Source organism: Girardinichthys multiradiatus, chromosome 14 (genome assembly GCF_021462225.1).
Source record: "Girardinichthys multiradiatus isolate DD_20200921_A chromosome 14, DD_fGirMul_XY1, whole genome shotgun sequence".
In the NCBI taxonomy this organism is placed as follows: domain Eukaryota; kingdom Metazoa; phylum Chordata; class Actinopteri; order Cyprinodontiformes; family Goodeidae; genus Girardinichthys; species Girardinichthys multiradiatus.
In genome coordinates this window covers 28,727,726-28,799,814 of record NC_061807.1, presented here as the reverse complement: position 1 = coordinate 28,799,814, position 72,089 = coordinate 28,727,726, and positions in this window count along the sequence as shown.

Sequence of the window (72,089 nt, the reverse complement as noted above, 5' to 3'; positions counted from 1 at the left end):
GCAAAACAAACTAATAAACATGATACAAAAACCAAAATAGAAACCTCAAGGCAAAATAAACCATCACAAGAGACAATAAAACAAAGTCCGAAATGTCACACCGTGAAACCCTGAGCGCCTATGAAGGCTCCCCAGGCGCTGCACAATGGCAATTGATGGGTTAAATGCAGAGGATAATTTTTCCATTGAGAGATTAATAAAGTCTTTATTATTATTGTCCGTTTACTACCCAGCAAACACACGAATACACTCACCGGCCACTTTATTAGGTACACCTTGCTAGTACCAGGTTGGACCCCCTTTTGCCTTCAGATCTGCCTTAATCCTTCGTGGCATAAATTCAACAAGGTACTGGAAACATTCCTCAAAGTGTTTGGTCCATATTGAAATTATAGCATCACACAGATGCTGCAGATTTGTCGGCTGCACATCCATGATGCGAATCTCCCGTTCCACCACATCCCAAAGGTGTTCTATTGGATTGAGGTCTGGTGACTGTGGAGGCCATTTGAGGCCAGTGAACTCATTGTCATGTTCAAGAAACCAGTCTGAGATGATTCGTACTTTATGACATGGCGCGTTATACCGCTGGAAGTAACCATCAGAAGATGGGTACACTCTGGTCATAAAGGGATGACAATGGTAAGCAACAATACTCAATACTATTGAGAAAATTGAGAAAATAACCCCCACACCATTACACCACCACCACCAGCCTGAACCATTGATACAAGGCAGGATGGATCCATGCTTTCATATTGTTGACACCAAATTCTGACCCTACCATCTGAATGTCGCAGCAGAAATCGAGACTCATCAGACCAGACAATGTTTTACCAATCTTCTATTGTCCAATTTTGGTGAGCCTGCGAGAATTGTAGCCTCAGTTTCCTGTTCTTAGGTGACAGGAATGGCACCCGGTGTGGTCTTCTGCTGCTGTAGCCCATCCGCCTCAAGTTTCGACGTGTTGTGCGTTCACAGATGCTCTTCGGCATGTAATGAGTGGTTATTTAAGTTACTGTTGGCTTTCTGGCCATTCTCCTCTGACCTCTGGCATCAACAAGGCATTTGCGCCCAGAGAACTGCTGCTCACTGGATATTTTCTCTTTTTCGGACCATTCTCTGTTTTGCGTAAAAATCCCAGTAGATCAGCAGTTTCTGAAATACTTAGACCAGCCCGTCTGGCACCAACAATCATGCCACGTTCAAAGTCATTTAAATTACCTTTTCTACCCATTCTGATGCTCTTTTTAAACTGCAGCAGATCGTCTTGACCATGTCTACATGCCCAAATGCATTAAGTTGCTGCCATGTGATTGGCTGATTAGAAATTTGCGTTGACGAGCAGGTGGACAGGTGTACCTAATAAAGTGGCCAGTGAGTGTATGTAAAACACATGTTTTATCATCTTCCTGAGTAGGGGTTAGGGTGTCTTTAACAGATCTTTGTGCTCCTTATTTAATGTCTAACAATCATTCTAGTACTTCACCTTTACCTTAAGCCACCATAACTAAATGAAAAATTCCTCCAGACCAGTTCTTGTAAAGGTTCAAAGCCAAAAACATAAAAAAAAAACCAGTGCACTAACTGTTTTGTCTGCCACTACTCTAAAACTACTCTTGTGGAGTGGGAGTTATGAAGAACAATGAACAAGTAAGATCTTGTCAACATCAAGTTTAAAAATTGAGAGTTGTTCAAGAACAAATTTAAAAAAAGACACAAAGCTTCAATAATAATCTTAAATTTAAGTTGAAGCAGGACTAGAATTCCATGAGCTGGTTGTGTCTTATCTTTCATGAGTAACTTTATGCATTCTACAACTAAATTGTTGCCGCTTTTTTAAGATTTATTTTGTGCTGCAAGTGGCCATTATTCTCAGTAAACAGACAGAAAATGGATAGAAAGAGATGGGTGGAAGACATGCAGCAAAAGTATCAAGGTTGGAAATTGAACTCTGGACCAATATCCTCTGTATATTGGGAGCCAGCTCAATTACTACGCCACGTACCACCCCTGTTGGGTCTTTTTAAAATCATTGGCTTGATCAGGATTCTTTGATCCTGTGGCACAAGATAGTTCACCTACAATCGGTAAAATGAAAAGAAAAGATAAACCCTGGTTCTTCTGGAGAATGTTTCTTGTCAAATGGGGAGTTTTCCTTTCCACTGTCGCTATATTCATGCTTGATATGAGGTATTGAGGCAAAGTCAACGACAATGCAAGTTGGGTTGGTGGGTTGATGGGAAAACTATTTAAATATTTAATCAAACTATTTAACCAATTTAAATAATAAACTAAATTTGACTGAATTGTTTGATAACTAGGTTCAGTTGGAATTTGTGTACTTGACTTGTAATCTGCCTGATTTGATTTAATTTACTTTGTAAATTGCCTTGAGACAACATGTTTTGTGAACTGAACTGAATTGAATTGGGAGAGTGAGGGCAGTGACAACTGACAATACCAGAAACGGCCAGTCCTGGGAGAAGAAATGCTCCTTTATGTTGATGATTACAGGCATTTACAGCAACCTCCGCATTTATTGTTGGATAACTCAAACATTTGAGACCAAGGCTTAGCACTTAAAAATCCTGTAGCATACACTAGCTAAGTGGGGCCCCTGTAGAATGTTGCTGACATATGCAACATTTTTGTGGCAGGATCCCTCTTATAGACTGCGCATAAACCGCATATGTATGCCTTAGCTACAGAACTCTAAAAGCCATGGAACAAAAATAGCATTAGGTGACCTAAAATCATGCTAGGCCACACAGATGATCAGTCAAACCCCAGTCCCTGAGGGCAACTTTTAGATGTGTCTCTGCTTAAAGACTCCTGAATCAAACATTTGGGTCATTAGTGGGACGCCATGGAACTTGACTACATGCTGAGCAGGTCAGTCATTTGATTCAGGTCTGTTGGACCAGGGGCACATTTAAAAGTTGCAAGACATTGGCCCTCAAGGGCCTGAGTTCAATCTGTGCTGAAGAATAATATTTATTCCCCTTAGCATGCCAAATGCTTGAAATTGCTTCAATGGCCTTCCGACCTACTTTTTGATAAGTTTAGCTAATATACATTTGAGCATAGGGGGCCATCATCGGGTGTGGTAGACCATTGAACTTTCATCTTCAGATCTTTAAGGTTAAATAAAAGTGGTCCCATCCTGAATCTGTACAATGCAACTTTACCCCCTCCAGCCCATTACACATGTACACTACACAATGGGGCAAAATCAAAAGCAACACATATTTCGGAAACAAGACAGAACCTGATGTTTCACTTAATGCACATAATTTCTTAATGTTTAGATCCCTGTAAAAGTGACTTTAGATAACATTGCAACATAAACTGTAATAGCTACTTTAGCAAGGCAGTAATAAGGCATTGAAGTTCCTTTCCTTAGGATTTTAGAGAAGACAAACAGCCCTTATCATAGTTGCAGCTTGGATAGCAGTGGGTTATTTTCCTCAGTAAGATTTATATAAAAAAGCAATTCAACCAGACCTTTAGTTTACAGAAAGCCCCCATTAGTTGGTGTTGTGTCAGTTTTTGTACCATGACATAAAAACAATCACACACATTCACACACTGTAGATGGCATTTCAGGTATGGAAATGCAAAGACATTTACACTCTCTGCGGTTTCTTTTGATACAAAAGTAATTGGACTGGGGTCAACGTGACAACACAAAAAATAGGATATGTACTGAGCAAGCCACTTGAATTTGACAGAAAAATAATAACGATTTGAGGCTGTTGATCTGCACTTCAGCTTTACAAAGATTCCATGCTCATGAAGGCCATCCATTCTATATTGTTGGAATTGTATGGAGCAGGAGGATGGCACAGTGGTCCAGCTCTTAATATGAACATCCTGGTTAACTGTGACTGATATGTTTATATTTTTGGAGTTGTTAATTAAAGCTGCTTATATCACATTAGTATTTTGAATTATCTTTTTCGCTGTGTTTAGATAACAGGATTCTCTACAATCTACAGAATTATCAATCAATTCTAACACAGGATGATTGCAATTAGGGACGAAGTATGGCAGTCAATTTTTATGCAGCTGAGAAACACAGCCTGAAATTCATTTTCCTTATCAGTTAAAACTTCAAAACATCAGATTTCTGCCGTACCCTCTGGGAGAGGCAAAGATAGGGATCAAGGAAAGGTTTCACAGCTATCTTCTGGGAGGAAATATGTGGCACAACTAAATAAATAAAGATTGGTAACAAATAAATTTGCACTGCTGGGCAAAACATACTATACCCATTATATGGTGAACACTATCAGCTTGGACAATTAGTAGCCTCATTAAATATGAGAGCATTGTAATGTTGGAAAATCACAGCCTATTGATGTAAATTGTCTAAAATGGCAAGGGTCCTATATCTTATTAATTAATCTTGTGCTCACAATTACCAAATAGCCGGGAGTTTAATGCATCTGAATTAAAATGAAGAGGCCATGTCGCTGATGGATTTATTAAGTTGTAAGATAAGCATCCTTTTCTGAAGGGTTTGATCGTATTTCTTACTTGTACATGTAAACTAAGTGACCGTAAAACAAAAGGAACTTTCCCAAGGCTTTAAAACATTGATTTCAGATACTGCATGTGCGGTGTTTATAAACCAAACTGCAGTACCTCTTCTTTTCATTTAAACCATTTCTAAGTCTCTGACATCCATCCCAAAAAAATGATCTCGCATTGATGCCAGGTAAAACTGTAATTAGTCATTCTTTTGGCCTGAAGCTGCTGTAGAGATCAGGTGGTGATGATGACCTCGCAGAAATTTAAATTAACAACATAAAAAGCATGTACTTTGTGGGAAAAATGCACTTCGGCATTGATGGAATATAAGGCAAGGACATCTTTAAAGAATGTGCAATAGCTTCTTTTTAAAATTCTTCTAATTATGAATTTTAGAAGAAGATAAAAGCTTAAAATATGTAGTACCTAAAGGGAAATATTGACCCGAATATATTTAAAATTAACCATTTCAAAGTAATCAAGCAAGCAAGCAATTTTTAAAATAAAACTTTATCAAAGCAATGGTAATGAATAATAGTGTTCGAATTAGAGTGAACCAATAGGTCACTTACAAATACTCTTTGCCCACTCCAACTACCAAGCTGGATTTCACAATTTAGACAAAAAACAGCCTTTAGTTTGGTCCCTAATGTGTTCGTGATGTACCAAACTGCTGTTGTATTATTTGCTTATATATAAAACACCATTATAAGGTCATCTTTCATACTCTTATCAGAATAAGTTCTGTCTCTCAGATACCATAAAAGAAGCCCAATGTTGGAGGGGGTACAACCATTTCTATGAGGAATGAAACCCAATAAGCACTTTCTTCTTATCCTCATAACTTTCAAACTTTACTTTTCTGCTCCTATTTTCAGAAAGGTCCAAATTAGATGATTAAAATAAAAAAAATTTCTTGACATTTAAGAGTCAGGTTCTTGATACTTTTAGGTCTTTAATCAGGTTTAATTCCTGTTGGAAGGAGTGTTTGTCTTTTGAAAAAATATTCCGCAATAAATAGTGTGAGAAGAAGAACTGTTTGTCTAGGTGTTATTGTTTGTGCTTAGAAACGTAGTGTATGTCAATCCTGTCATCAGCAGGGGCTAGATATTAATTGATTAATATGAGATATCACTTTTGCCTTTAGTTAAGTGTCTTTTCTAAAACTATAAGAATTTAATCTTTTTCTTTGTAAGTACACTGTACAATGTTGAACTGATGCTTCAGATTTTCCTAAAGAATTTATGTTTTTGACAAGTTACATGACTGATTTAATAGAAATTAATTATTAACACTAGTTTATTTTAAAGTAGCTGATATTTGCTATACGAGTATTAATGCATTGGTGACGAAATGTCGATATATATGAAGAGAACTGTGAGTGTTGTGGCATTGTTTTTAATCATAAGCACTTGCATGGTTTTGGAGTGTATTTTTCATATAAAGGGCTGTACTCTGAATTAGAGATTCATAATAAAATAAAAAGGGATATTCAAACAGTGTCATTCCATCCAAATTTAGGTGCACAAAGACATGCAGAATTCTAAAAATGCTGTCAGCCCATCCTTGCCTAAACCTTTGCTGTTATTTACTTTAACACTGATATCAAACCTTCGAAAAAGATACATGTTTATCGCTTTGGTTCTTAATTTTTTGTGAACACGCCATTGACTTGTGTTCATAAAACTAGGACCATTCTGATTTCTATGTATATATATGCTGTTTGGAAATTGAAAAAAAAAAAAAAAAAAAGGCTGTTTTCTACAGTTTAATAGAAAATGGTCATTGTAATTATTTGTGAATGCCATACAACTTATTTGGTGAGTTGTGCATTGATGAATTTGAATAAGGACATTCAGTAATATTTTTTTTTTACTGAAAATAAGCTGTCTGATATTTGTGGACAGTGTGTTAAGGCTTTTTTAAACATTTGTGCACAGCAGTCTTTGCTAGGACCTGTCGTTGATAAATTGCATGCCTTTCTCCTTCACTTCTAACAAAACGTGAAGTCTCATGTTGTGCTTGCATCAAGCCATCCAGTCCATCCAGATCTTGGTATGGAGTTAAAGCAAAGGAAAGGAAGAGTAAGGAAGTAGCCAAGAAAAAAGTCTGATATATATATATATATATATATATATATATATATATTCAGTATCTTCTTTTTATTTATTTTGTTTTTAAGAAGCCTCCTTCAGTAACAAAGCATCTATTCCTCAGATCCTTGGTTGGCCCGAGTAACTACGTGCAACTGGTCTAGATCCCTGCTTTGTTTAAATTATTAGTATGTTTGAAACAATATACAGTGAGTAAGTAATGATTTTTGTGAAAGAATGTGCTTTATTTCCTTGTATTTTTCTTTAAATTTATTCACTCTTTCCTGGAAAATGACAAAGTACTAAATTGCAGGATTTTTCCAAACAACTAAACAGAAATATTTATTATTAACAATATATATTTTTAATTTTATATTTTAATCTCTTAAGTGTACTTGTAAATATTTTTTGGCTAAAACCTGGAACCCAGTTCTGTATTGACAAATATGGCAGTTTATAATAACTCTGAAAGTTATACAGAAATGTTTAATTTATTGCAGGAAAAGTGCCTTCTTTTTCTGGTTTTAATAAATTGCTATCCTAAATAAACAGTTTGCACCTTAAAATCACTTATTCAGTAAACAAAAAAAATTCAAAGACAACTCAAAAATATCCAATGCCGAAGCAAAAAGCTGTATTTAAATTTCAAACTGACCAAGGTTAACATTTTATTCTGATGTCACACTGCTATTCACAAAAGCAAATCATTTCTTACCTGATGTTTTCTTCTTTCCATTGCCACTCACTAACCACTAGCTGTGACACCAATTTTCTCTGGCTGACTTGTCTATGTTTCTGCCAAACCCCAACATACCTTTCACCGTTACTGTATCTTGATTCCCACCACATGACTTCAATTTGCAGTTGTGTTGGTGAGAATACAAATAAACATTCAGCAGGTTACCAGGCTGACATGCAGCTCTGTAAAGAGACAATATTGTTGGCATTTAATATTCATAGTGAGAACTAATACATTTGTTTACAGCATTATAACTTACTTTTTTCATGTCTAAAAGTGTGCATGTTCTGATCTTGTGCCTAGTCAGCTGACAAATAACCCACAAGAAACCAAAGTAAGCAGAACAGAGAAAACGAGGGTTCTTGTCTCTGAAAATGCTAAGAATAGGTCAAAATTGAACATTAACATATTTTGCTGCATGTTGTTGATAGTGACATGGAGAGTTAAACCCTCAGTGGTTAAATGTTGTTCACTTTCTTCCACAGTTATGAGTTTATATGACTCATCTTGAACAGCTGTCCAACACGCTGTGAAAGTATCATTTAAGTAGAATCCAGGCCCTTGGATGTTTGTATTTAGTTGTTTATACACTATTGGGTGGAAACCTTTAGCTATATTTCTAAAATAAAAATTGCCACAATATTCTAAGTTTCCCACTAAAATATCCAGTGTTTTTTCACACCATCATATTTATGTCTCATATTTGTGACAAGTGGTAGGTGTAGAAAAATAAACATAAGTATGATTTAATATTTATTGCCTTCTCCTTTTTTGCTGTAGTTCACCAATCACACATTTATTAAATAGATTTCAAATACAGAACTAAATTGTCCTTTTATAAGTGGTATAATGTCTCAGGCCACAAATAATACTAAAAAGAACTTTGGCCAGTGCAATTTCAATTACTTAAGAGAGAAGATTTATTAGGATGTTATGATGAAACTGAAGTCAAATTCCTTGTTTGCGCACACAATCTTGGCCAACAAAGCTGATTCTGATTCTATTAGTGTCACTGCATACGAAAAATACCTTAAAAGCAAAACCCTAAAAGTACATGACGGTGTGATCAGCTTTACTGCCCTTTCAGATGATTCATTTTAAAATAACTTTCTATTGTTAATACTATTAATATTGTTTACTTACTTTAGTACAATCTAAAACAATAGCTAAACTCTATAATATATGCTAGCCAAAAATACCAGTTTGCCCTGAGGATAGGATTATTGGAGAACCCAAAGTAAATCAAATGGTAAATGGACTGAACTTATATAGCGCTTTTCCAGTCATGCAGGCCACTCAAAGCGCTTTACACTAGAGCCACATTCACCCAATCGCACTTACTAACGCTCATACATTCATACACCGATACGCAGATTGGTAGACAACTTGAGGTTAAGTGCCTTGCCCAGGGGCACATCAACATGGGCTGGAATTGAACCCACAACCTTCTAACTGCAAGACAACTACTCTTCCTACTGAGCCACAGTCGCCTCAAGCAAATATGCTATTATGCTGAGTGATAACAACTGACAAACTAGATCAGTCAGTCAATCAATCAGTCATTTTCTACCACTTCTTCCATAGTGGGTCACAGGAGAGCTGGTGCCTATCTCTAGCAGTCTATGGGCGAGAGGCGGGGTACACCCTGGACAGGTCACCAGTCCATCGCAGGGCAACACACAAACAACCATGCACACACTCATTCATACACCTAAAGGCAATTTAGAGTGACCAATTAACCTAACAGGCATGTCTTTGGACTGTGGGAGGAAGCCAGAGTACCCGGTGAGAACCCATGCATGCATGCATGCATGGGGAGAGCATGCAAACTCCATGCAGAAAGACCCCCGGCTGGGAATCAAACCCAGGACCTTCTTGCTGCAAGGCAACAGTGCTACCAACTGCACCACTGTGCAGCCACAGTAGAAATGTAATAAATATAGAACAAACGTGAGTGGAGATTACTAAGCAAAACTAACTTTAACACAAAACCTAGCAGACTAATAAAAAAATAAAAAAATAACAAGAAAGCATTAAACAAATGCAACCATATAAACCAAGAATGTTTTACACACGGATCACTAAAGTGCATGGTGGACACCAAGTATGGCCAAATCAACATAGAAATGAAACATCTCCATGAAATATCATCTTATTATATATTCTACGTTTACTATGACCTAAGGGATAAATCCATTATAATCATTTTTACTACTCACAAAAAAGTGATGAATTTGCAATTTATGGATATGGAGTAAAGACAAAAATTAAATCTGGGAGACTCACCCCTACTCTAGCTTCACCCAATGGCTTCTCCGTGCGTCTCCAGGCCAACCAATCAGCTTCAAGTCTGCAATAATCCTCAGGCAATGATCCTACAAGGCTCCGCATTTAAAGTCTCCCATTCATGGATCTCTCTGCTGTCAGTCGACCCTCCACCACCCATCGCCTCCATCAGATTCTCAGTTCCATTATCATCTGTCCTCCTCTCCATCACCAGTACCAGATCCGTGGGAAGACAATTCTAATTCTAATCCTAAAATGTTCATCAGTTCATGCATTAAAAGCATTCATGTCTTCCTCTGGGGTCTGAGCGGCAAACAAATAAACATCCATTGTGTAACTTCTCTAATCGCATTTTGTGTTTCTTAATGTGAGTCTCTACAGGATTGAAACACCTGTTATACTAACTCGAAGCACATTTGTCACTTGTGTCCAAGGCACCCTTCTACCAAAATAAGACCACACTATAATATCAAAAACTTAAACAATGCACACAAAAGGTCCCTAACTGTTTTTAGGGGAGGGTAGTAGTAGCCATTCTGTAAAGATGAGGACACTTGCATAGCTAAGTAATCAGAATCAGATGAATGTGTGTATTTCAGCCCTTTCTGCACAAATACATTTTAGAGTTATATATAAAAAATGTGCTTCCAAAAGTTTGGACACACCTTCTCATTCAAAGAGTTGTCTTTATTTTCATGACTATGAATATTGTAGCTTCACACTGAAGGCATCAAGACTATGAATTAACACATGTGGAATTATATACTGAACAAAAAAGTGTGAAACAACTGAAGATATGTCTTATATTCTAGGTTCTTCAAAGTAGCCACCTTTTGCTTAGATTACTGCTCCACACACTCTTGGCATTCTGTTGATGAGCTTCAAGACGTAGTCACCTGAAATGGTTTTCCAACAGTCTTGAAGGAGTTCCCAGAGATGCTTAGCACTATATACAGGGGTTGGGCAATGAAACTGAAACACCTGGTTTTAGACCACAATAGCTTATTAGTATGGTGTAGGGCCTCCTTTTGTGGCCAATAAAGTGTCAATTCGTCTTGGGAATGACATATACAAGTCCTGTACAGTGGTCAGAGGGATTTTAAGCCATTCTTCTTGCAGGATTATGGCCGGGTCACTACGTGATACTGGTGGAGGAAAACGTTTCCTGACTCGCTCCTCCAAAACACCCCAAAGTGGCTCAATAATTTAGATCTGGTGACTGAGCAGGCCATGGGAGATGTTCAACTTCACTTTCATGTTCATCAAACCAATCTTTCACCAGTCTTGCTGTGTGTATTGGTGTATTGTCATCCTGATACACAGCACCGCCTTCAGGATACAATGTTTGAACCATTGGATGCACATGGTCCTCAAGAATGATTCGGTAGTCCTTGGCAGTGACGCGCCCATCTAGCACAAGTATTGGGCCAAGAAAATGCCATGATATGGCAGCCCAAACCATCACTGATCCACCCCCATGCTTCACTCTGGGCATGCAACAGTCTGGGTGGTACGCTTAATTTGGGGATTCTCCACACCGTAACTCTCCCGGATGTGGGGAAAACAGTAAAGGTGGACTCATTTGAGAACAATACATGTTTCACATTGTCCACAGCCCAAGATTTGCACTCCTTGCACCATTGAAACCGACGTTTGGCATTGGCATGAGTGACCAAAGGTTTGGCTATAGTAGTCCGGCCGTGTATATTGACCCTGTGGAGTTGAGGTGCACATTTAATTCTGCCGTGATTTTATGTTTTTTGGATACAATCCGGGTTAGCACCTGAACATCCCTTTCAGACAGCTTCCTCTTGCGTCCACAGTTAATCCTGTTGGATGTAGTTCGTCCTTCTTGGTGGTATGCTGACATTACCCTGGATACCGTGGCTCTTGATACATCACAAAGACTTGCTGTCTTGGTCACAGATTCGCCAGCAAGATGTGCACCAACAATTTGTCCTCTTTTGAACTCCGGTATGTCACCCATAATGTTGTGTGCTTTTCAATATTTTGAGCAAAACTGTGCTCTTACCCTGCTAATTGAACCTTCACACTCTGCTCTTACTGGTGCAATGTGCAATCAATGGAGACTCGCTACCAGGCTGGTCCAATTTAGCCATGAAACCTTCCACATTAAAATTACAGGTGTTTCTGTTTCTTTGTCCAACACCTGTATCCTTGCAAACAAACACACACATACACCTCCATTAGACCCAGAGTCAGTGACTCGCCATAAGGTGGAGCACAGATAATAGATTTAGGCAACTGTAAGCAGATTTAAGTGTGCACCTCATTTAGAGGCAGATCATTCGGTGGCTGTAAACAGGCTTTGGAGAAATCAAACCGTTAAATGGAAAATACATTTATTAATTCAATCCGCTTAGTTCAGGTTCAGCTCCTTTCCCTCAAATTAAGTTTGCTGGATTTCACAGGATATTAACAGGCGCGAAGAGAAAGGAGGGCATCAGTATGGCTGCCTTGTCACTGCAGTCATGTTAGGTGACCTGATGTTATGCTAACCAGGGCTTGGATATCCATGCAGAATGCAAAAACAGCATTGACAACATAGAACAAAAAAAATGCTACAGGAAAATGTTAATATTCTTTTCACAGCTAAGCAGATAATGTCTAATTACTGGATGTTCCTGATAGAAGAAAAGGAAAGATCTGTTCGAAGTTTGTTCAAAAGATAAAATTATTAACATAGCATTCTTGAAATCTCTGTCACTTTGCTATTCTATGTTTTGCAAATGTTCGGTGACTTTGAGGCAAGTATAAAATTTAAATCTTGACTTTATAAATTTATATATTTAAGTTTGGCCAGCCAGATTTAGGACAAAAATATACACCTTTGTCACTTCAGTTCTTAAATATAAAGCTGAAAGTCCCAGTTTCACTATGCTGTTACCATATATTGCAATATCGTACTCATACTCGTCGTCTTCCGCTTATCCGGGACCCGGTCGGGGGAGCGGCAGACTCAGCAGAGACACACCAGACGTCCCTCCTTGAACCTAGAGGCTACATTGTCTGGGGCTTAAATGTCCCTGGTAGGGTCTCCCATGGCAAACAGGCTCTAAGTGACAGGTCAGACAAAGAGCGGTTCAAGAATCCTTCATGAGGACAAGTACATCGAGGCACATCGCCCGGTACGGCGGAGCTGGGGTCCCACCCTGGAGCCAGGCCTGGGGTCGGGACTCGCCGGAGAGCGCCTGGTGGCCGGGTTGCTCCTTGCGGGACCCGGCCTGAATGAGAGACGCGAGGCCATCCCCCAGTGGGCCCACCACCTGCAGGGGGAACCGTGAGGGGCCGGTGCAAAGAGGATTGGGTGGCGGACGAATGAGGATATATTGCAATATATAAATATATAAATATTTTGGAATGAATAAATGGAGAAAGGATATTGGATAAAACAACATAACTTGTGAGCAATAAGTAATAATACAACTCCATCATTATTTCTTAATAATTGTTTGTTACCATTTACAACGATGTTCAAAGTTAAATAGAGACTGTATTGACTGCAGCACCTCCCTGTCTAGCTGTGTCATGTAACATGCTCAGTGGCATGTGCTTTGAACGTTGTACATGTTAGGGAAAGCTGTGCTGAGAGCATCTAAAAAACTAGCCATTACGTTTTATGACATTCAAAAGCACAGAACTAGAGCCACACAATTTTTGTAATCTCAGTTGTCATCGCAATGTCAGAGTGTGCAACATCACAATTGCTAATGACTGCTTATGGCTTACCAAATATTGCGTCTTACATTTCAAAACTTAGAGGACACAACAAGTACTTACATTTCGGATTACAATTTCCTTCCGATTCTGCTGAACCGATCAGAATATTCCGACTGACACGTTTAAATGACACATTTTTAGTCTGATTGGTCATTCATTCCGATTACTTATGTCCATGCAAATATAACAAGTGGCACTATGTCAAAACTGGTTTAAACTAGATTTGTTGGGCATGTGGGTGAGGTAACAGGCAAAACCCAATGACGTTGAGTTGTTTGAGCTCAAACATAATTACAATAAAATAGGCCATTAAAAAATACAGTTTACTCAGAAATCACGATTAATGTAAGGAAATGACACATTTAAGTAAGACAAACTCAGTACTGATTGGACTTAAAAATACAATTACAAAAAAGAGGACATGAAAAAGTACTGTCAATAAATTAGCCACATTTAAGTAATATGAACTCACTTTCTTTGAGTTGAATCAAAATCTGGGTTTAAAGTGTGGTATGTTAATAGTTTCAAGTTATCTTGGCTATTATGTGAGATGAAGTGATTGTTTTGTAGGTTTACAGCAGATCAATTTATTTTCTGCATTACCTATATCTTTAATCTTCATTATTATCTTAACTGATAATTTTTTATTGAGGCATACAAATACAAACAAGCTGCACAGGTGAGTCATCAGTTGCAGCAGCAGTCTTCACAGCATGCTCCTGAACTATGTTCTTTATGACTACAGATCTAAGAGGAATAGGCTGGCAAGTGATATTGTCTTTGTCGTTCATTATTTTAAGACAAAATCAAGCCATTATGAGCAAATGTACTAGGTAGTTGTTAATGTTGCTCATTGTCAACTCTCCCATTTGTCCTTTCTTTCTTGATGTTTGTTCCGACAATAACAGGATTGATTGTTTACACCTGCAGACATGCTTGCACCATGCGTGTCTGCTTAACATAGATTTGTGGCACATCTCTGTGGTAAAAGTGGAATTGACATTGAGAGTGGAGGGTTGCTGCTTCGACATTAGTAGAGGTGACAGTTACTGAATACTCCCACAAAACGTGGCAGCACAATGATTTTACATGTTTCCAAAAAAAGCAAATAAACAAGCAAACAATCCAAAATAGCATGTTTTTGTTGGCAATGAAAATGTCATAACTGCTTCATACATGTAATAAGATAGGTTTTGTTCTCTCGCAACATCATTATTCAGATATAGTAGGGATGACTGTCTACACCGCCTGGCTAAAAATCAGTAACCTCTTAAGACCCAAGGGGTTTTTGTGAAATTTGTACTCGAAATAACATGCTAAATCTAATTGAGTTTTTCTCATAAATTACAAACTTTATTTAAATAATAATTTCTGTGGATCCCACACATGTTTATTTTTAACTAAGGGAACCTACAGTAATAAAAGTCGAAAAAAAAGAAAGGTTCCCCTAGTACTGGTGTTGGGGCTTGTCTTTTTTCAGTTTTATAAAAAATTTTGATATGTGTCCATTTTATTTGTTACTGTTCATTTATATGCCCTTTGACGTGTGAGAAAAATAGCAGGGAGAAGACATTACGTATGGCATCAGATAGAGACTTGGTATCATCAAATGATTCTAAATGAGTCTAGGCAGTATCAGAGACAAAATAACCCTAATCAGGACAGTGCTACTAATTACTGTAATTTAGATCAGACCTTAGGCACAAAGCACACAAAACCTTTCAAAATAAATATATTGTTGTCTGATTTATGATAGATTGGTAAGATATTTTGTTTAAAAAAAAAAAAAAAAGATTCTTAATACGGTATTCATACCTAATACTAAAATAAACTATTTTCTGTATAAATCTAGTTGTTGGTGAGTGTGGTGAAGGCTGACAAAATGACTTAAAATGCTGCTGTTTGGCAAAGCTTTGTTTTTAAAAGGATTGAATAAAGAATTACAATACAGACCAAATGTTTGGACACACCTTATTATTCAAAGAGTTTTCTTTATTTTCATGACTATGAATATTGTAGCTCCACACTGAAGGCATCCAAACTATGAATTAACACATGTGGAATTATATACTGAGCAAAAAAGTGTAAAACAACTGAAAATATGTTTTATATTCTAGGTTCTTTAAAGTAGCCACCTTTTTCTTTGATTACTGCTCTGCACAATCTTGGCATTCTGTTGATGAGCTTCAAGAGGTAGTCATGTGAAATGGTTTTCACTTCACAGGTGTGCCCTGTCAAGTTTAATAAGCGGGATTTCAAGCCTTATAAACAGGGTTGGGACCATCAGTTGTGTTGTGCAGGAGGTGGATACAGTACACTGCCGATAGTCCTACTGAATAGACAGTTAGAATTTGTATTATGGCAAGAAAAAAGCAGCTAAGTAAAGAAAAACAAGTGGCCATCATTACTTTAAGAAATGAAGGGCAGTCAGTCCGAACAATTGGGAAAACTTTGAAAGTGTCCCCAAGTGCAGTCGCAAAAACCATCAAGCGCTACAAAGAAACTGGCTCACATGAGGACCGCCCCAGGAAAGGAAGACCAAGAGTCACCTCTGCTGCGGAGAATAAGTTCATCCGAGTCACCAGCCTCAGAAATAGCAGGTTAACAGCAGCTCAAATAAGAGAACAGGTCAATGCCACACAGAGTTCTAGCAGCAGACACATCTCTAGAACAACTGTTAAGAGGAGACTGTGTGAATCAGGCCTTCATGGTAAAATAGCTGCTAGGAAATCACTGCTAAGGACAGGCAACAAGCAGAAGAGACTTGTTTGGGCTAAAGAACACAAGGAATGGACATTAGACCAGTGGAAATTGTTGGAAAATATTTAAAATACTTAATAGGGTCTGCATTGCTATGCTCAAGTTATGTTTAATAATGTGCAAAATAAAATGTATTGTGTAACTTAGTGGCTTGCTCAAAACAGGCCTGTGTGTGTTTGACTTAGCTATAATCTGCCTTGCAACAGTAAACATATTTCTGTATGTGTCTGCAGATTTCTGTACAAGTCTGCAGATAACGTTGTGAAGGTCGAACAGTGTGAAGGACGAACAGTCAGCTGAATGCCAGGTGTAAGAGTTCAACTGAGACTTGATAAAAAGTGTGTTGTTTCTTTGCAAATGTATACGCCTTGCTGTTGAATAAAAACCCGGTTCTGAGGAGAAAAAGTTCAGAAGTCTTTGTGGTGATGCAGCTGAAAACCTCTCCCCGGCCGGGCAAAGAAACTGCGCAGTCTCTGTGTTTCTTTTATTATTTAGTTTTACTAAAACAGTATAGCATATGACTTAGTTTTTCCAAAACAAATGAACACGCAGGAGTTCTGGGGAACAACTCCATCAAAATCTGTGCTTTGGTCTGATGAGTCCAAGTTTGAGATCTTTGGTTCCAACCACCGTGTCTTTGTGCGGTGCAGAAGAGGTAAAAGGGTGGACTCTACATGCCTGGTTCCCACCGTGAAGCATAGAGGAGGAGGTGTGATGGTGTGGGGGTGCTTTGCTGGTGACACTGTTGGGGATTTATTCAAAATTGAAGGCATACTGAACCAGCATGGCTACCACAGCATCTTGCAGCGGCATGCTATTCCATCCGGTTTGCGTTTAGTTGGACCATCATTTATTTTTCAACAGGACAATGACCCCAAACACACCTCCAGCCTGTGTAAGGGCTATTTGACCAAGAAGGAGAGTGATGGGTTGCTGCACCAGATGACCTGGCCTCCACAGTCACCGGACCTGAACCCAATTGAGATGGTTTGGGGTGAGCTGGACCGCAGAGTGAAGGCAAAAGGGCCAACAAGTGCTAAGCATCTCTGGGAACTCCTTCAAGACTGTTGGAAAACCATTTCAGATGACTACCTCTTGAAGCTCATCAACAGAATGCCGAGTGTGTGTAGCAGTAATCAAAGCAAAAGGTGGCTACTTTGAAGAACCTAGAATATAAGACATATTTTCAGTTGTTTTACACTTTTTTGCTCAGTATATAATTCCACATGTGTTAATTCATAGTTTGGAGACCTTCAGTGTGGAGCTACAATATTCATAGTCATGAAAATAAAGAAAACTCTTTGAATGATAAGGTGTGTCCAAACCTTTGGTCTGTACTGTACACTTAGGATATTTAACTGGGATCAATATCTGATTTATCTAGCCACAGAAAAATAAATATTAGGCATGAATGTCATTTTATACAAACCAGTCTCTGTATTTCTTCTCATTGTTTATACACAGACATACATATATAATAGAAAATTGTACTGTAAGACAATTTTGCTCCATTTTTCCTCCTACAGCCTCTGTATTTCATTGATCTTAATGGTGACATTAGTGTTTTTAGGATTGGTCCTTATTTGCAAATGAATTTCACCCAAATGCAGACCTCATTTTTTTAAGATGAAAAATGAAGCTGGAATTTATACAAGCTTCTAAGTTCAGTACTGCTCTGGAAGATGCTCTGTGTTGAAGTCTACAAAAGCCAAGGTTGTGTGAAATTTCTCGGCTACTGCAGAAACTTTTGATGCAGATCTTTGGAGTGTGCTGTCAGTGTGTGGAGGTCAAACCCAGAGGGTGAATTTGAAACAGCTGTGGGCCTCATGAAACATGAAGGATGCCTCACTTTTCCTTTGCCATTTCTCTTTGGTCATCTCACTTTCACCCCTGCGGCACCTCTCTGCTTGTGAAGACTACTTTTAAGGCCATCCTCCTTGAGCTGATGTTATGGAATAATCTTTTTTGAAAAATAAATTGCCTAGTGAGAGATTTGTAAACAATGAAATCTGCAGTCTTTATTGTTGGAAATTGAAACTTCCAAAATGATTTACGATCCTGGATCTGCCACAACACCTAAAAAAAATAAATTTACTTTGCTGGAATTGGAACATCTACGTTTTGATTAAATATTTGACTGCCATATTGATCAAGACTGGAGGAATCATTCAATAATATATCCTGAATGATGTAGTGGAGAAACACGATCAGTCAGAAGGCTGCTCATGTCTTGCACTCAGTATTTTCAGAAAACAGATGCTAGAAATATTTTTGATCTATTTTGTTATGCCACATTTTTGTTTGCAAGACTTTTACTAACTCTAATAAGAAATGATTTACAAAATGTTTGCACTGGAAAATATACTGAACTCTCACAACATCATGACCACCTGAAGAGAGAATCAGTGTTATTTAGTTCATCTGTTATTGGTCAAAATGTTATGCTTGATCTGTGTATGTATTACTAAGACCTAATTAAAGTGAACCAGGAAGCTTCGGGTATCTTAGCAGTAGGTTGTTATTTATTTATTATTGAAAGAATATTCATCATTCTGTCCACAGTCTTCATATACAAAACACCTAATCATAACAAGAAATTGATCTATCTTTATTCCAAAAAATAATATGCAAAGGCTGGTCCTTGATAAAGAGATACTGAGGTTTGGGTTGCTAGGTCAGTGGGCTTCAAAGCTTCCATTAGGACTTCTGTGGGTCATCAACCAGGAGATGAGAAAATGATTGTAAGTTGCAAAAACAGCAGCTATAGATTAGTAAAAAAAATAAACAGAAAAAAGGTTGAGTTATTTCTTTAAACCAAATGCTGGGTTTATGCTGCTAGTACAAAACTTTTCCAGTATTGCCAAAGATTGGGCCAAAAACTGTAACCTAGCCTACTGGTTTGGAAATGAGACAAAAAAAGAAAACTCTTACAATAGAGCTCCACAGTTTCAGTCATTAGGACTTTCAAAATAAAGTTAATACATAATCTAAAAAATAGAAGCCTCGAAGATTTACACAGTACATAACACAGAAAGTAAGTTGTATGTTACTAATGGAACTAAACCAGTCCTTAAAGGACAGTCACCCTGGCTTTTAAAATATGGCCTAAGAATACTCTACAAAATAAAAGCTTACAATTTCTATAATTACTATCTATATTTAAAGCTGATAAAAGAGTACACTGGGAATTTAGCATAGGAAGTAGGTGCTATATAACTATGGAAGTAACCCAGACCTAAAAGAACAATAATGCTGGATATGATGTGATTGGGATTCCAGCTGTGACTCCTCCATTCTGGGAGTTGTCCTGAAAATAGGTTGTGCATTATGGGATTCTGAATTTTTACCAGTATTTTCTGTTTGTGTAGTTCAATGGTTGTTCTCCATCCATGGCGGGGCCTAACATATTGTATAAAATTTATAAAATGTTTCTTCTTATTAATGCCTCTTTGCTCAAAGCTCCAAAACTACAATAATTATTGATGTAATATTAGTCAAATTAATAACGATGAAACACAATTGAAAGAAAACCTGCAGTACAAATAGCTTTTGATGCTGATTATATTGATTTTATGATTCATTCTTTGGTCAAATTTAGAATCTTGAACAAAGCTAGCACCAGCTTGTAAGAACACATTTGCAGGTATGCTGGTAAAGGTCACTGGTATCAAGTGAACCATCAACAACATAATTAATGGTAAAAATGTGGATCAGAAGCTGAGAGTTTGCCAACCACTAATCCAGGCAAGGATGTTCCTTCTGTTCCAGTACAACATAGGCAACTGCTGATGTCTTCATGGACAATCAGGATTTTGTAAATGATGGGATATGTAGTTACAGAGATACCATTAGCCATGTTTTCAAAAGGAAATGAAAGGAAATAGAAAAAAATACACAATTTCTTACAGAATCGACCTTCATTGCCCTCTTATTAGTATGGAAATTGTTTCAGATATCCTAATTCTGAATTGGGACAGACACATAAATTTGTGAATATAAATAACTTTAAATTAATTTCCTTATGTCTTTCTGAAACCTTCCCATTTAGGTTATCAAAGTCAAATGAAAAGAATTAAAAAAACAAAGTCTGTAGAGAAAATCGAAACCCTGTGAGCCTTTGCATATTAAACAGGCACATATATTGACTGACACACTACAAATGTCTTTCTGACTGCAGTTTAGCCAAGCTCATTTAACCTTTTAAATCTCACTTACAGCAATTTGTAACTTAATTTACATAATTAACTCATGCTCTATTTTATCACATAAATTACTGGGTCATTATCATTCAGAATTACTTTCTCTGTCACTGTTTTCTTGGGTTCTTAGAAACCCCCTCAAGAGGTGTTTGCTTCTAGAATGTTTAGATAACATGTATCAACAAGCACAATATGTTATTAAAGCAGGTGTTAGAGGAAAACCTACTAACCCCACTCTAGTGGGTCTTGTGTACCCTGGAGAGGTAGACTAAAGGCCCATTTCAATGCACAGAACAGCTCCAGAGATATTAATCTCCTCTTACAGCAATAACAGTTGCTCTTTTTAAAAATAAAATCATTCCGATGTATTTCAATCCACAATATTTGAAACAATGGCTCATCAGAGTGACTGGAGACCTATCCAGTGTCCACCCTGTCTCTCACCCAATGACCAGTAGAGATAGCCATCAGCCCCCTCATGACCCTACAGGGGTAAGCAGGTAAAGACAATGGATGGATGGGTCAGAAGGGTTTTAAACTTCTCCTCTTCTAACTTTCTGAGCAGCTAGTTTTGGTGCAGTGCCAAGTCTAGTTTATATGTAAATAGGACAAACAAGTAGAGATATTGTGTTAGATGTTCTGTCTTTTTTCCTCCTCTCTTTAACTAGGAATATCTTGTTTCAAAAGGGAAACCAAAGGATGCCTGCCAGAGTAGGGTCTATGGTGTTATGATTTGGGGTTTGGTTTCTGTTTTTTTCTTATATGTTTCTCACAGTTTTTTAATCATGCTTCTGTTAGGCACTGAGCCTAACAGAATGTTTCTGCCAAACATGGACCTCGCAGACAGTAGGCAGAAGAGCACCGGGAATCAATGGGTTCAGCTGCAGATGGAGGAGGGTGATGAAACATCTGCTGGCCGATCAGGAGGTTCTGCCCTCTCCACTGCTGCTGGAGCAGATGGAGCGTGCGGCGGTTCAGCGTCCTTCTCCGCCTTCTTCCCTGGTTGTGCGCCCTAATACCGCAGTGAAGCCCTCGCCCTCCCCCAGCCGCAAGAAACGCAGGCGTGGAGCATTTCCCTGCCTTTCAGCCGGCGAAGAGGAGTCTCCCATGGCCGCTGCTGTGATGTCTGGAGCGGTGGCTTCCCTGCCAGCTTACGTAAAGGCTGCAGCAAGTAATCCCGCGTCTTCGTCTGCCACAGTACTGTCTCCCAGGCTCGCTGCAGCTCCGCCCATGCCGTCTTCGCTCACTCGAGCCCGGTGTTCTGAGGCAAGACCTTAAGGTGGAGCAGCGTTTAAGGTTTTATGCTCGCCAGATAAAGACCTTCAGAAGGACCTCTCTCCTGTATTCTTCTCCTGAGCTTAGGGAGAGAATCAGGCAGATGGAGGAGGATTATGAGACGGCAGTAAGGCAGTTTTACTGCGGTCCACCTTCACCCACCGCAAGCTACCAGAGCGCTGCAGCAGCAGCTTAGTCCACATCAGGTCTTCGGAGCGCTGCAGCAGCAGCTCAGTCGACGTCATGTGTCAGGAGCACCGCCATTGTGCCGCCCAAGTCTGCCTCAACCTTCTCCACACGCCGCAGAGGATGTCGGAAGAGGGACGCCTTGGCTCGAGTCATCAGAAGTCCCGGGCACGCCTCGGCTCGAGTCATTGGGTGTCCCGGTGATGCCTCGGCTCAAGTCATCGGGGGTCCCCGCGACGCCTCCGCTCAAGTCATCGAGGGTCCCAGCGACGCCTCAGCCTATGCGCACGCCACTGAGGTTCTCGGAAATCCCTCAGCTTTTGCTCCTAGTCTGCAGGCCTTCCAGGGGTTCAGTGAGGAACTGGTCCTCGTTCTGGCTTCTGAACCCAGAGACGAGGGGTTTGAGGAGGAAGCGCCGCCGGATCCTGTCCTCGTTCTGTCCTCCGAGGGTCCCACAGGCTCTGCTTCAGCCCCTGAGGATTCGCTAGGCTCTGCTTCAGCCTCTGACGGTTCGCTAGGTCATGTTCCGGAGGAGCCCGTGGGCAGACTGCCTCCACGTCCTGGTCCTGAGCACCTCCTTGGTTTCATCTGGGGGGTGTTCATGGAACTGAAGCCTGACTCCTTGGTGCTGCCTGGCTCCAAGCCTGGTTCCAAGCCTGGTTCCAAGCCTGGCTCCATGCCTCCAGAGTTCTGTGAGGGGTTCAAGGATGAACCGCCTCCCATCCAAGTTCCTGAGTTCAGAGAGGGGTTCGAGGACAGACCGAGTCAACTTCCTATGCCAGAGGGATTCGAGAACGAACCACCTCTACTGCCTGTGCTAGATGGTTCCGTGGGTGGACTGCCTCTGACCATAGCTCCAGGGCCCAGTGACTGTGTTCCAGGCCAGAGTGACTGTGTTGCACTTAGCCTGACTGATGTTTTGCTTAAGGCACTCGACTTACCGCCTGACTATGGGGCGCAAGACTCCACGCTTGACTCTAACCTCCGAGGTTCCTCTACTATGCTTGGCCGGCCTCCTGATCAACCTGCAGGTTCCCGATGCCGTCGCCACGGTATCTACGCCTCTGTCGGCCTCCACGTCTTGTCCGTCAGCCTCCTCGCCTTCGCCGCCGACCACCCAGGACTCTGTTTTGCAGGTCCTGGTACCCGCCTGAACTCTGTGCCTGCTCGGGTGATCTCCTGGACGCCCGCCTCAATTCTGTGCCTGCTCGGGACGGCCTCATGGACCTGAACTTTGTGTTTTTGTTTCTGGCCCCTGGGGCATAAATATGCTCATCAGTGGTAGCTCTATTCAGATCAGTAAAATTTTAATTGAAATTAAAAATCTTTTTCATTTTTTTATCTCAGTGTCAACTGTCATTTTAGCCCCTGCTTTTTTAACAAGGACAATACAAAACACAATTAGTGTAAATTTGTGTAGATTGCAGAGGAGAATGGATAGGTTTATAACTATAGGGCAATAATTTTAGAGCCTTGTATACGTCAATAATTTACAATATTGATTCTGTAACATTATTATTTTCAGGGAAAAATTCATACTTATAACCCCTGGTATCCAAACATGCCTCTTCAGAAAAAGTACGATAAAAATAGTGTAATTGATATGTTTCATACGTTGACCGACAAGTGCACACACACAACAAATAGCATAAATGTGGTGTAAATACGGAAATCGTACAAACTCCAAAACACAAACGCAAAAAACTAAAGTAACAGAAAAATTATGCAAAAGAAAAATTATGCAATCAAAAAAAAGAGAGAAGCAAAAACTCTACAACCAAGTAAACGAATGCAAACGAAAATGCTGCAAACAGCAAAAACAACAAGTTAAGTTGGAAATATGAGGGGCCGTTAGGGTATTCTGAATTTACTCTCACACACATTACTGAAATGTTACATGCTTTTACACACACAACTGAAAACTCTCATACGCACTACTGAAATGCTTTTACATACACTACTGAAATACTTGTATACGCACTACTGAATGCTTTGACACTACTGAAATACTCTCACACACACTACTGAAGTGCTCTCACACACAGTACTGAAGTGCTCTCACACACACTACTGAAGTGCTCTTACACACACTACTGAAATACTCTCATACACGCTACTGAAATGCTCTCATACACACTACTGAAATGTTTTCTAATTATTTCAGTGGAAACAAAAGGTGTTTCAGTAGAAATGGAAGGATATTGCGAAAACGTGCACGCTTTACGTAGGTTACCATGCACTGTTGGCGGTTCAGCAACCGGGAGGAAGCCTAAACAAGGCAGTGGCTTTACTGAATAATGTACTGGCCTCCGCAGAGGCTATCAAAACACTGTCAAATGTGTCAACAATTGCCATGCAGCCGACCACTGCAACTCTGAATTCGGAATTGCTGGACCAACAGTTAGCATCTCTTTTTCCATCTCGCCAGCACAATATCAACAGTTTCCCATCTTCAGCAACCATGAGGAGACGTTGTGCCCCACATTATCAAGCTCAAAGGTGCTTCAGTAAATGGGCCTCAGGAAAAGGTAGGCCAATATAATTTGATATGGTACTTACCTATGATCGCAACATATTGTATATTGATATTGCTTTAGATACAAAATGTACATTGTGGTTATAAGGTATGTCATCTTGATGGTGCTTCTGTTTGCAATGTTAACAAAAGGGAGTTCTCAATTCCGACGTCAGTGACAAAGATGTACGTGCGATCATTGACTTGGCAGGCCAAGTTCTACAATAAGTAAAAATATATATACAGAAATAAGTTAATTAATCATTAAAAAACCTCCGCCACTGAGTCATGTTTTTATTTTGAAAGTGGGCCTGTAATTCTGGATGCCTTTTAGTACTCTGGCAAACTGAAGTATTCTCTCATTTAGTGTCAACAGGATACATTAATCTATCCTGAATAACAGCGCTATCTACCACCAAATCAACAATGCACCTGACTTTAGCAACATGACAGAAGTTAGGTTAGCAGTTTCTGCTAGCTCCTTTTCAGAACCAGACAGAGGCTCAGCAACTACTTCCTAGAGGCTTGACCTCAGTCAATAGGAGAGACCTCAGCCAATAGGAGAGACAACCAAAGATTGTCTCAGTCTGTTCATATTTATATGTCCAAGAGCATTTTGAGGAGGAAAAGACAATGCAGTGTAAAAAAATAAAGATGGAAATACAGGTCCTTCTGAAAATATTAGCATATTGTGATAAAGTTCATTATTTTCCATAATGTCATGATGAAAATTTAACATTCATATATTTTAGATTCATTGCACACTAACTGAAATATTTCAGGTCTTTTATTGTCTTAATACGGATTATTTTGGCATACAGCTCATGAAAACCCAACATTTCTATCTCACAAAATTAGCATATTTCATCCCACCAATAAAAGAAAAGTGTTTTTAATACAAAAAACGTCAACCTTCAAATAATCATGTACAGTTATGCACTCAATACTTGGTCGGGAATCCTTTTGCAGAAATGACTGCTTCAATGCGGCGTGGCATGGAGGCAATCAGCCTGTGGCACTGCTCAGGTCTTATGGAGGCCCAGGATGCTTCGATAGCGGCCTTTACCTCATCCAGAGTGTTGGGTCTTGAGTCTCTGAACGTTCTCTTCACAATATCCCACAGATTCTCTATGGGGTTCAGGTCAGGAGAGTTGGCAGGCCAATTGAGCACAGTGATATCGTGGTCAGTAAACCATTTACCAGTGGTTTTGGTACTGTGAGCAGGTGCCAGGTCGTGCTGAAAAATGAAATCTTCATCTCCATAAAGCTTTTCAGCAGATGGAAGCATGAAGTGCTCCAAAATCTCCTGATAGCTAGCTGCATTGACCCTGCCCTTGATAAAACACAGTGGACCAACACCAGCAGCTGACACGGCACCCCAGACCATCACTGACTGTGGGTACTTGACACTGGACTTCTGGCATTTCCTTCTCCCCAGTCTTCCTCCAGACTCTGGCACCTTGATTTCCAAATGACATGCAGAATTTGCTTTCATCCGAAAAAAGTACTTTGGACCACTGAGCAACAGTCCAGCGCTGCTTCTCTGTAGCCCAGGTCAGGCGCTTCTGCCGCTGTTTCTGGTTCAAAAGTGGCTTGACCTGGGGAATGCGGCACCTGTAGCCCATTTCCTGCACACGCCTGTGCATGGTGGCTCTGGATGTTTCTACTCCAGACTCGGTCCACTGCTTCCGCAGGTCCCCCAAGGTCTGAAATCGGCCCTTCTCCACAATCTTCCTCAGGGTCCGGTCACCTCTTCTCGTTGTGCAGCGTTTTCTGCCACACTTTTTCCTTCCCACAGACTTCCCACTGAGGTGCCTTGATACAGCACTCTGGGAACAGCCTATTCGTTCAGAAATTTCTTTGTGTCTTACCCTCTTGCTTGAGGGTGTCAATAGTGACCTTCTAGACAGCAGTCAGGTCGGCATTCTTACCCATGATTGGGGTTTTGAGTGATGAACCAGGCTGGGAGTTTTAAAGGCCTCAGGAATCTTTTGCAGGTGTTTAGAGTTAACTCGTTGATTCAGATGATTAGGTTCATAGCTCATTTAGGGACAATTTTAATGATATGCTAATTTTGTGAGATAGGAATTTTGGGTTTTCATGAGCTGTATGCCAAAATCATCCGTATTAAGACAATAAAAGACCTGAAATATTTCAGTTAGTGTGCAATGAATCTAAAATATATGAATGTTAAATTTTCATCATTACATTATGGAAAATAATGAACTTTATCACAATATGCTAATATTTTGAGAAGGACCTGTATGGCATTGAGTGTAAAGACTTCACAATATTCTCTCATAACCCTGTCCTGTCTGACCATTTCTTAATAACCTTTGAGTTTAATTTAACCGAGTACTCCACACCTGAAAGAAAATTTCATTATAGTAGATCATTATCAGGCGATGCTGTAACAACCTTTAAAGAATCTGTTCCACTTTTAATTTCCTCATTATCACTGAAAAGCACAGTGGAGGGCAATAATTCTGTTTCTGCCCCTTCACAAATTGATTCTTTAGTTCATAGTGTTTCTTCATCATTGCGTGGTGCATTAGACAATGCAGCCCCCTTGAAAAAGAAGGTAATCATTAATAGGAGGCTAGCTCCTTGGTTTAATTCAGAGCTGCGTACTTTAAAGCACAATGTTAGAAAATTGGAGAGAAAATGGCGCTCTACACACCTAGAGGATTCCTACTTAATCTGGAAAAATAGCCTACTGTTGTATAAAAAAACACTTCGCCAAGCTAGAACAGCTTATTTCTCATTATTAATAGAAGAGAACAAGAATAATCCTAGGTTTCTCTTTGAAGTTGTCGTCTTTGGACCGGAGTCTTTAAAAAAGAAACTGCTTAGTCAATCACTTAACCTGGATGGGATTAAATTGACCTCTGATAATAAAGTAAAAAACCTTGGTGTTATTTTTGACCAGGACATGTCATTTAAATCCCATATTAAACAGGTTTCTAGGATTTCCTTCTTTCATCTCCGGAACATTGCCAAAATTAGAAATATCCTATCTAGGAGTGACGCTGAAAAACTAGTCCATGCATTTGTTACTTCAAGGCTGGACTATTGTAATTTGTTACTATCAGGATGTCCACAAAATGCAGTTAAAAGCCTTCAGCTGATTCAGAATGCTGCAGCAAGAGTTCTGATGAAAATTAAAAAGCGAGATCATATTTCTCCTATTTTAGCTTCCCTTCATTGGCTCCCTGTTAAGTCCAGAATATAATTTAAAATTCTCCTCCTCACATATAAAGCCCTTAATGATCTAGCTCCATCATGCATCAGAGATCTGATTGTTCCATATGTTCCTAACAGAGCACTTCGTTCTCAGACTGCAGGTTTACTGGTGGTTCCTAGAGTCTCTAGAAGTAGAATGGGAGGCAGATCCTTTAGTTATCAGGCTCCTCTCCTGTGGAACCAGCTCCCAGCTTTAGTCCGTGAGGCAGACACCCTGTCTACTTTTAAGGCTAGGCTTAAAACTTTCCTTTTTGATAAAGCTTATAGTTAGAGTGGCTTAGTTTATCCTGAGCTATCTTCCTTATTTTGTACCTCCCTCTTCTTCCCTCCCTGTTGGTTGGAGTAAAGGGGAGTCAGGTTTAGCCTAAACCGGCTCAGTTATGGTTGAGGTGCAAACACACCCTCCATTTCTGCTACCTGTATGACCCCTTCTCTTTTCCAATGGTTATAATCAGTCTGATAGAGGGAGGTATCCCAATCATTGTGGTTTTTAGTATAACAATGACCATCAGTGGGACCCTTTGTGAGGTGCCTTGAGACAACATTGTTGTAAATAAGCGCCGTTTAACTAATCTGAACTGAAACTATCTGTGTAGTTATGCTGCTATAGGCTTAGGCTGCTGGAGGACATAACGACCACTTTCACCCTCTTCGCTACATTCTCACACTACTCTCCAATTTTGCATTGTTTGCTGTTATTTCAGCTTTTAACCTTGTTCTATCTTTTCTCTTCCTAGAAGCTATACCTGGCCTGGCTCTGTGTCTGCCTGTGACACCTTTCTGGAGAGGGGAATTGTCCGAGCTTCTGCTGGCAACAACTTAATGCTCACCCTCTACCGATGATCCACATGGCCCTGTCTTTTAGTGTTTAACCCTTTCTCTCTCCTAGACATGGAAATTGACTGAGCTTTCACTGTAACTAATTATATGTGCTCTCTTTCAGACTCTAACCTTGAAAACTGGCTCAGAGTTTATCTGTTCTTTCTTTCTAGGTGAAATGACTAAAGGAGCTACATCCATTAACATTTACTTTTCCTTCCCATAGAATGTACTTCTGGATCAGTGCTTCTGTGTTCTTTTTGTGTCTATGCTCTGTTCTCTCAAACCCCCAGTCGGTCATGGCAGATGGCCGCTCACACTGAGCCTGGTTCTGCTGGAGGTTTCTTCCTGTTAAAAGGGAGTTTTTCCTCTCCGCTGTCGCTACATGCATGCTCAGTATGAGGGATTGCTGCAAAGTCAACACCAGTGACTGTCCACTGTCTCTACATGCTCATCCAGGAGGAGGGAATGCTGCAAGTCACTGACTGGATGCAATCTGCTGGGTTTCCTTAGATAGAAAAACTTTTTATCCAATTTGAATAAAAAGCTAACTCCGACTGCACTGTTCAATTGTTAGGATTAATTGGAATGTATGTACCTGACTGTTGTGAAGTGCCTTGAGACAACATGTGTTGTGAATTGGCGCTATATAAATAAAACTGAATTGAATTGAATTGTATGTGCATGCAACCTTTTTTGAAACCTGACTGCTGTTGAATTTTGGAGGCTGCCAAGTCTCGTAAGTTGAGCTTTTACTGTGCGAACACCTGCGTGCAGGTGCGCTGTGAAACTACTATAATAACCTTATGGTGAAAATCAACCATTTTCTTTGTCTTAAACGTCATGTTTTACTGGTTTGCCACCAAAAAGGTTTATGATCCTTTTTGTGGGCTGAGTTTACAACTTTGCTTGGGGTTTTTTATGACCGCCTGTGTCCCGCTGAGCTACCCTTTGGGAGGGGCGCTCCAAAGCTTCGTTCAACCATATTCCATTTGTATTTTGCCATAACTTCCATAACAGCTGGTCTGATCTCATAAACATTCACTGCTGTTTTTATTTTGTTTAGTTAGATATTTTGCCCTCTTTGGTGTAGAACTTTGCATGATTGATTAGGTGAAGATTTTTGAATCGGAATAGCGAGGTGTATCAGGCTGTGATTTAGTAAATATTCACGTAGATAAAGAGAAGTCGTTTGTGTTTATTTTGTGCAAGAGTGATTCGTCAGTCAAAATAAGGTTAAAGTTCCCCACGTTTCGGCAAAAACGGCTGATTAAACAGTGACATCTCTGGTAATAGTTATCAACTATTTCTGAGTATTTAACGGTTGTAATTATCAAAGGCGTTGAGCCACAATTACAACACCAGAAGACATCTCTGGTTTCGATTCATAAATGAGGATTTTTGGTTAAGAAATTGATTTTCTCAAATTATGATTTTTAATTATAATTCTTGATGAAAATTAATTAATCAATGATCATAATCCTAACAAAATTAATATATTTTGAAATGACGATGGCTTTTAATGCCAGCAACACTCTGCAGTATGCAAACAACACAAAGGAGTAGAGCGGCTAGTCAGCATTGGTTACATCAGAAGAAATTACAAGCAGTAGTAAATGAGTCTTCATTTACTAATGTTGCCACACAGTTTCCACTTATTTAAGCACAACTGACAAACTCCAATCTCAGGTTTTACTTTACGCAAAACTGTTGCTATTTTTTTATTTATTTTCACTGTTGTCATAATCTGCCTGTGTTTGGGGTTTTGAGTTTGTGTTCTGTTTACCTTCTCTGCACTGCCATATTCTTCACTTGCTTGATTTCAGTTCAGACTTAATAGATTCATTCTGGTGTTTAGGTTTTAGTTACTTCCCTGGATTCCTGTGTTAGATGTTTTAGCCTGTATTTCCTTTTACATTTGGTTCCTCCCTGTTCATGTTATTTTGGCAGTCTCATTTACTTATTTCAGTTCACTTAGATGTTTTATGTTACTTCCCTGCTCATCAGTGTTAATTAGTCACTCTCCCTCTGTTACCTTCAGTCTCTCTCCCACCAGCTGATCCTGATTCCCGTTTGATTAACTGACTGTGTTCATTTATCCAGTCTGCACTCTCCCTCAGTACATGTGCTTTCTCATTGTCACTGTTCTCCACTGGTTCCTCTTGAAATCTACCCAGGATACTACCCTGCTACTACTCAAATTATGTCCCTTTGATCTGCCCATTTTTTTCTGTCCTACCTGCACCTGTAAATTTACCTGTTTTCACATTAAATACATTTATCGACTCTCCATGCTTCTCCCTCGCTCTTTCCTGCACTCTAGTCCCACAAAAATCTCACACACCCCGACAATTGTTGCAAGGAAAATTCAACTTGCTTCATTGTATCACATTACGGTAAAATACATCCATCCATCCATCCATTTTCTTCCACTTATCTGGGGTTGCGGGGGCAGCAGCCTAAGTAGAGAGACCCAGACTCCCCTCTCCCCAGCCACTTGGAACGTAGATCGACTGGTAAATTGAGAACTACACTTTCTGACTCAGCTCTCTCTATACCATGACAAACCGGTTCAGCACTGATCCGTCTATCGATCTCCTGCTCCATTTTTCCCTCATTCGTGAACAAGACCCCAAGATACTTGAACTCCTCCACTTGAGGCAGGACCTCCCCCCCTACCTGGAGAAGGCACTCTACCCTTTTCCGGCTCAAGACCATGGCCTCGGACTTTTAGGTATTGATTCTCATCCCGTCTGCTTCACACTTGGCTCCAGAAACTAGTCCGACTTACTGCCCGCAACGTGGACCAAGCTCTGACACCGGTCATCCAGGGACTTAACAGCCCGTATGAACCCCATACTCCCGGAGTAACCCCCACAGGATTCCACGAGGGACGGTTGAACCCCTTCTCCAAGTCCACAAAGCACATGTACGGTAAAATGAACACTGAAAAAAAAAAGCTTCATGTTAAAATTTGGGAAAAGGGTATGTTCAGACCATCTAATAAAAGTGAATATGCAAAAATAACGGATACTGCAATGGTTAAATGGCTTTTTTTCCTGTCTGATTTTTAATTGTTTTAAAATAAATCACAGGACATTTTGTCTCATAAGATGCCACGGTATTTAACAGTCATGCTGAAATCCATGACATCACACAAACAAAGTCCTTAATGGACAGTGCTGTGAAAATATATTTGCTTCTATGCAGATTTCTGCTGTCATTGCTTTTTTTTATTATCAAACTTACATGTTTCAATTTGGACAACATCAGACAAATGTAACCTGAGTAAACACAAAAAGTGGTTTTAAAATGAAGATTAAGTCTATTAAGGAAAACAATATATATCCAGACCGACCAGTTACTATGTGAAAAAAATGCTATTACTGTAAATGACATGAAAACTCAAATAGACCCTGTCTTATAACATGAAGTAGCCTAAGCGACAACATCTAAAGCACTTGTGGGTCTCAGTTTTTTAGGTTGGACCATTATTCATGTTTTAACAATAAGAAAGAGACTGATCACTGCTGACCCAGAAGAACACAAAAATCCATCTCAAATAAAATCTTGATGATTACCAAGACCTTTGGGGAACTATTTTGAGGCAAAAGAGTAATTTCTTTTTTTTTTTTTTTTTTGGAAGATGTGCATCCCGTTATATCTAAACTAACACACATTTCAAAATTGAACATCATAGCAACCGTCAAATATGGTAGTGGTACCCCACTACAAACCAGGAAGTCTTAGCTAAAATTAATACAAAACAATGTTAAAACCATTTTTACATAGTTTTTACTAACAATTGATGGCACCTGTTGCCACCAAGGGTGGCACAACCAGCTATTAGATTATTAGTTTCAGGGGGGAATCACTTTTTCACATAGGGCCATGTTGGTTTGGCTAGTTTGTTTCCCTTAATACATTATAGCATCATTTGAAAAGTGCTTTTTGTATTTGCTCAGGTTGCCTCTGTCACATATTAAAATGTGAATAATGATATAAAACATTTAAATGTGAGCAAAAACAAAATCTGAAAAAATCATTATTTTAGCGAGTACCTTTTCACAGCACTGCAATTTCAAAATACTGAGTACCTTTCACTTTGCAGAAACCAAATGTTTACATTTTCTTTAGTCATGTGCCTTCAGCAAGTGATCACAGCCATTCACACTTGGGAAGGTGAATTAATAAGTGAAAAATCTGTTGCTTGTTTCTCCTTTTACCTATTCTGGAGGCAACACGATTAAAAGACTTGAGAGAGACTGAAAATTCAATAAGCATTTGTTCCACAGGCCCAGAGCAACAATAAGTCACTAAAGGCAGCATCTAAAGCCACCTTGTCACTATACTTCCCCTGATAAATTTAATTAAAAAAAAAAATAAAAAAACTACATTTAAAGGTTGGCTAGAGTTAAACTAAGCTTCCTGTGACAATATGTGTTGTTTAAAGAACAACCATGTTTCAGATACACTTTGTCTCAATCAAATATTTAAATTTTACAATGGAAGGTAATTTTCAACGCAGTAGCACAATACCTGCTCATACATGCTGGTATTTTTTTTTTTACGTCCAACATACTTTTTTTTATTTTTGTAGATGTCGTGCTTCATCTGCTACATGATGGGAAAACGAAGCTGCTTGAAATTGACTGGCCAAATAGAGCTTGGACATCTCTTTGTCTGTCTAGGCAATTAGAGAACACATTAGTCCATGTAAAGAGGATGATACAGTGCTGTATCAGCAGCATCTGATGGTGTGGAAACAAACACATAAACAGGCAAATATAGGCTACATTGACAAACACCAAATGTTCATGAGGAATATTTAGATTTTTAAATTTATGATCACAAAAGGTTGTGAAACACAAAAAAACATCACATTTTACACCACTTAAGAAGTGTTAATGCAAATTAAATGCATTTTTTACAACAATGTAATATAAGCAAAAATGGTGGGAAAATTCTAACATAATACTTTTCACTGTCCTAAACGGAGAAAATAAATGCCAGGGTGAGATGGTGGACTGGGAGTTTGGAAAAAATGAGAGGGTCTAAAAGAGAGAATGAGGCAGTAAAACTAGATACACAAATGCACACAGCCTGGCCGATCCCTTCCAGTGACATCTGGACAGAGGTAATAACACTGTGCAGAATGAGATCCGGGAGAAACTGCATATTAACACCCAGCTAGTGGCACGCTAATGGCAGTTATCACGGCCACTCTCCTCAGCTATCCCAGGAATGGTCCAGCAGAAGGGAGGAGAAATAAAGTCAGTATGAAACAGAACACAATGTAGCGAATGATATGCATGTACATATCACGGGAGACATAAGACTCCTGTTAGACACTTTATGGTGTTTCATTACCATATTCATAAGGACTGTAGTGGTGCAGTTTCTGTCAACACAGATGGCAAGACAGTAAAACATTTTCTATCAGAATACAAAGCTTAGGTGCTTGTTCGCACATTGGCTGCAAAAATCTATGGCACATGAAGGTCACGATGTGTGAAATAAAAAAATCAGGTTTTCTTCGCCCTCAGGGTATTGCATCATCTGTCGAAAGAGCTTGTTGTACAACTTAAGCTTAACATTTTAGAAACTGGCAATTTACGTGTAACAAAGCTAACTGTACTCGTACTCGTCGTCTTCCGCTTTATCCGGGACCGGGTCGCAGAGGCAGCAGACTCAGCAGAGATGCCCAGACGTCCCTCTCCCCAGACTCCTCCTCCAGCTACCCTGGGGAGAGCCCAAGGCGTTCCCAGGCCAGCCGAGAGACGTAGTCCCTCCAGCATGTCCTGGGCCTCCTCCTGGTGGGACTTGCCTGGAACACCTTCCAAGGAAGGCCTCCAGGAGGCATCCGGTATAGATGCCCACGCCACCTCAACTGGCTCCTCTCGATGTGGAGGAGCAGCGGCTCTACTCAGAGCCCCTCCCGGATGGCCGAGCTCCTCCACCTATCTCTAAGGAAGTGCCCAGCCACCCTACGGAAGAAGCTCATTTCAGCTGCTTGTCTTCGGGATCTCGTTCTTTCGGTCATGTCCCAAGGTTTATGGCCATAGATGAGGGTAGGAACGTAGACCGACCGATAAATCTAGAGCTTTGCTTTTCGGCTCAGCTCTCTCTTCACCACAACGGACTGGCACAGTGCCCTCAATACTGCAGCAGCCGCACCTGTCTGTCGGTCTCCTGCTCCATTCTTCCCTCGCTCGTGAACAAGACCCCGAGATACTTAAACTCCTCCACTTGAAGCAAGAACTCCCCTCCAACCTGAAGAGCACAAGCCACCCTTTTCCGGTCAAGAACCATGGCCTCGGACTTGGAGGAGCTGATCCTCATCCCAGCCGCTTCACACTCGGTTGTGAACTACCCCAGCGCATGCTGTAAGTTTTGGCTAGAGGGGGCCAGCAGGACCACGTCATCTGCAAAAAGAACAGATGAAATCCTCTGGTCCCCAAAACAGACCCCTTCCGGCCCTTTGCTGCACCTAGAAATCCATTCCATAAAAGTTATGAACAGGACCGGTGACAAAGGCCAGCCCTTGCTGGAGTCTAACATGCACTGGGAACAGGTCCGACTTAGTGCCGGCAATGCGAACCAAACTCCTGCTCTGCTTGTACAAAGACCGGATGGCCCCTAGTAAAGGGCCCCCGATTCCATACTCCTGGAGCACCCCCCACAGGGCACCACGAGGGACACAGTCGAATGCTTTCTCCAGGTCAACAAAACACATGTGGACCGGTTGGGCAAACTCCCATGAACCCTCGAGTACCCTGTCGAGGGTATAGAGCTGGTCCAGTGTTCCACGGCCGGGACGAAAATCTGAAGCCAAGGTTCGACTATCGGCCAGACGCTCCTCTCCAATACCCTGGCGTAGGCCTTGCCAAGGAGGAGTGTGATCCCTCTGTAGTTGGAACACGCCACCCCTTTCTGCCAGTCCAGAGGCACTGTCCCCGACCACCACGCAATGTTGAAGAGGCATGTCAACCATGACAGCCCCACAACATCCAAAGACTTGAGGTACTCAGGGCGGATCTCATCCAACCCCGAAGCCCTGCCACCGCGGAGCTTTTTAACCACCTCGGTGACTTCAGCCTGGGTGATGAAAGAGTCCAACCCCGAGTCCCCAGCCTCTGTTTCCACCAGGGAATGAGTGATGGCAGGATTGAGGAGATCCTCGAAGTACTCCTTCCACTGCCCAATAATGTCCCCAGTCGAGGTTAGCAGCTCCCCACCCCCACTGTAAACAGTGTTGGCGAAGCACTGCTTCCCGCTCCTGAGGTGCCGGATGGTTTACCAGAATCGCTTTGAGGCCAACCGGTAGTCCTTCTCCATGGCCTCACCGAACTCCTCCCAGGCCCAAGTTTTTACCTCTGCCACCGCCCGTTCCACGGCACGCTTGACTTCACTGTACCCGTCAGCCGCCTTAGGAGTCTCACAAGCCAACCACAGCCGATAGGACTCCTTCTTCAGCTTGACAGTGCTCTTACTGCCTGTGTCCACCACCGGGTTCAAGGATTGCCGCCCAGACAGGCACCACAGACCTTATGACCGCAGCTACAGGCAGCAGCATCGACAACAGATGCGAAGAACATGGTCCACTCGGACTCTATGTCTCCAACATCCCCTGGAATCTGGTCAAAGCTCTCCCGGAGGTGAGAGTTGAATACATCCCTGGCCAAGGGTTGCCCAGCAGACCCTCAGAGAATTTAAGTACACCCTTTCATCAAACTTTTTGACAGGTGGGCGGGACTTCCGGTGAGGGCAGGACTTCCGGTTGGCGCCATGTGGGTGCCATGTGGGCAGGAGGTCACGTGGTCAAGCAGGTGGTGTGTCCAAGGGGGCGTAACCGTGGATGCTGATTGGTTGTCGTCATTAGGGGCGATACCTTAAATGAGTCAATTAAAACACAGGTGTGTGTTTAAGGGTGTTACGGGGAAGGCCTTAAATGAGCCAATTAAAACACACAGGGGTGTGTTTAAGGGTGTTATTAATAATCTGTATGTTTTTCAGGCGTTAACACATCTAAAAACAAAAAAGACATGCATCCTTTTATATTTTAAAGGTATAATCAACTTAATGTTGACCTATCACATGAAATCCTAATAAATGAACTGTGTAACCTGACAGAATTGTAAGTTCATTTTGCTTTACAGCAGGACCTATTTCTTGAATATATGAGCCAGTCTAAATCAGTTCAAAATAGAAAAAGACCTAAAAAGTAAATTAAAAGATTGTGCTTCACTACATCGATGGAACGAGAAAAACCTTCAGCTTCTGAGTCAACATACTGGAAAAGCAGCTGAAAGAGGTAAGACGAATATGAGATTAACAGAAAAAAAAAAAAAAAAAAAAGAACTTCAGTATACTGTTTCCAAGTTACAAATTGACTAGCAATGATGTGTTTGTTTTTTGAATCATGAGAGACTCCATTTTAGGAAAAAAGGAATGATAATTTTAGTTACCTGTAGCTTTTCTAAAACATTTACTTTTTCATCTTAGAGTAAAAGGTTATTCAGGGGGGGGGGGTTACAGTTATACTATATACAACTGTTAGGGGCGATGTCAGGAAGGGCAGTTAGGTCTGTTCCTTAGATATCCATATCACCTTTGAACTCAAGAAAGGGTTTTGGTCTTAAAAACATAGTCTTTGCAGTTGAGATAACACTGTCATGTTCTGGTATAAATACTGTGAGTAAATGTTGTTCGGGGGCTGTTTCATTGGCTAACCTCAGTGTCAGGGTCTTCAAATGCTGAATGTCTTTGAACCATAACACTTGTTACATTGAAAATACCAGTACTGACAAGAAAAAATGTCGGTAAATATTTCAGGAAACCCGGAAATTGTCGAATCTACTTCTGATAATTCACAAAAGCACAATGACATCTTTAAACGTAAGTAAGTAAGTAAGTAAGTATTCATCTTTAAGTTAAATGCAATAAAATATATATATACATTTCAGACTGAGAACGGGGATACTTCCTCAGCAGTGGCCTGCTGTGTACGTGCCCAGAACAAAGTAAGTCATCATGTCTGCGCGTATAAAAAGGAATTTACCATTATTCAGAGCTTTGTACCAGGCCTGTCCACAGAAACGACTTTATTCAGGCTCTGTGCGAGATTGCACTGAATAACCTAAAAGGTAACATTAAACTATCACCCTCTCAACACCGACAATTGAAGAAACAAAGAAATATCATCAGATTGTTGGGTGATAAAAGAACCGGGATAAAAACTAAACAGTTGGCTCTCAAAAAGCAACGAGGTGGTTTTATTCTCCCCATCTTAACGGCTCTTGCAACCTTGATCGGTGATCTAGTGGGTGGAATCATCAGGAGATACTGTCTCTCAGAACATCGCAGAAGATGTTTCTCATTTCACCTCATCAATTCAAGCGTCTGACCCAGTCAGACACGTCCATCAGACAGACGGCAGAGGAGAATTTGGATGCTGAAATGAGAGCGATATTAAACGAGCCGGGTTTGACTTCTTATGAAAAAATCAAGAGATACGATGCTCTTCTCCAGAGGTATCTGACTTTACTTAAGCAAGGTGTCAAAGAAGAAAAACAGCGGGTCAGTTTAACGCTGCAGCGTGACACAGAGGTTCCTGAACATGAGCGGTCCCAAGAAAAACAAGGCCCAGGGCAGGACGAGGCCCCTAAGGATCAGGTTCTTACGGAAGTACTGAAAAGCCTTCCTAAACACAACCGTAAAAATGCCGAGTACATTTTGAAGAAATTATCCGAAAGAAGTGAGAGTTGGACTTCGCGAGGTGAATTTGTATTTAAAGGAAATGTTATAAAAGGGTCCCACATGATTGATTTGTTGAAAAATCTCATGCTTCCGTTTAAAAAATCTGGAGCATCACAAACCCGAGGATGGTATGATTTTCTACACACCTTGTCAGAAGTAAACATCCCTATATCTTCAGTCATTAACCCTTATGCTCGTGAAGAATATAGACGTTTCAAAACAGAGGGTACATCGATTGAAAATGGGGGTACACCCCCCAGCGTTAAGCAGAGAAGAAAAAGAAGAAGAAGGCAGATAACTCATTCTCCCTACTGGTCGAGATCTGAGCTGGAAGATCCAAAAAATGCTGATGGGAGATCAAAAAGGTCTTTTCGTAAGACGACACTACCACCCCGATGGATTACATTTTCACCATAAACCGTTATAAGAAAATGAAACATGTAGTCTATTTCTTTTATTCAATAAAATATTTATTGATTATATTTTTCAAGTCTAACTTCATTCTCTACTTCACACACTAACATATGATATCATTACACAAATATTAAATCATAAGAAGAAAAAAACAAAAACAATGAAAAAAAAAAAATAAGACAATTTAAATTCCATAACAATCCATAAATATCTCCAAAGAGCATGTTCCGTGAGTATAAAATGTACAACTTTGATTAACGACACATTTCTGATATTTTTTCACAAAGTTAGATACCATTAAATCATTCTTAATCACATCTCCGGTGTATTTCGACAACACTTGCTGCATTGATAATCCGCACGCTCTATGACATAGATAAAAAATGCAATGGTGACCGCACACAGTGGACAGAGTGTTTTGAAGCTGATTATTATGATACAATATTTTTGAGGATCTGTCTTCTAAAAATGTTACGATGCTTGACGGGTAGAACTCGAAATCCGGAAAGAATCCATAAGAGTCAAAAAAGCTGGATTGACCATTCTCATCCAATGTCAGAGCTAGCCAGTGTTCTCCCGGCATGTGTGAAGGATGTGTATTCACAATAAAGTAGGCCGGCCCTGGGAATTTGTCAGCTAGCAGCGGCAGCTGGTCGCACGGCCATACACCACAAAACAAATCTCCCAGCAGATGACGCATCAGGCTCTCAATTTCATGATTATTCATGCCTGATTAGATTAATAATAATCCACCAGCACACGCCTCTTTGAATCAATCTCTAAAATAGAGTCATAACAAGCGTAGATGATCAGCGTGGTGGTATGAGGCAACGGGTTTCTGAAGCGCATTTCCAATCTTAAATTCCCACTGGAAACTGGAGATAGAGCATCTGTGTCCTCGCCCGGGTTAAGATTAAATGTGAATAGAGAGTATCCTTGATTAAATTCCTGACGTGTTATACTCAGTGGAAGATCTTTTAGATGTCGTCCTGTAGCCGTAAACAAGTTGTAATACTCTCTCACTGAATTACCTTGGTTAAAATTGGGCTGGAAGGCTTTAGCAGGAATTTGTCTGCCATCCTTACACAAAGCTAAATATTCCATATCAAAATGATTAAAGTCAAACGGATTGAGATTGCGTGTTCCTGTAAAAGCGTCATGATCCAGTGACGCAATCACCACATACTTGGGAAAGACGCCTAAGAAAAGATTCTCTTGGTTGCATACCCTTGAATTTTCAGGGATGGAATATGTTTTTACATTCACACGTGAAAGTGGATACAGAGCATTTGCCTTCATTAAAGCTGAAGCGTGCCCCAGTCGTACAGCTGGAGAGACAGTAACTTTTTTGATAAAAAGAGATGCTCCTAATATACTGAGTTTGTAAGTGGAGTCTCTTGCTGCCATGAGACAAAAGGCATCGTTGGCTCTTGTAAGTTTAATTTTAAGGTCAACAGAGTTTAAAAGAAGTCTCTCGCAGAAAAATATGTCTGCATGCAGGGGGCCTAGGAGATGTACCTCCCTGGAATTTGCCGTAAAGCCTGCTCTACTGTTAAGACCTTGGTTAGGGCCGTTAGTTGTAACAATAGAGTTCAGAGCACCTGCAGTGTCTTTATAAAAAAGACCAGAGCTAAACTGGGTTTTTAAAAAATCCTCAGAAAAGTTTAACAATGTCTCAATCATGGCTCTGTATGGATGTGTAGTGCTGGATTGTGAAATCATTCGATCTCCGAGAGTGACGTCACACTGACTGAAGATGGTGTTTAACGGTGCATCATCTGGCAGGTTTGTTCCATTCTCGTTAGTAATTTTCACTCTGAGATGCAACAGCGTATCGTTGAGATCCAGATACTTTTCTCCGTCTCCCGGAATGAAAAACTCGATCGGCCCTCCATCAGTGATTGCTGATAAAGGCTGGATCTCGGTGTAAATTTTATCTTCGATCGATAGCTGCGTCATCGGGGCAGAAAATAAGTCCAACTCTGCCAGCGTGCACTCTGATGATTTGTTATGTAAAAGAGCCATTATTTAAATATATCAAAACTTGCAGATGACTTCCTTCCTCTTCATTTGTCAGCAGCGACTGATCTCCTTCTTCGCGTTTGTCGTTGTTTTTTAACCGTCCTTAAACGATCACCAGGGGGTCTTGTTCTGGGTCTTTTGGATAAAACCATAATTCCTGAACCTTCTTGACCGTCGGTGTGTGTAGAACCACTCATTTTACTCACGGCTCTACCGATGACATCCGAAGCGATATTTGATGCAGCCGTTTTAAGATGGGGTTTTGCAATTACAAATCCTTTTTTAACCAGAGGGGATACGAAACGGAATAATTTTGAAAATAATGATCCAATTCCGCGTCCGTACATGACCGGGGCCCCATAAAACCCTGGCAGATTACCGCCTGATTGACTTACATGGTAATTTACAAAGCGATTTGGATCACGTCTCAGACTTAGCTGTGCCATGTTCTCTCTTGCCTGCTTGATGCAGTGTTGAATGACCAGCGTAATATGAATGATAACCAATCAATCTTAGAGGTTATATACATATCTCTGGAATAGTTTATACAAATAAAATTTATCTCAGGCTACGTTGTGATATCACCGGTCTGAAGTGTAGTCTTATGACGGTCTTTCCATAGACGAAATTTACAGGAACGTTTTGGTCCGATTTAATTTCTATATTGATATTTTCAATATGTCTTCTGGAGACTGGAAGCTAGTGGGCGGGGTTAAACGTCTGAGTAATCATATCACTGAATTTGCCAGTAAAGGTGCAAAAGTGTCACCTACTATTTGAGGGCTGACCACGTCGCTGTAACAGTATAGGTGATAGAAACCAGCCTTTATATCCGCCGGAAAAGCTCTCCTATTTCATACATGAAAATATAACCCCAGCTGCCAACCAGGCCATATGGCTCCAAAGACCATTCTTCCTGCAGAGTGTCGAACGGGGGTCTTTGTACCCTGCAGATGTAGTATGTTGATTTCTTAGGAGCATTCAATTCACGGGATGAATACTGGTAGACGGTCACTGGGGTTTCGCACAGAACTGACATACCTCTTGGCTGACCCGAGGTCTGATTTTCAACCATGGTTGTTGAAGTTGATGTTGGATCCTCATCATCGGTAGAGTATGTCATGACGGGAATTCCGATAGGTATCTCTGTTGAGGAAGTATATGATGCAGTTGCTTGTTCATCATCATCATCTTGGCACGCGTTGCGTTTCTCCTCCGCTTGACGATAAACTCTCTTAACTCTAGCCATTGTTGAACGGGTGTTCTTTTTTCCAATGAATGCTGCATGTAAAGTGCAGAGTTTTATCTCTGTATTTAAAGTAAACACTAAAGCACGCCCTATTGTTTTCATTGGGTTATTCAAGGTTTAACGATGCTTACAAACACACCCCCTCTATTTTTAATTGGTGCTGATGCCAAACAGTTTCCGATAATACCATATTTGTCTTGTTCTATTTATAACAAACACACCCCTGTGTTTTAATTGACTCATTTAAGGCATCGCCCCTAATGACGACAACCAATCAGCATCCACGGTTACGCCCCCTTGGACACACCACCTGCTTGACCACGTGACATCCTGCCCACATGGCGCCCACATGGCGCCCACATGACGCCAACCGGAAGTCCCGCCCTCACCGGATGTCCCACCCACCTGTCAAAAAGTTTGATGAAAGGGTGTACTTAAATTCTCTACCCTCACTATGCGCTTGGGCCTGCCCAGTCTTTCTCCTCCTCCAGCGGATCCAACTCACCACCAGGTGGTGATCAATGGACAGCTCAGCCCCTCTCTTCACCCGAGTGTCCAAAGCATGCGGCCGAAGGTCTGATGATACAACAACAAAGTTGATCATTGACCTCCTGCCTAGGGTGTCCTGGTGCCAAGTGCACTGATGGACACCCTTATGTTTGAACATGGTGTTCATTATGGACAATCCGTGACTAGCACAGAAGTCCAATAACAAAACACCACTTGGATTCAGATCGAGGAGGCCATTCCTCCCGATCACGCCTCTCCAGGTGTCACTGTCGTTTCCCACGTGGGCGTTGAAGTCCCCTAGCAGAAAAATGGAGTCCCCGGTGGGGGCACTATCCAGCACCGCCGACAGGGATGCCAAGAAGGCCGGGTACTCCGCACTACCACTCGGCCAGTAGGCCGAAATGACAGTCAGAGACCTGTCCCCAACCTGAAGGCGCAGGGATGCAACCTTCTCATCCACTGGGGTAAACCCCAACACGAGACGGCTGAGCTGGGGGGCAACAAGCAAACCCACCCCAGCTCGCCGCCTCTCCCCTTGGGCCACTCCAGAGTAGAAGAGAGTCCAAGCCCTCTTGAGGAAATGGGTTCCAGAGCCCACGTTGTGCGTGGAGGCGAGCCCGACTATTTCTAGTCGACATCTTGATAGCACAAGCTCAGGCTCCGTCCCCCCCAGCGAGGTGACATTCCATGTCACTAGAGCCAGCCTAAGCATCCAGGGATCAGGCCGCCGAGGTCTCCACCTTCGTCCGCCAATCAATCCTCTTTGCACCGGTCCCTCACGGTTCCCCCTGCAGGTGGCGGGCCCACTGGGGGATGGCCTTGCATCTCTTGTTCGGGGTAGCCCAGCCGGGTTCCGCGAGGAGCAACCCAGTCACCAGGTGCTCTCCGACGAGTCCCGACCCCAGGCCTGGCTCCAGGGTGGGACCCCGGCTTCGCTGTACCAGGCGACGTCACGTGCCTCAATTTAGTAGTCGTCATGAGGGCTTCTTGAACGACTCTTTGTCTGACCAGTCACCTAGAACCTGTTTGCCATGGGAGACCCTACCAGGGGCATTTACGACCCAGACAACATAGCCTCTAGGATCATTCGAGCACTCAAACCCCTCCACCATGTTAAGGTGGCGGTTCAAGGAGGGACATAGAAAATAATGGGGCTTGGACAAACATCAGAAGTATGTGTCCTAATAGAGAACCCTGGTTTAAGCAATAATCCCTAAAGTCAAATCAGGTTGTCACACAGATCAGAAGGTAAAGATGTTGTCCTGCACTGTTTAATGCTTAACTTCTATTCACTGGATTACTACATAGACCAGAAAAAAATTGGGAGTGAATGAATGAGAATTTACAAGGTCTACATCTGTACAGAAAATTTCTATATTTTCCCGCTCTCAAAATATTGATAATGTAGCATTGTGTGGCAGAACCCAGCCCCACCTGCCCCCATCACCCTCTGTGACTCCACAATTGACACTGTGGAATCTTTCCGCTTCCTGGGAACCATAATCTCCCAGGATCTCAAGTGGGAGCCAAACATCAGCTCCCTCATCAAGAAAGCCCAGCAGAGGATGTTCTTCCTGCGGCAGCTGAAGAAATTCAACCTGCCAAAGACTATGATGGTGCACTTCTACACAGCCATCATTGAGTCCATCCTCACCTCCTCCATCACAATCTGGTACGCCGCTGCTACAGCCAAGGATAAGGGCAGGCTGCAGCGTGTCATTCGGTCTGCTGAGAAAGTGATTGGCTGCAGTCTACTGTCGCTCCAGGAACTGTACACCTCCAGGACCCTGAAGCGGGCAGGGAAGATTCTGGCTGATCCCTCCCACCCCGGTCACAGACTCTTTGAAACTCTCCCCTCTGGCAGGAGGCTGCGGTCCATCCGGACCAAAACCTCACGCCACAAGAACAGTTTTTTCCCATCTGCCACCAGCCTTGTTAACAAAGCCCGGAAACCACCCTGACATTCTCCCCCCCCCCCCCCCCCTTTTTTTTGCTGACAAGGACACCTGTAACCTGTAACTCTATGCGTTACATTAACGCTCAGCTTGGACTCCTGCTTTACTTGCACTGCCATACTTGCACAATGATCACCTGCACTGTTGTATTGCTCTTGCATCTTATACTGCTCTATACTTACTCTCACTCACTTAAAACTGTGCACATATATTTATATTATATTGTAGATATGTTTATACTGTTTAATTTGTATTGTATTGCACTGACTACGCCAAAACAAATTCCTTGTATGTCCAAAAACGCACTTGGCAATAAAGCTTTTCTGATTCTGATTTTGATTCGGAAGGTCAGTACATGAGCTCTGGCATGAAATGAAAGCCTTGCAAACTAATCTACTTTGAATATTGGATTATTCATGAAGCCCAATTCTTGAACTGGGGATAAGATTTTAAAATGGAGCTTATATTCAATAAATGTACAATTTTTATATTATATATTAAATGTAATATAAAACACTTTATAAAATCCTTTAGGTTAAAAAGGTTTTTTATAGAAACCTGTACATGAAAACTGTTATATATACAGGTCCTTCTCAAAATATTAGCATATTGTGATAAAGTTCATTATTTTCCATAATGTCATGATGAAAATTTAACATTTATATATTTTAGATTCATTGCACACTAACTGAAATATTTCAGGTCTTTTATTGTCTTAATACGGATGATTTTGGCATACAGCTCATGAAAACCCAAAATTCCTATCTCACAAAATTAGCATATTTCATCCAACCAATAAAAGAAAAGTGTTTTCAATACAAAAAACGTCAACTTTCAAATAATCATGTACAGTTATGCACTCAATACTTGGTCGGGAATCCTTTTGCAGAAATGACTGCTTCAATGCGGCGTGGCATGGAGGCAATCAGCCTGTGGCACTGCTGAGGTCTTATGGAGGCCCAGGATGCTTCGATAGTGGCCTTTAGCTCATCCAGAGTGTTGGGTCTTGAGTCTCTCAACGTTCTCTTCACAATATCCCACAGATTCTCTATGGGGTTCAGGTCAGGAGAGTTGGCAGGCCAATTGAGGACAGTGATACCATGGTCAGTAAACCATTTACCAGTGGTTTTGGCACTGTGAGCAGGTGCCAGGTCGTGCTGAAAAATGAAATCTTCATCTCCATAAAGCTTTTCAGCAGATGGAAGCACGAAGTGCTCCAAAATCTCCTGATAGCTAGCTGCATTGACCCTGCCCTTGATAAAACACAGTGGACCAACACCAGCAGCTGACACGGCACCCCAGACCATCACTGACTGTGGGTACTTGACACTGGACTTCTGGCATTTTGGCATTTCCTTCCCCCCAGTCTTCCTCCAGACTCTGGCACCTTGATTTCCGAATGACATGCAGAATTTGCTTTCATCCGAAAAAAGTACTTTGGACCACTGAGCAACAGTCCAGTGCTGCTTCTCTGTAGCCCAGGTCAGGCGCTTCTGCCGCTGTTTCTGGTTCAAAAGTGGCTTGACCTGGGGAATTAGGCACCTGTAGCCCATTTCCTGCACACGCCTGTGCACGGTGGCTCTGGATGTTTCTACTCCAGACTCAGTCCACTGCTTCCGCAGGTCCCCCCAGGGTCTGGAATCGGCCCTTCTCCACAATCTTCCTCAGGGTCCGGTCACCTCTTCTCGTTGTGCAGCGTTTTCTGCCACACTTTTTCCTTCCCAGACTTCCCACTGAGGTGCCTTGATACAGCACTCTGGGAACAGCCTATTCGTTCAGAAATTTCTTTCTGTGTCTTACCCTCTTGCTTGAGGGTGTCAATAGTGGCCTTCTGGACAGCAGTCAGGTCGGCAGTCTTACCCATGATTGGGGTTTTGAGTGATGAACCAGGCTGGGAGTTTTAAAGGCCTCAGGAATATTTTGCAGGTGTTTAGAGTTAACTCGTTGATTTAGATGATTAGGTTCATAGCTCGTTTAGAGACTCTTTTAATGATATGCTAATTTTGTGAGATAGGAATTTTGGGTTTTCATGAGCTGTATGCCAAAATTATCCGTATTAAGACAATAAAAGATCTGAAATATTTCAGTTAGTGTGCAATGAATCTAAAATATATGAATATTAAATTTTCATCATGACATTATGGAAAATAATGAACTTTATCACAATATGCTAATATTTTGAGAAGGACCTGTATATACTCAGAAAGAAGTGATATGTCTGTTCCTGGAAATAAGCACAGGACAGTTATTGTGATATTCACACAAAAAACAGACAGCAAAATAAAAATAAAAGGCTTTATTCAAAATTATTTTATCAATAAAAGTGAGAGAAACCCATGGACAACTGTCAGTAAACAACAAAGAAAACTATTTCATCTTTAAGAAAAAATGGAAAACTTTACTTTTTTTCGTCTTTTTGAAACCCAGCTTTGTATTTTAGGAAATTAGTTTTTGAAAAGCATTGCTTTTGATTCCTTTTTTAGTCAAACAGATCAATTAAAAAGGAGAGAAAAAAGCTGAATCTAAAATAAAGAGAAAGAAAAAAGCACAGAGTGAAGTTGAATACATGCAATAAGGTGCAGAAGTTACAAACCATGTGCTTCACATTTGTTTCACATTTTGCATCATATGAATTCATCCATTTTTATATTTACTTATGAATCCAAAGGGATTGTGAGTGTAAATTAATACTGTGTGAATATAAAAGTGTGGGAGGAAATTTAATTAATTTGTGCCAACTTTAATATTCTTAATAAGAGGGAAACTGCAACAGGCTGCTCTAACAGCACAGCATTACTTTGCTCTGCAAGTACTGTGGTTGAAAGACAACCACAGTACTTGCAGATTCAAACCTTTATACTCCCCCACTCCTACTATGCATGTTGGAGTTTATAGTAAGAGGAAAGTGCAAAAAAATGGTGCAATGACTCCGGGTGTTCTCTGTTTTGCTTTTAAAGAAACGCATAAGGTAATCAACAACTTGTGAGGGAGGAGAAGCTAGAAGACGAACTGCTGAAGAGGATGAGCTGACAGAGTGGGAAAGCAAAGAAAAAGTGCTTGGAAAACTTTCAGCATATTCCATACTAACAGCCTAGAGGCACTGGCAAAACACGGCACTTTCTCTGGGCTTGCAATAAAAAAAAAAATCGGTTCATTTACAGTTTTTTCGAAAACGTCTACAACATTGTAATTGTACATAGGTATGTTGCATGACAGCTTTGTTTGGGTGATGCTGCGCTCAAAAACATTGCCCTTTCTCGAACATTGTACACACCTCTTTGATGACTCTGGAAGTGAGCATCTCTGCCATCGGCTGCTTTGTATGCCAGGCACAGGAGAAGCAAAACAACCCAGGAAGAAGATAAAGCATGTAGCAACAGCACATGGAGGATATTCCGACACCACAAAGCCAGAGGTATGCAGTGAACGGGCAAACATGCTTAGACACTGGTATTTTGATGAAAATTCGTATTCTGTTGCAGTGTTACACTCTTTTTTATTCCTCTATTTTCAACAGGGGATCATGTTGCCACATAAAAAAATTTCAAGATACAAACTTACTGAATGAAATAATTTGTTTTTTGAGGTTCCACTGTATAGGATTTAATATAGCAGGTTTGTTTTAGGTAAGTACCAAGTTTGTTAAAGACGTAAAGTTCGACAAAAATACAACAGAAAAAAAGACACGGTCAATGTTATAGATAAATTTAATCTCCTATCATAGCTTATTACTGTAGGTAACTAAAGCATATTTAGGAAAAAGCCTTAAGACTGCAATATTTTAAATGTTTTCAAAAGTAGAACTTTTTCTCCATAAATCTCTGAAATCCCTGCATACGCATATGGAACTAAAAAACGCTAATAAAAAAAAACCATAAAACAAGTCTTACTGTTCTGATTTCATTCTTGTTCTTTAAAGTTCATTAGATTGGCACAACAAATTAAAGGCTTATATCGTGACTAAAATCTGTGATAATACATTTTTAAAGTAGGACTTTATGCTTATTAATGTCTATAGCATACATTAAGATTTTTGTTTTTTACCCCCTCTCTATTTTCAAATTAGGATCATATGCATGCAGATTTCACATCGTCATAGACCCCCCATCCCCAAAAGTCCACATGGATATTACAATCAGAGACTTGTCTTGTTCAATTTCAAAGGCAATTTGTCCCAATTGCCATCTCTCCATTTCCTCCTCATTTCATTCACTTATGTCAATGCGCTCACCCTTACTTTCCATGTCATGAAGGAAAGGACAGGTACTTACACTCGCGCTTTCAATCAGGCCCTCATGACAGGAGCACATCAGCATAACTACGCCTTGGAAAGAAGCTGGGTGCACAATGCAGTTTCAGGCAATTTCTGCAATTTTAAATCCTTATCTAAAAAAGATTGTTTAAATTTTATATGGAAGAGATGCCAAACAGAGAAATTAAATGTCCCAATGCTGAGTGTAAAAGTATGAAAACAAAAAAAAAAATCTCTACTTGACATGTTTAGAGATCATGCAGACAAAAGGTCAGCAAACAGATCAGCTGCCCAGAGGTCAAACCATTGCCTCCATTCAAAACCGATATCATGCGACAGGCCATGAACTGTGATTAGAGACTACTCTGGTAATATGTCTCTTAAGGAACAGTGAAAGGGCCAGCAGGGCTGTCATCTCATCTGGTCAGTAGTTAGAGGTAGCTTCTGGAAATAGAAACTGAATCCACTGTGAAACTACAAAAGGGTTGATTTTCCTTGAAGCAGCAGAAGGCACCCCACTGCAAATGTAATACTGATCCATTGAGTAAATTACAATATTTTGAATGGTTTGTTTATTTTACTAATTGAATTCATTAAGTAAAAAACATTATATAGGTTGATTAAACACAAACTAGTGTTTTAAAGCCTTTATTTCTGTTTATTAGGATTATTTTCTGCTTACACCTGATGAAAACATGTACAACAGACCAATAAAGAATTACCAATAAAAAAAAAAATTTATGACAAAATTAATGAAAAGTATGTTTAATGCCAGGTTAAAGGTTGTTATTTTTTAAAACATACATTCAACCTGACAAATGTGCATCATCAGAACACATATTCTAATTTACTGAATATATCCAACAGGTTTTTGTGGAGCAGAAAATAACTGAAAATCTCTAAATAAGGAGAGAAGATGCTGCTCAGGAATACAAAGTCATTTATGAGGCACTGCTTAGAGACTTTGTCACAGACTACTTCTCCATATTCTGTAAGACTTGGTGACAATCTTCTGAATATGAAGCATGACAAGTGGAACTGCAATAACTGCAGTTTTACTTTGGAGCATGCTGTGTAAACATTAACAAGACTGACATTGTCTCAGTCGTAGATGCGCCCTCCCAAACAGACCTTCTTCAGAAGATTCAATTAAAATTAATATTTATTTTGGTTAAATATACATTTATGTTAAGAATAGGATACTAAACAGGCTATTGCTATTTTTTTTTTACCTCATTTATCTTCTATTTTGCTACTTTTTGCTCAGTCTGACAAATCTGTACTGGCAAATGTGACACTATATATTTTTAATATGAAATGACATAACCTCAGAAAAATAGAAAAAACAGTCTGTCTTGAAATGTGTTTTTCACAAATAATCAGCTAACAACAGTGGGTCTGCATGTTTTAGGACATGCTGACCCACTATAAAGGTATTTGTAGCAATTTCAGCAGACCCTAAATTAAATCCCAGATGCACAATAGCCATAAGACATTTTTTGATTGAAGAATACCATTTTTATTTTGTTTTCTAGTTGTATTGCACTTTTCGCCCTGGACCAAAGATTTAAACTCCTCTACAATAATATTTGGCCGATATATAAAAAGTAATATAGGGTTATATGAGGTTTTTTTAAGGCCTGGAACTTCAGTACATTCAGTTGTTTACAGCCATCCTTAACCTTGAGGGTAAAAGACTTTATTGGAAAAAGGTTTCAAAATAAAATCCAACTGATTGGGTGACACTCAGCCAGAGATGAAAGGTTCAGAGCTTTTTAAGTCAGGAGAAGAACCTTTAAAGTGAAAGATGTGCTTCCTTATGTAAAATCATATTTAAAAAAAAGTACCTCCCTTTTAAATTTTAGGGTCTTATATAGTTTTTGGGGTGTGCTTTAATTTACTCACACAAAATGTCCAATCTGGCTTTGTTAATTTTTTACACTTATGGTTAAAATGTAAAAAACAAGACCATTGTGGTCCTGGTAAAGACCTGATTATATATATAAATTATATATATAAATTTTACTTGCAATGTCAAGCCACCACACATTTGAGATCTTCCAGATACTAAGGGTAAATCGACAAAGAATTTAAGTCATTCATATACTCACTGAAATATTCTGTTTACTTGATTTCTGATATAGTGTATTTTCTTTAGATCAAGAGGTAGCACTGAAACTGGGAATGATTTTGGACTTTGGCACTGGAGCCATGTAGTGTTCCAGCAATTGGCTTCTCTCCTCAGCGTTCAATTGAATTTTTTCACCATGATGCTGATTCAGTAACCCAATCTAAACTGCACACTACGAATGCCCGCTTTAACTGTTTAAAATTACCCCTGCATATAGCACATCATACAGAGACATTCAGGAACATACGGACTTTGCACTGAGCAACACTCGTGGTTTTGGTATGGCCTAGTAATTTGTTTGTTGGTCTCCGTCACAGTTATCTCAAAGCCATGTATGTTTACACACAAAGGTTTTAGTGTGTAAAGTTTTAAAAAGTAAAAATTCTATTTGTTTTGTACTGATTTTATTAAAGTTAAAAATCTTTTTTTTTCCTTTATTTTGTATTCAACACATTTTGAAATAAGTATGTTGTTTTGACAACTTTATTACATTTCCTGAAATTGTATTGTTTCTGTTAATGTACTGTGTTTTGAAGACATACTTGTACCCAATGTTAAAAAAATTAATGTATAAAGTATCATGTGGCATCTAGCATATAGTTAGGTCCTTGCTTGCATATTTGTTACACTGTTATGGCCCTAAACTTTTGTTGATCTTTTTCACCCAACTCTGATGAAATATATGTGGGTATTTACTTTTAGGATTTGTTGATGTTAGTACAAATAAACCTTATTGCCATTGAACTGATTAGTTGTGACAGGGTCTAATTCTAAATAGTGTCGTGTTCTGAGGTTTAGATTGACCAAAGTGCAGACAGGAGCTAGGCTGCAGCATGTTTAAATGAGTCTTCTTCTTTATTCAAAGAATAATTCAAAGTGTAGCAAAAACACTGCAGGTACAAACACAAGACGAAAATCCAAAAACTTACAAAGTTTACTCTGCAGGAACATAGTAGACACCGTACTTAGGCAAGGGTAGTGATCAGAAGGAACCAGCGAGGAACTAAGAACACTGACCAACTAATATACTGAGGGAGACAAAGGCAGATAATCAAAGGAACTAAGCACAGGTGTGACAAGGAGGCAGGGAGGCTGGAGGAACAAGTGGAACTAATACATAGACTAAAACATGGCGAAGTGACGAATAAACAATAAAGAGACACAGACCTATAAACCTATAGACAAAGATAAATAACCAAATGAACCATTCAGCTATTTAAAAAAAAAATCTTTATATTTTATTTTATTTTGCATGCAAAATTGTATCTGTTTACAATAGATTCTAATATGTGTATTCTTTTTTTTTTCTTTTTAGAACAGCAATAATGTGCAATATATAAAAGAAAATCCATGAATATAACACAAGAACACCTCATCTGGCCACATGCAAGAGGATCTAGCTGCTAAATGTTGGACATTTACTGACAATTACTATTGATACAATTCCACAAATTTTGTTTGGCACAAATGCCCAAAAAAAATTCATAGCCCAGGCAGATTTAGGTTAAAAGTAATGTTAATTTTACCAACATGTTTATTCTGATTTGAAGTAATAAATGTTTTGGGCAGCAAGCCAGACTTGTGACTTGATTCTGATAGAGATTCTGTGGAGGGAGCTGAAGATTAGAGACGGTAAGGGGGCCTTCAAACCTCAGAGCTCATCAGCAGAGATTAATTATCAAAATACCAGTGGTAAGATGCAAAAAACTGAGAAGGATATAAATACTGTGTGAAATTCAATTTTCTATTGATACTACTTTTACACAGTATTATCTTTTGAGAGATGACTGTCTCTTTTTCTGTCGAAAACATTCAACTTTGAATTATTTTTAACTACATCTACTATGGTTATGAATAATTATAGACTTTGCCATATTTGTCAGAAAAGTCATCCCTTAAAGCCCTATATGGATATTATGTTAGGAATGCCTCCATTCAAGGAAAAATACTAACTTGCAGAATAAATCTATACCATACTTCCCATCATCCTTAAAAGGATGAAAAGTTTGTTGAAGATAATCCATTATTTGAGCACTGATGCTGATATTTATTAATAAAACAACGATATTATTACTAGTCTGTTACTGACCTGTTGGTGTGTGGTCATCAAAAACATGATGACAGTCTATGTCACAAATACCATTCATATTTGGATTGTGTATTGCTACATTGTTGACTATATCTCTTTGCTAAAGTTCAAGAGGGGTTTGCCCTCCTTGTATTGAGAGTTTGTGGTTATTCCACTGATTCTGAAATTCAGTTGCAGCCCATTGAAGCCACGCCAAATAGATGTAATGAAGACAAAACAAATTTTGTTTACTATGTGAATCTAATACACCGTGCTGCTCCATGAGGTTAAAGAAAATTTATATAACGAAAACACATAACTCCATTTAACTCTGCTCACAGGCTCTCTATTATCTGATTATGCACTGACCTGCTGGTAACTACACTATTTAATCCTCTCCTGTAAAGCATCAAACACGCAATTCCAGTGTTTTCTGGTCGATGGTCACATTTCACCCTGGATGGTATTCCTATGTTCTGAATGTCACTAATGAATAGTGACAAAACACTTTGCACCATGTTGTTGTCTAGACATGCAAGACAGATGATGGTCCGGCTAAACCCATCTACACCTCCAGGGAACACTATTTTCCACCTCACAAATTTGTGATTTCCATCTATGTGCCTACAAAAAAAAAATAAAGCAGGGTAAATTATAATTCAAAAACTAAAACAAAGCCAAAAATGTAACTATTTAAACCAACAAAAAAGTTTTTTTTTACAAATAAGGTTATTTCAGGTAGTTTTTACAGAAAACTATTACAAATTTGTTTTACAACATAAACTGGGAATATGTATCAGCAATACTGGAAACATTATCTTGTTTTCTTGTAAAAACAAATCTAACCATAAATCATTGGAAGTAGAAACATGGTAAATCCATCCACATAATACATGTCTCCTAAAGCATCGACCAACAGGATCAATTTCGTGCAGGATTAATTTCTTTGTCTAACACTGCATCTTGAAATACATGTGACCTTCAGCTCCTGTGCACCAATCTTTCACCTGCTTTGGTGTGTGATTAAAGACTTTCAGCAACAAAATCTGTTAAGTTGGACAACTGACTGTATGAGTCAGTGGTTGAATTCCAAGCCGTTGTGAATGGTAAATGGACTGAACTTATATTTGCGCCTTTCCAGTTTTACAGACCACTCAAAGCGATTTACACTAGAGCCACATTCACCCAATTGCACTCACTAACGCTCACACATTCATACACCGATACACAGATCGGTAGGCAACTTGAGGTTAAGGTGCACATCAACATATGGCAGGAGGAAGCTGGAATCTAACCCACAACCTTCTGATTGCAAGACGACTACTATTCCTGCTGAACCACAGTCGCCGTTGTCTGTTGCAGTATAAGGTTCGACAGCTTACCCCTAAGCAATATTTTGCCTGTTCATTCCAAGAGGCAGTAAATGGGATATTTGCTGGTCTGAAATGTTGTAAGGAGGTGTCCTGTCATTACTCTTGGGGCAAAAAGACATCTCTCTTTTCAGATCGGCTTCTTTGGTTCGAATGACTTGCAGCCAGCACATCTGGAGACATCCATACACATACTGTAGTGTATTGACTACTTTCCTATTCCTTGAATTCTGGGCAATTCTTAATTGTGACAGAAAACCAGATAAAATATTATCATGCTCATGTGTGGGAAGAAATGTGTATATTTCAGAGGAGATTATATCAATGTAGTTCTACAGGCATCTTAAAAACAGACCTACTTTTCTGGATTTTTATTTGCAGTAAAGTCCTGATCACTAAAGATCACAAAAGTCCATCTTTTTCACTAGATAAATACTAATATAATGAGAGTCAAACAATTCAGTCCTCCCAGTCCCACTGTGGATCTGAGTTTATTCTTAACCAAAGCCGAACTTGGCAATAAAGCTGATTCTGATTCTGATTTCAAGCTTAGAGAAATATCGCTCCATTTTCATTTGTGACAGGTAACGTTAGGTAAATGGCTTAGTCCACATTTAGGAAGATGTGGTGTAGGTTCATTTCTCTAATTAACTGTAAAAGCAATGGAGCAGTTGTGATGCTTTTACCACGAATTAAACATTTCAACTGGACAATCTTTTATACAAAGTCAATTTCCAGGTCAGCTGAATGTTTACTTTGGAGATGAGATCCCTAGTTTTGTAGCTCTGAAACGGTGACATCAAAACATTTTTCACGAAGCCAAAACTGTTGTTGAGATTATCATATGTAAAACTACACTAAATTACTTGTGGAGATTTTTTGTCAAGCTGATAACTCAACTTCTGAGGTGGCACATTGTCCAAAAATTTCTTTTGTATTTGTGCTATCTTGGTAAACATGAAAAACTATTGGAGACGCTTCGGCTTTAGTCTCAAACGTATCAGACTGATCTCTCAAACCTTCAATGTAGTTCTGCAAGGATCCAGTCAAATCCACAGGTTTGCATAGATCCAGTTCCACAGGCTGCAAGGCTACGCTTGCTTTTTCAAAACGCTGGAGAATGCTATGCCAGAATATGCAGATAAAGGCCGTTTCAAACTTGCCCATTTCTTTGCCAAGTGAGCTTGTTTCTTTTTTGTTGCTGCATTTCGGTAAGTGTCCTTTACAATATTCTTAAACAATTTAAAAATGTTTAGAGTTAATGTGCACTGCCTGTGTGCCATCTGCATATGCAGCCCATTTGGTGCCACAAAGAGACTTCAATGTTTCAATACAGTTGTTTGCATTAGGCTGCAGTCCAGCTGTCACCATCTCCCACCTTGCTGTTGACTTGGAACAGAAATTAAATAGGTTTCCACTAACTGGAAAAAAAATCTCAAAGTTAATGCTATTGACTCCAACTAAATTTAGGGTGTGTGCAGCACCTTAATACGTGCTTGTAATTCTTTATACACTGAAAACATGTAGGCAGCAATATCATAACATTACCCTTGCAGTTTGTAATGTCACTCTTCAATCTTATGTGAGTACAGATTCACATAACGTTTCCCCTGAGATGTGGTGCAGCACTGGTTGTGAAGGGGTTTAAGCACGCGACCCATATACAGATTATTTAGTCCTTGACTTGGCAGTCCTGGGTTCGAGTCCTGGTCCCATTTGCTACATGTCATCCTGCTCTCTCTCTGCCCCTGTTTCCTGTCAAAAAATACTTGGAAAAATAAAGGCCACTAGTGATCAACATGTGCAACATTTGGAGTAGTAAACAGTGATTGAGAAGTATTTCCCCATTTTTACTTCACTGACTATTTCAGATAAAACATTATTACTCATTAGCTGAATAAACTCCTCATATGTACTAGAAACAAGATCTGAAGGTGTCCCTGCACCTGCACTTCCGTATTTCTCTATGTGATACTTCAGCTATGATTAAACTTGCTGATTAACCCCAGAATACTGAGGTAATTTTTATAATTAGTCCTGCGTCTAACAGCTAATCTCTGCCAAAAACTTGAAAACAGCCACAACTCATGTCAAAACGTCAGTCAAATATGCACACTAAGATTAAAATTGTTTCTGCAATTCTGTGTCTATCCTGGCAGTCGCAGTGTAATGTATGTCATCATTATCTTTATTATCTGTGATGTTTGCTGTTTTTGTGCTCCATCATGCATTTCAAAGCATGACTGACTTTTGCCATTGCTGAAAATGCAACATGCACTGCACAGATGGAGAATAAAGCATTAATTGTCTTCGGATATAGTCACAATTTGCGAGCTTGCTTTTAAAGTGCGATCTGGAGAAGAGCTGTTTCTGTTGTTTGTACACAGGTTGCTATTCTGTAAAATTTCCATCCATAATATGACAGCTCTCTGGTCATTGCTCAGCTCAGTAAGCCTGCATTGACTTTTGCATTTTTCCCCAATAGTAAGGATCAGTACTGTACAGATCATCCATAGTCACAGTTGCAGTGACTGAAGAAGAACATGCTTCCACTGCCTTTGTTTCTGCAGGCACCCTAATAAACACCAATTTATCCACAGCTCCAGGTCCTGGCAGGATCGTGGTGGTGGGTGTTAGCAAGGCTAACGTTTTGAAAGGTGAGAGGGATAATGGCTCTGTTCCATCTCCACTAAGCCTGTCAGCTTTGGCATTTTCTTGATCACCTCATTGTTGTGTTCCTCTTTTTCTGTCTTCTGGTGTCTTGGTAAGGCCCTCCTAAGGTCCTGACTTGCATGCGATGCATCACGGGATCAAGAAATAAGATGGATAGAGCATTGAACTTTAAGCCCAACAAGGTGAGATGATCATTACGTATAAAAAAAAGAAACGTTGACATCTCTGCAAAAAGTAACTTACTCAGATTCAAAATACAAAATGGGAGTCAAAGGTATGATTTGTCTAATGTGTCCTGAACAAAAATTGTCTACTCCAGTTTAAATCAATGTTTCCACTATAATAAAAGACTGAAAATAAGGATTTCTGTTCTTAAGTTGTAAAGATAAGCTACTGGTATTAACAGAAATAAACATATATATTTATTCATTAAGGGAAAAGGCTAGCCATGTGTAGTAGTTTGTGATGATGAACAGCTAAGTATTAGAAAGACTTTTCAAGGACTTAAATCGAACTTGTTTTATGCTTGCAAAGAAAACAACACGTTTTACCATGTTTTATCCTCTTTCCGTGGCATTTTACAAAAAATATAGCAGTTTTTGGCAGTGCCTGAAGCAGATTGATATTACGTACATTTGCAAAACAATGTTTACATAAGAAGAATTTAGTAACAACTGATTGAATACTCCTTTTTCAAGGAGTGTCCAGTTCATAGGGTAACGTTTTGTTTTTCATCAAAGCATATATTTGGGCATCTGAAGGCACTACCTTCAGAAAACATAAAAACCCAGAAAAAATATTATTAGCACTTTCACGTTAATGATTCATTGAAGCAAGCAGTAGATAAAATCAATTGGAGTCATTTGAGGGCTAACTGAATTGAAAGGAATATGGAGTAACTTGGATTAACAAGAGACAGGATGTGAAAAACTTGGATGATGTTCTGTTCCTATTTCAATACTATTATGCATAACCTTTGGAGATGCACCAGTCAGTAGATTGTGGATGATTTTTATTTCCTGGTTCTTGGCTGATTCCAATTTCTCTATAAGATCTGAACTAGAAAAAGATATAGGAACACCCTGTAAAATATATTTTCCTCAACTTCCTACTGTGAGCAATCACTCATTTTTTATAGTTGGGGCAGACGTAACATCACAACCTTGGCTAACAAAAGAGCAGAATACTTGGTTTGCTTACTTTTTAATCATTGGATGTATTCGAGCAGTTGGTAAACCTGTTTATTTAAAACACTTTGTGGTTTAGATGTAAACAGCCCCTTTGGTATGACAACTTTCATTAGTGACCATATGAACTTGCATTAATTTTACATAGGAAGCAATTAGGGTCCTCTCATAAAACAACAAGCCTGGGACCAGCTGGTTGCACAGATAAGCAAGAAATTGGTCAACAATTTCCAATTATATTCACAGAATGGTGAACATGAGTTTCCAAACTAATGATTAGACTATTTTTCCTCAGCTTTCCATAACTTATAATAGACAAAGACCTTTCAATATCAAGAAAATTTACTTTTTAACGTTTTTTTTGTCAGACAGTTGCAGATGGTATAGCTGAATTCTGGCTGCTTTTGTAATTTGAGTCAAAGCAGCACAGAAACATGGCAAGGTTATCTATGGGTTTATCTAATTCTCTGAAAGGCCTGGGAAAAGAAAGCAGTGTTGGCACTAAGCTTTGTGATGCAGTGACGCATGTCCTGGCAGATCTATTAGTTGCACCTTTCCCTAATTTATTGTTTGTTTGCCTCACTTCTGTCCACTGAGGCTGGCACCTAATTGGAAATAGAAACCTAATAGAAACCTAATGAAAAACTGATGAAAAAGGCTCTAGCCCAAGATATGAAAAAAAACAAAACTGCAGAGCCAGGCTTTCTTCTTAGCCATGTGCAATCTTGGCTCTTGGAAATCAGCAAGAAGTTGGAATGGATTTCAATTAAATTGGTCAAATCTCTCTTAAACTAACAGCGCCTTCCATTCTGTATCTTAATTAAAGCACAGCTGATGGGAGTTTTTTCTCCTCCTTAATTGTTGTGAGATAATGTCATTCCAGAAAATTAATAGGTTATAATGCAAACACTTACTGTATAGCACAAAGTATGTATATGTAACATACAATACTTTGCAAAACTATTCATAAGCCTTCAACTTTTTCAAATTCTTTCACATTACCAGTATAAATGTCAATATAATATATTGTGTTTTTTTTGGGAAGGTAGCATGTCATTGTGAAGTATAAATAGCACTTTGTTAGGTGAAAAAATCTAAGAAAAGTGTCTCTCTATTGTTATTCTGGTAGTGAGCAGATAACTTGGCTAATCCTAGCTGACCTAAAACAGAAAACGTTTAGTCTTATTTGATAGAAAAAAAAGTTTCTGTTTCATATTAAGTATATTACGTGGTTTCAACTGTATCTTTGTTGCAGTAAAGTCAGATTCCAGTTTTTTTTTTATGTTACTCACAGATCTCTTTTAAAATTATTTAATTGAAGTGACTTCGTTAATTGCCTTGAAACAATGTGTTAAATAGTGCTATATAAATAAACAAACTTTATATAAACTGTAAATAAACAGAATTGAATCATCAGCAAAGCAAAAAGTTTCTGAATATTGATCCTAGTGGCAGCAGATCTTAGTGGCAGCAGATACAAGGAAGGATGGTGTCAGTCACTGCTTACCTGTGTAAGGATAATGATTACTGATTAATTAATATTCATCAAGAATTATAATTTAAAATCATAATTTGAAAAAAATGTATTTCTTAACCAAAAATCAATACTTACAAATAGAAATCAAAGATATTCTCTGGTGTTGTGATTACGGGCTCAAAGCTCTTTAATAATTACAAATTATTAACCCAAAATCACCAACTGTCACTGTTTATTCAACCACTTCACCGAAGGTGGGGGAACTTCGACCTTGTTTTGACAGATAAATCACTCTTGCACGTGTTGAGAATTAAAATCATGTACTTTCATGTTATTAGTTTAGTTTGCATGTGAGAACATTAAACTGAGATTTAACATGAGTGAGCCTTGGGGAGACAGTACAGATCACAGCAGAGGTCAGGGTGAAACAGGTGTTAGAAGGTTCTCGGCAGCTGCAAGCCGTAAAAGCTGGCTGTAGGGACAATAAAGCAATAAATGTCAACTTTTGGCCGTGGTATAGATGCCACAGGGGAGCTTGGCTGATTTACAACACCTGACGGAAAAAGGGAAGGCACAGTCAGTAAGCTTTGAAGTCCACAGTATAAAGATGTACTGGAACTTGAAATGACAGAGACATCTGGGTAAAGACAGCCATGCTTTGCTGAAAATCTGCAATCTCTCTCCATAAGGGCCCTTATGTAAATTATTCTTTCCTTTATGTAATTTTTTTTCTTGTGTTGTTTTGTATATTCATTTTGCATTAGAAATCATTGGACTTATTATCTTCCAAATGAAACTTTCGTTAATCTTAATTTCCTGCTCTTCATCTGTTCTTTCTCACGACATCTGGACTGGGGAGGTTGAGGCCGCAAGAATATCAGCGATAGCATTATTTTACCTCAACACACGAAATAAACACAAACGCTTTAATTAATTATATATATATATATATATATATATATATATATATATATATATGAAGATTTATTGAAGCCAAATAATCCTGATAAACCATTATTCTGGTCAAAAAACCTTCACCTAACCAACAAGCACTGTTCTATACAAAGGGAGTAAAAATGACTTCCTAACAATGATAATAAAAGAAAAATACATATGAGCATTTAATGTCTATGAAGATCAAACCAGTAGTTTTATGGACAAAATGTGTATTTGGGTTAAATGGAAAGAAATGCTCCTGTTGTGCTGATGTCTCGATTGCAGCGATCAGCTGATAAAACGGTGGGGCCACGCCCATTTAGCCACTATCAGCAGATCGCTCCAAATCCTGACAAAGAGTGATAAACTTGAAAGGGATGCTTTACTGACAACAGCATAAAGTTCCTTGCGATAGTTGAGACGAGTTGAGATAAAGGCAAGCATCATTCTCTTCAAGTCATGCCTTGACAACACTGGCTTAAGTTTTGCTATTTGCCTTAACTGGAAGAAAGTTTTTTGCAAAAAATAACTGATTTGTTACATTTAAAATCTGAATCCATAATTACTCCCAAATTTGTTACATGCTGCTTGATGTATGACTCAAGGTAACCAAAATTAATAAGCACGTTGCATGAGGTACTATTAGGCCTGAATAAAATAACCTCTGTTTTGCTTTCATTGAAGATCAAACAATTTAGAGCCATCCTAGCTTTGACATCTTCAAGACAATTTAATAGGGGTTGGATGGAGCATGGATTATTAGATGTTAGAGGCAAGAAAATCTGGCAGTCGTCTGTGCAGCAATGGAAAGAGTTGCCACGTTTTCTAAAAATAGATTCCAAAGAGAGCAGGTATGAAGAAAAAAAAGGACCAAGAATTGAACCCTGAGGATTCCTGCAAGAAAGTGGCTGGGGTAGACAGAAAATTTAAATGTTAACACTGAACATTCAGTCACTCAAATAGGAATGAACTTGAGTCCCAACCCAATGTTCCAAACGAGAGATAAGAAAAGTGTAGTCCACAGTATCACACGCTGCAGTAAGATCTAAAAGTACAAGACTCACAGAGCTACCAGAGTTGTTTGCTAAAAGCATGTCATTAAGAACCCTTAACTGGGCTGTTTCAGTGCAACGTGAATGTTTAAAACCAGACTAGAAAACCTCCGCAATGCCATTAGTGCTCAAAGAAGCATTCAATTGGGTAAAAAACAATTTTCTCCAAGATTTTTGAAAGGAATGGGTTTTGAGATTGTACTAAAGTTTGAGCAAACTGAGGGGTTAAGGCCAGCTTTTGTTCAAAGGATTCATTGTTGCATGTTTAAGAATATCCAAGAAGTACAAATAGTAACACACTGGAAGTAATACTGATATTTACAATAGCAAGGACTGGGGTCCCAATTGAAGGAAAAACCTCCTTAAGGAGACATGCAGGGATGATATCAGCAGGAGAAACTGAATGTTTTATTCAAAAAACCACCTCTTCATTAAATGTAAATGAAACAGACTCAGACCGATTTAAGACAGCAGACCAAGGGAAGAAATGGCAAGGTTATGTTTAGAAGGTGATATCACTGACCTGGTGGACTCAACCGTGTTAACAAAGAAACAAAGGAAATGAATAAAAATGTCAGCAGAGGCTGTCAGGGTGGACAACAGGGGTGCAATTCAACTACAAATGATAGTCTGAAAAAGAACACGATATTATGACAATTTGAAGCGATGCTTTGAGAAAAAAATATCTATTTTTCTAAATTTTTATGATGTTCTGATGACATTTCAACATTCTTTTAAGACTTGAAAAAAAACTTGTCTGTATTCCACTTTCACTGTACTGTTTTACACTGACTTCTGAATGCTCGGGTAAAGTCATTTAACATTTGGGGTACCTAGTTTTTAATGGGGCCACAGCGTTTAGGGTCCCAGTACAAGTTTCGGGCAACTGCAAAAGCAGCTCATCTGTGTTGAGACAAATGGTGGTCCCAGTTGTGTCCACCAGTTGCATGTATGGATTCCCCACCTTCCTCCTCAGGTACCAGAGGGGAAGCATGGGCGGAGATTGTCCAACAGTTGTCTCAGTCACAACTCCTTCCTTCTCAACGGCCACCAGTCCCAGAGAGTCCGGCTGATACATCCAAGCTTGTCCTGGAAGGTCCAGCGGACGCCTGCATTTCTTTCCCGAAAACCGCATAGCCCACTCCATGCCGCCTGAAAGGCCAAGAGCCCGGTTCTGGTCTCCACCACGCTCCCAAGCCCATTCCTCTGCAGTGCCTCCTATTGCCCCTTCAGCATGACCCAGAAGCCTGCTACATGCAGGAGTTTTCATGTCCTCGACTGCCGCTTTAGCAGCTTCCTCGACAGCATTAGAAACTCCTACTGTGCAGCTTTCATCCTCAGCATCGTCATCATCATCCTCATCGTCTCCATCTACACCTCCTGTTCAGCCTTTCTCAACTCCACTCCAGATTCACATTCGTGTTCTTTAGTTCTCCGAGGGGTTTGAGGTCGAACCGCCTCCTGCTCCTGTTTCTGACTTATTCGATGAAGTTGTTCAGATGCACTCACCCAGGTTCTTATTCCCGAGCTCTCCGATGAGTGTGTCCAAGGTGACCTGCCTTGTGTTCCTGTTCCCGAGTTCTCCAGTGAGGGGTCCAGGTTGGCTCGTCTCCGCCCCTATCTCCAGATCTCTGTCGAGGGATCTTCTGGCTCTCATGACGTTTTCCAGAGCCTTGTCAAAGGATATTTCGGCCTCCACGTCATTCTCCAGCATCTGGAACCTTCCGGTCCTCTTTTTGACCGAACTCAAATTCCTTCTGGCCAATAAAGCTGATTCAGATACCTTCATCGTAAAACAGTAAAATATTAAAAGTCAATGTCATTCAACAATGTAAATAAATTACGCACACCACCAAATCGGATCACTCAGTTTTTACTGTGACAGTCAGAAAAATGGCTTTTAAATCAGAATTAGGTTTTATTCATTACTTTATTTGAGAAACAACCCCAAACTAAATAATATATCTCAATGAGAATACCCACGCTGAATTTGTAGTCTTTTTCCTGTTTATTTTATTATCATTATTATTTTGCTTTATTCAAATCTTTTTGCTATTGCCTAATACCTCTCAACATGTAAATATGTTAAGTCCTGGAAAGACTCAGAATCACCTTTTATACATTTAGCGACAAATGACACCAAGTTTTAACATATGCCATGAATGCTATGATTTCTTGATCATGAACATCATAAATCTATGAGGAATAAAATAAACAAATGTATGGATAACATAGAAAGACATGAAACAAGCTCATGCATGCATCAAAACAATTGCTGCCCTGTAACCAAAATCCAAAAGCATTTTGCCCCGTTACCTCTCAGTGTTTTCCTTTTGTTATTTTTCTGACACCACTAGCTTGCAAAACAAGAGGAATAAAAAGGCATGACACAGAATGACATGTAATTCCTTGCAGCTACTTTTGGCTATAGGACTTTCCTCTTTTACCAGAGTGCACTAATGAGCAGAAAACAAGAATTTGTTTGTTGATGTGGCTACTCTGTGGCTGTCTAAAGAATCTGTTTGGGGTGCAGTGAAGGAAATATCCATGACTCTGGGAGGGGGTTGGGACGGGGTCTCATCTCTTTCAGTGAGCAAGCCGTCTTGACACCTCCCCATCACTGCCCCGCTTACACTGCCACATTGCTCCCTCCGCTCTGCCTGAGCAGAAACACTGTGACACACTCTTGACCCAATTTCAAGTTCTAATTCTGCGGCTGGGTTGAGCCTAATTTAAGCAAGCTGGTACATACTGTATAATTACAAGGAAACAGATTGTTACTTAATTGGAGTTCCATCTTCGGGCCTCATGTAAGCCAATGTTTTTTTGACTGGTGTGGAAGTTGGATGTGTTGTGCAATAGAGTTAACTTGTAGAACTGACTACAAGATTGAGATTTCCTTGAACATGAAAAGGCTTTCAGGCGACATGATTTATATCCCATGCACTTAACTTCGAGACATCATTCTGTTCTAATATGTAACTTTTTAAAATAAAATATTATCACTGTAATTTAAAGTGAAAGACATCTATCAGCTGTGTTGTTTTAGTATGTTTTTGATAGATTGTTTATTCCCTTATTCATGTTCCTTAAAACTTTATCTCAACACTATGAACCTCTTTCAATGTTTTGTGTATTTTAAACTAAAAAGTAAGATTGTGACACTAGCTAAACAGTTTAGTGCACTAAACAAATACAGGTCCTTCTCAAAATATTAGCATATTGTGATAAAGTTCATTATTTTCCATAATGTAATGATGAAAATTTAACATTCATATATTTTAGATTCATTGCACACTAACTGAAATATTTCAGGTCTTTTATTGTCTTAATACGGATGATTTTGGCATACAGCTCATGAAAACCCAAAATTCCTATCTCACAAAATTAGCATATCATTAAAAGGGTCTCTAAACGAGCTATGAACCTAATCATCTGAATCAACGAGTTAACTCTAAACACCTGCAAAAGATTCCTGAGGCCTTTAAAACTCCCAGCCTGGTTCATCACTCAAAACCCCAATCATGGGTAAGACTGCCGACCTGACTGCTGTCCAGAAGGCCACTATTGACACCCTCAAGCAAGAAGGTAAGACACAGAAAGAAATTTCTGAACGAATAGGCTGTTCCCAGAGTGCTGTATCAAGGCACCTCAGTGGGAAGTCTGTGGGAAGGAAAAAGTGTGGCAGAAAACGCTGCACAACAAGAAGAGGTGACCGGACCCTGAGGAAGATTGTGGAGAAAGGCCGATTCCAGACCTTGGGGGACCTGCGGAAGCAGTGAACTGAGTCTGGAGTAGAAGCATCCGGAGTCACCGTGCACAGGCGTGTGCATGAAATGGGCTACAGGTGCCGCATTCCCCAGGTCAAGCCACATTTGAACCAGAAACAGCGGCAGCAGCACCTGACCTGGGCTACAGAGAAGCAGCACTGGACTGTTGCTCAGTGGTCCAAAGTACTTTTTTCGGATGAAAGCAAATTCTGCATGTCATTCGGAAATCAAGGTGCCAGAGTTTGGAGGAAGACTGGGGAGAAGGAAATGCCAAAATGCCAGAAGTCCAGTGTCAAGTACCCACAGTCAGTGATGGTCTGGGGTGCCGTGTCAGCTGCTGGTGTTGGTCCACTGTGTTTTATCAAGGGCAGGGTCAATGCAGCTAGCTATCAGGAGATTTTGGAGCACTTCATGCTTCCATCTGCTGAAAAGCTTTATGGAGATGAAGATTTCATTTTTCAGCACAACCTGGCACCTGCTCACAGTGCCAAAACCACTGGTAAATGGTTTAATGACCATGGTATCACTGTGCTCAATTGGCCTGCCAACTCTCCAGACTTGAACCCAATAGAGAATCTGTGGGATATTGTGAAGAGAACGTTGAGAGACTCAAGACCCAACACTCTGGATGAGCTAAAGGCCGCTATCAAAGCATCCTGGGCCTCCATAAGACCTCAGCAGTGCCACAGGCTGATTGCCTCCATGCCATGCCGCATTGAAGCAGTCATTTCTGCCAAAGGTTTCCCGACCAAGTATTGAGTGCATAACTGTACATGATTATTTGAAGGTTGACGTTTTTTGTATTAAAAACACTTTTCTTTTATTGGTGGGATGAAATATGCTAATTTTGTGAGATAGGAATTTTGGGTTTTCATGAGCTGTATGCCACAATCATCCGTATTAAGAAAATAAAAGACCTGAAATATTTCAGTTAGTGTGCAATGAATCTAAAATATATGAATATTAAATTTTCATCATTACATTACGGAAAATAATGAACTTTATCACAATATGCTAATTTTTTGAGAAGGACCTGTATATCCCAGAAAGCCAGAAAGATTGAGCTTTATAAGCTGCAAAATAAACAACCAACGCTTGACATAGATATGTATACATTGCCATTTGTCATAATTTTTGGTAATATTTAGGATGACATGACCTCTTTGAAGGTGTTTTGCAGAAAAAATTACTTTCTGTGGTATCTTTATGTTTAAATTTTTTACAGGTGGTAATGAAAAAATCACAAACCCTCCATACATCTTACTGTGCTAGCACATCGGTTTTGTCATCCTGTGATGTAATTTTTCATATTTGGTAGGGTTAAGTGTTTTCACCATTTTGATAAAATTAACTTATGTGTCTTTGTCCAAACACATTAAACATTTTTATGTTTTTAATTTATAGTTGTTCGGTAGTGGAAAAAATAGCTGGAAGACATTAAAAGTGGTAATATTTTTTTTTCTGTCTTTATAAAACCAGTAAAACACCAGAATAGTGATTTATTTATTTTCCAATTCTAGATAAGAATGGTAAGAACAAAACTGAGTCTGGAAAAATATCAGAATGTCCAGACTTAATTATTTCATTATCTAAAAGGTAATTTTAGGAATTCAAAAGCTTTGCTTTCACACAGCCTGGATAACTCTTCTGATTCTTTGAACTAAAAATCTGTATGATTGCATTCTTCAGTAGGGGTTGCCTGAACTGTCTTGAACAAAACTACTACTAAAGCAAAGCCAAAGTATTTTGTCCTTTCTGTAAGCCCAGACAAGTTTGTAATGGCACAAATAAACTGATGACATACTTTGTTTTTGCCTTGTAGGAAGCTAATTTGTGAAAACATGTTTTCATCAGTTATTCATATCCTTACTCTAGACAGTAATATGCCTTCAGTGTAAATTACTGCGTAGACCTCTATGTCCATTAAACACAAATGTAATGACAGTTTAAAAAAAAATCTGCTGTTGTTTTCGCCCCACTCTGACTAGCTGTTACCTCTAAAATTAAACTGTTTCATCTACTGCAGTTAAAATAATAACTGCTCAAAACCTTTTAACAGAACCCCACTTAAAGAAATCTGATATTTTTAACCTCCAGAAAATGTCTTCATCATCAATTTGTAAGGGTGCATCATATCTAATTTGGAATGTTAGCTAGTTTTCCATCTTCAAAAGAACATCAGAAGTCTTAAAAATTAAGTTTTTCATTTAAATTGATTTTGACTTGATACGATTTGCAGAATAGGTTATTCATTTAACCTGTAATTTAAATAATATGATTAGAGTCACATTTTTTAGAGTCCTTGCCGTTTTAACTAGATTTGTTGCCAATGTATCCATCTAAATCATCAGTTTCAAATGTTCTATTTTCTATTCTAATTTGAGTCATTGCTATACCTCATTTAATCGGGAAAAACTCACAAAGCTGGCTTCAGATATGGGTCTCACATGAGTTCAAAAATAAATATGAATACTATTCTGTGTGAAAGTAGGGGTCTGCCATTTGACTGCAGGCTCGCTGAGACCATCATAGTATCAAACCAATCTGTCAAAACACTGTTCTCTTCTTCAGTCACACTAACATCAGTCTTAATCTTCCTCTGAACAACACACAGGGTTGTCAGGACTCTATATTTTCATGGTGAATAAGCCAAGACCCTGATTGGCTGCAGTCTACTGTCGCTCCAGGAACTGTACACCTCCAGGACCCTGAAGCGGGCAGGGAAGATTCTGGCTGATCCCTCCCACCCCGGTCACAGACTCTTTGAGACTCTCCCCTCTGGCAGGAGGCTGCGGTCCATCCGGACCAAAACCTCACGCCACAAGAACAGTTTTTTCCCATCTGCCACCAGCCTGGTTAACAAAGCCCGGAAACCACCCTGACACTGTCCCTTTCCCCCACACCCCCCCTTTTTTTGCTGACAGGACACCTGTAACCTGTAACTCTATGCGTTACATTAACGCTCAGCTTGGACTCCTGCTTACTTGCACTGCTTTACTTGCACAATGATCACCTGCACTGTTGTATTGCTCTTGCATCTTATACTGCTCTATATTTACTCTCACTCACTTAAAACTGTGCACTTATATTTATATTATATTGTAGATATGTTTGTACTGTTTAATTTGTACTGTATTGCACCGACTACGCCAAAACAAATTCCTTGTATGTCCAAAAACGTACTTGGCAATAAAGCTTTTCTGATTCTGATTCTGATTCTGAAAAACATCATGACAGGGAGGGAATTGGCTCAATGAAACTTGGGAAACTTGTGCAGCAAAATGACTAATATTTTATTCAAGGTCTCGACAGCTGGACTGTAAATTGGGTAAAATAGAGCTTCACACTATGAACAAAGATTGTAAACGTTTGAGAGAGGAGTATAGGGCTCTTATATCAGTGACTGATATACAGAAATATAGATGTTAGAACATGGATGTTCTAAAAATTATACATGTTCCTTACCTGAAAAGTGGTGCAGTTGGTAGCACTGTTGCCTCGCAGCAAGATGTTTTGGGTTCGACTCCTGGCCAAGGGTCTTTCTGCATGGACTTTGCATGTTCTCACCTGATACTCTTAGGTTATTTGGTCTAAATTGTCCATTGGTGTGAATGAGTGTGTGCATGGTTGTTTGTCCTGTATGTGTCTGTGTTGCCCTGCAACGGATTGGCGACCTGTCCAGGGTGTATCTGCCTGTAGACTGCTGGAGATAGGCAAGCCCCCCTGTGAACCCCTATGGAATAAGTGGTATAGAAGATGAATGAATAAATGAAAGTGCTTTCCAAATGTATTTGTATGCTTCAAACATTTTCACATTTCGTCACATCAAAAGTCATGCATTTTAATATGTTTTACTGGGATTTTATGTGATACACCATTATAGTATAGTGCTGAATTTTGGAGTGGAATGAAAAAAATACGTTTTTCAAAAGTGTTTACAAATAAAAATTAAAAACTGTGTATTCAGAGTCTCTGAATCAAATTCTTTATAATACCAGCTTTTGCTGGTTGGAGCTGCAAAACCTTTGCACAGCTAGAACATACATATTTTGCCCATTCTGCATGGAGAAATGCTAAAGGTCAGTCCAAGTAAATGGAGAGTGCATCTGCTGGTTTGAAGTCCTGCTTCAGATCTTCAATTGTATTTTGGTCAGGACATTCAAACACATAAATACATATTAATCTGCACTATCCCATTATAGCTCTGGCTGTTTGTTTAGGGCCAATGTGATGCTGAAAGGTGAACCTCTGACCTGATCTCAGTTATTTTGCAGCCTCTAATAGATATTCTCCTATGATCACCTTGTATTAAGCTCACAACTCTGACCAGCTGAAAAGCATCCCTATGCTATGATGCTGCTAGCACCATGTTTCACAGTAACGTTTTAAAACAAGTACATTAATCACTTGTGTTTTAGGAAGTCAATAAATGTTCAAATGCACAAGTTCTTCAAAGATATAAACTTAGAAGGAATTTCAAAATAAATGTTTGATTCCCTTTTCAACATGCTTTCAAACCTATTGAGAATTAGCAAAATTACAAATGAACTGATGGGAACAATAAAAAACATATAAAGTGTTTTAATGGAGTAAGTGTATTCAAGGAATAGCGCATTTTTTGGTATGGAGTTAGAGCGCGTGATCCATATACAGATGCTTTAGCCGTCAACACAGCTTCCCTGGGTCTCGAGTCATGACCCTGGAGACCTGTGCTGTCTTCCCCCTCTCTCCACCCCATTTCCTGTTTGCCTACTTTCGAAAAATAATAAAAATACAGGACCTCTGGTGCCACAAAAAATAAATAAAAAGGTGGGGTTTGCGTGACAGTATGGGAACTAGTTCAAAAGGTATAAATACCTTTGTAAGGCAATTTAACTAATTTAAATGCAAAGAAGGAAAAAAAAATATAAGGAACATCCACAGATTTTTATTTTATTTTTTTCAAATGATGAACTATGCAAATTGACAAATATGTACATCCAAAAGCTAACCATATAAAGTAACCACATATTTATTTGGCATTTATCGTGTCTGCATTTGCAGACATGCTGGGTGATACTATCCATACAGAAAACCAGCTGCATGAACTATTCTACAAAAGCACAACAGCTGAGTGTGGCCACAAATACACAGCCTTCTCCTGCGTTTGTTGTAGCTATCGGCACAATTACCACCAGTTTGGGAGCCATCACATTCTCCTCTTTTCATCATCAAATCATCAAAATGGAAACACCAAACAAGTACGGCTATAAGGCATTTTCACTTCCATAAAATAATTGAAAAACTGTGTAGTGCATTTGTCTGTGTTATGACTGCAACTGAGCCAAAAGATTGAGCTCCTTTTGTTACATCATTAATGGCATGTTTCAGAGTCAGTGCTGACTAATCTGAATAACAATGACTTCCATTAGATTTTTTGTCCTTTCTTTATTTTCAGAAAATATGATGTGGAGTTTGTTTAAATGTGTTGCAATAAATTAGCGATGTAGTAGTAGAATCTGTCTTTTTTTTGTTCACCGCCTCCTCTGGGTAACTTTAAAAACCGGCAAGTGTTCTGCTAAACACAACTAAAATAAGGTAGAGGTGTAGCATGATTTGTGAATGTGTGTTCTATTAGAATGTAAGGACAAAGCTTGTTTTGTCTTTATTCATTTCACCTCACTGCTCCTGGGAAAAATAACAGGCAACAATCTAAAATAAATAAATGGTTGAAGTCTCCTTTTTCTCCACTTCAAAAAAGACACACATGCCAAACAAAGAGGTTCACTTAGAATAATTTTCAATGAGCCGCTCCTGGATGAGGCAATCATTGAAACGTTCCAACCTCTGTGGCACATGCAAGTGGGATAGTGAGAAACAGAGCAGCTAAATGAATTTAGTAGTGATCTCTGTCTGGCCATAAATCTTTAAAACTTTAGATTACGACTGTATGCATTTATGAAAGCCTTTGTTTTATTCTCAATAAAATAATAGTTAAGGTATATTTTTTCATGGGGTTGTGTGGAGTGCTCCATCCATCCATCCATCCATCCATCCATCCATTGTCATCCTCCTATCCGAGATTGGGAAGCGAGGGCAACACGCCTGGAAACCCTCCAAAGAGAGGTATCCAGGAGCATCTTGGGATCTCGTTCTTTTGGTAGTGGTCCATATTTAATGAGCATAGGGGAAGGTCGTAATGTAGGGACCAGCAAAGTGGGAGCTTTGGCTTTGGGCTCTGCTCTTTTTTTTTACCCCAACAGACGGGAGCAACATAATGTCTAACTTCTACAGACCCTTTCACATTTGTCACATGAGCTCAGAGTGAACTTGCTCTCATCTGTGCAAAAAACAGGGCGACAGTGACAAACCTGCCAATTCCAGTGTTCTCTGGCTTCAAGGGCAGTGTGCACAGGGCCTACTAGAGGAACCTCGGGCCCTCAGGCCACCCTCATGAGGTCTGTTTCTAATAGTTTGGTCAAAAACATTCATGCCAGTGGCCCGCTGGAGGTTGTTTGGTAGGGCTCTGGCTCAGTAGTTTGTATGGCCCCCATGTGCTTTGTAGGGTTCTGGCAGTACTCATCCAGCTCCTCCTTGCACAAAGGCTGATGGGTTAAGGACGTCCAACAGTCCTGTCCAGCTCTCCTAGAGTAACTGCCTGTTTCCTGGAATCTCACTCTATGCTCTTGAGACTGTGCTGGGAGACACATCAGACCTTCTTGCAATGTTACTATATAAATAAATCAAAGTGTGCAATTTTTTATGTTGCTTTTATTCTTCAGGCAAAGAGGCCACAATACAGATTTAGCTGATCCTAAAAAGTAGAAAACTGTTAAAGTTTTTCAGAGCGATGCAGCCTCTTTAAGCTGTAATGTTGCAGAGCAACCACAGAA